At 39.8% G+C, this 72,089-nt stretch overlaps 1 protein-coding gene across 1 annotated transcript; it reads left to right on the top strand.

Moving 5' to 3' along the window:
• The first annotated feature begins 17,213 nt into the window (after window positions 1-17,213).
• On the top strand, window positions 17,214-46,911 carry LOC111148254 (TCDD inducible poly(ADP-ribose) polymerase). Its single transcript, XM_022504711.1, has 6 exons — window positions 17,214-17,419; window positions 20,635-21,592; window positions 37,935-38,103; window positions 39,437-39,597; window positions 44,956-45,234; window positions 45,857-46,911. Exons 2-6 carry the CDS (start codon window positions 20,676-20,678, stop codon window positions 46,302-46,304), a joined length of 1,974 nt encoding a protein of 657 aa, XP_022360419.1. The 5' UTR covers window positions 17,214-17,419; window positions 20,635-20,675; the 3' UTR covers window positions 46,305-46,911.
• The last annotated feature ends 25,178 nt before the right edge of the window (window positions 46,912-72,089 follow it).

Raw genomic sequence — 72,089 nt, 5'->3', positions numbered from 1 at the left:
TATCTTTTTCTGAAGAGACATTAAGTCAACACTTAACACTCACAACTTTTCTCAAGAGAGTGGTAGGGAAGGAAAGGAGGGAGAGAGGAAAAGTGGTAGTCACAGATAATGGCTAGGCAGCTACTTGTCCCCATTCCTGTTTCCACACCACTACTTCCTCACCCTTTTATAACTAAAAATGCATAGTAGGGACCCCTGCTATTTGGCTAAACTACCCTCTCTTCCTTTTTTCTGGTAGGTACTGTTATATACTGACAGTTACTTCTCTGCATTAAATATTGGGCAGTGGTTCTCAAACTTCATTGTATATTCCAGATCACCTGGAAACTTGGTAAAAATATATAGAAGCCCAGGCCCTATCCTACTTCAACAAGCCTGTCTCTGTATCTTTTAATGGCTCTCTAGGTGATTCTAATATACTCTGAAGTTTGAGAACCACTGGCCTTGGGCACATGGCTTGTAGTCTTTCTACCTCAACATTTGCCATCCACAAAGTGACTCATCCAACACCAGGTCTCTCATTTCTTGATCTCTTCACCCTCAATGACCTTCTATTCCACTCCTTCACAGCTTGCCACTCCCACAGCTACACTCTGGACCTTGCCAGCATTATCTCACTAATCTGGAGTAATCAGTATTATAGGAAATAAGCTGCAATCCTTAAGGGCAGAATTATAAGGTAAGTTCTCTTTTTGCTTCCAATTGCCCTTTCAACTCCCTCTCTAAACTAGTTCTTACTTTGTTTTCTTTGTTATTAGAGCAGAGTACTAACTTTTCTGGCTTTCAGGTCATAAAATTTCTTCTCAGAACTCTCAGCCACAAGATAGTCTCAGTGCAATCATTAAAATGTTCAATAGAGCTTGAGACACATTCAAAGCTAAGACTCCTCTCTCCCCTCATCTTGTTACTGCTGCTTGCTGGAAAGCCTGTGGAGGGAGAAAGGAATACCTATGGTCGGTTCTTGTTCCTCTTCACCCTACTCCCAGTTCAGCTGCCTCTGTACCCTCCAGGATTGGATCAAGAGGAGAGAGGAGAGGTTGTCAAGGTTTCACTTGGTTGTCATGGACACAATCCACCATGGCAGCCTTTGGGATGGCAAAATTCCATTGCTTACTCCTTCCTTCGATGGCCATTTTTGTGAGTTTTGAAGAGATGCTTCCTACTTGGAACACTCCAGTAAGCTCCCATGATGGAAGCAATGTCTCTCACCTCCTACTGGCTTCCTACAATTTCTTCCTCAGTCCCTGACCATCTGGTGCCCACTCCCTCAAGCTAGTCATGGAATCTGGGATAGCTCCCGACTGGTTCCTGCCATAGGCCTGTATCTGGGCCAGGAGAAATACTCACCCACCCTTGCCTAGCTGCTGGTGGATATATAGTCTGCTCCCAATACAGCCTTACATGCTTCCCACCTCATTCCCCTCACATACACCTAATTTGGTCAGAGCTTCTCTTACCAGCCCTCATACTCTTCAAACTCAAGGAGGCACATTTGAAGCTCTTCAAATGTTTTCCTTAAAGTATCTTTCTCATGTCATTTGAGAGAGGAGCCCAATTCCCTTCACCTAGGAAAAAGGGAAAGAAAAAGCCCAGGTACTCCAAAAATTCTCCAAAGAACACTTGTCTTTCGATTTTTCAATTCCAATGTTTACACACACTCCAGGAGGGTGATGGATTAAGGGTCACAAGACTAATTTGACCATATCTTTGTAGGTCTCACATAGGTGATATAATGCCTTTTGTTTTCTTCTGTCTTTAGGGCCTCAACCAAAACTAAAACAGAAAGAACTCCAATTAAACATCCTGTTTACACAGAACACTGCTCCCTAATTTAGAAAATGGCTAGTTTGCTTGTTAAACAATTCTCACTAGGACCATTACTTGACCTCAAGGGGACCCTTCTCTGATTCATGGTCCCCTTTACTTTCTCTAATCACTAGCCTTCTCCTGCTTCCCTCACTGCCAGGTTAGATTTCATAGTCCATACTTTCAGTACTTCTTTTGCCAATACCATAATTTCCTTTGTCTCTTTATCATTTCAAAACATCAGTCTTGAAGAACTTCAGTCTTGGATGAACTCAACAGCTCATATCCTCCAAGCCTGCATCTAGGCAACTGTGCACCATAACTGAGAAACATAAAAGGACACGTTGATATGACTATAATCTTCAGGTCACTAGCTCTGGGCTCTCAACTCAACACTGCCAACAATTCTATTATATTTCTTTGGCCAATTGGCTTTCTTACTCTCAGGAAGGGTCACTTCATGTGTTCCCCACTGTTCTCAACCTCTAATCCCCTACTCTAGTTCTCACTCTCAGAAAATATCTTACCTTTTATTTCCTGGAGAATACAGAATACCTGCTCCCTAGCAAACTTACTACCCAACCCACACCTGTACCCATCCTATTCTCTTTCCCTCCTATTAAAATAGAGATGCTCTTTAGTCTAAGAACAATTCTTCTGTTCCTTTGGACCTTATTTCCTTCCACCTTTTTTGGAACTATACACCATTAATTATCCCTTCTTACAATTTCAATATCCCTCTTCTGGATTCTTATCAATATCTAAACATATTAAAAGTCTACCCCATCTTAACAAACCTGTCACAGCTTATATTGTAAAGTAACTATATACCACTATTGTTCTAAATATTTCATATATGCAAATTATTTAATCATATTGTCCCATGAAATAGGTAGCATTTTTATCTCCATTTTTTTAAAGAGGACACAGATTCAGAGAGATTACATAATTTGCCCAAACTATTCTAAGTTTTTCACAAAGAAATATAATACTTCAATCCTCAACATTTTTAATGCTTTAAATTCTAGTGTATCAAATACAAATTAGTTTTACTAGTTTTTAAATTTTCCTACATTTATAACTGAATGTCATAATGTTTTGACAAAAATATTTATACAGGTCATGGAACAATGGTAATTTTTCCCACTGATTATGAAAATAATTTTGCACAACTTCATTTTACATGGTCATTTGAATGCTGCACTACTAGCAAAGTGAAGATTGCATATAATTATAAGTATTTTTTCTTCCTGAACCATTTGAAAGGACTCTAATATGATGCTTCACCCTTTAAATAGATCAACATGTATCTTTCTCCTAAGAACAGGGACATTCTTCTACACAATCACATTACCTCTTATCATTCTCAAAAAATTAAACATTGATACCATAATATATCTAATATTCAGTGCATATCCAAATTCCCCAATTATCTTATTGATATCCTTTATAGGATTTTCTTAATATCTAGTATCTATATAAAGATCAGACACAGCCTTTAATGTCCTTTAATCTAGAACAGTTCTGCTGTTTTTTTTTTCTTTTCCTCTCATGACATTGATACTTTCTAAAGAGTTCTGTAAAATGTCCTACTATTTGGATTTGTCTTATTATTCCCTCATGCTTCGATTAAAAATGGATGTTCTAGAACTTGTTCTTTCACCTGCTTCTACTCCTCAGACAGGGACTAGGTAGTTAGGTATTGTGAAATTTCTATAATGCTCTTCTCTCCATCTTATTCTTTTTTCTCTCTCCTTAACCAACCAAAAAGTAACCAACAAATACTCTTCTCTGCAAAAAACAAAACCAAATAACTCCACAACCAAATTCCTCAACCTTCCCATACTTTCTTAGGAATGACCGAAATTTGTCATCCATTTCTTCATTTTTTTTTGTTTCAAGGAGAGTCCCTCTTTTTATCTCTTGGGTACTCAAATGTCCATGTGATCTCTACTGCAATCAAAATCTATTATCAAGACTGAAAATTCTTAAACTAAAATTGAAATGATTACCATCAGTTTAAAGGGACACATCTTCCACAGGATGATTTGCCTTTTAGCAAAGTTCTGTGAAGAGGTGTGCCCAGTGCCTATCCAGTTCCCAAGGCATAACAGACACTGACATTTTGTTGAAGTGAATATATAGCACAGTGGGCAAAATTTCCAAAGATTTCCAAATCAAACTGTCTTAATTAAAGCACTTATTTCAGACTTAAAACTGTTTCTATTGATAATAGTTTATACAGGAGAGTCTTGGATGACCAGGTAGGCATTTGAAAAAAATCTTTGAAATGCTCTTGCTTTTATCTTGGCCAATAAAATAACTCTCATAATATAATTATCACAGATGGCTTATCTCACCAACTAGTCTGTAAACTTGAACTCAAGGAAGGCATTTTTACACATCTTAAGGTCTTATTCTCCACAACTCCTAAAACATGCCTTATCTGCAAGTAGAATTCAGTAGAAGCTTGCTAAATTCAAAAACATTTATACGTATATATATTTTATATATTTTACAAGAATACTACATGGCTGATGATTCTCTTCTGTTCACCATATCAGAAGGCATATAATGCCTGTTAATGGTTATTTTAAATGTGATCATTTGGTTAAGTTGGTGTGTGTCAGATTTCTTTATTTTCAAATCACCTCTTTCCTTTTGTTACTAATAATGTATAAGGAGATACTCAGAGACTGTGAATATCCTATTTTTCTAATCATTCACCCAGTGGTGTTAATATCTATTAATAATTATTTCCTTATCAATTATTATTTTGGTGGTTACAAATTGATTTGTTTAAAAGATTTTATTTGTTTATTTGACAGGGAGAGACACAGAGAAAGAGGGAAGACAAGCAGGGGGAGTGGGAGAGGGAGAAGCAGGCTTCCCACTGAGCAGGGAGCCTAATGCAGGGCTTGATCCCAGGACTCTGGGTTCATGACCTGAGCTGAAGGCAGACACTTAATGACTAAGCCACTCAGGTGCCCCCACAAAATGATTTTTTAAAGATTTATTTATTGTAGAGAAAAAGAGTACACGGATGAAGGGGCAGAGGGAGAGAGGACCTCAAGCAGTCTCCCCACTGAGCACAGAGCCTGAAGCAAAAAAATTGTGGCATGCAGAAGAGAGCCAGTGGGTCTGGAAAGTAGAAAGCGAGAGGAAGAGTGGCTGGAGATGATTTGAAGATATAGCCTTGGCTCCATCTCAGGACCCTGAGATCATGACTGGAGTGGAAATCAACAGTCTGATGTTTAACTGACTGAGCAATCCAGGTGCCCCACAAAATGATGTTTTAACGTAATCAATCCATCTACATTTATTAATTGGCATTCCTCTGTAAAGATGAGTTTTCCCTCCGCTTGTTGTACCCTTGCCCTTTGCATATTTTATCAACTCACAGATTCTTTTTCATTCAATATGTTATAATGAATTGCAATCCTTATTTTTATCATTCAAATTGCCCATTTGGTCCCTCAGAAGAACCTTTAATCTGGCCTCTGTGTCCTTTGACATTTTCCATCGGTTTGTGAATGCTTATCTGGTTATTTTTAATTGAGTGTCAGATATTGCATTTAGATAACTGTAAAAATAGTTTGAGGCCTAGAATAATATTATCTTTCTCCAAGGAGGATTTATATTTGCTTCTGGCAAGAGGTTAAGGCCACTAGCAATTCTAGATCACCTTAATCCAGTTGGAGGACATGAGAGGATTTGAAGCTAGGAGGGCTAGCCTATTTCTGGTTTACCATTATTTCCAGTGTAGTCCTTTGGATCCCACCTTATAGCCTGTCGTCACTCCCCTCTGACCTTCCTCAAACTTCGAATTTATATCCCTCCCTCTGTTAGTCTGTCAAAAGTTCTGCTTAGCTTCTCAACCACCTCTTTGGGAAAAGTGCCTCTAAATGTTCTGCTCACCTCCATGGATTTGTTATCTTCATTCTTCATTTTAGCTCCTAGAATGATTTTAAAAATATTTTGTTAAAAAAAGAAAAACAAAAACAAAAGACAAAAATATTTTGTTCAACTTTTGTGGGTTTTCTCAGTAAGAATGTAAGCCTGAATTACCAAATCAATTACTGGAAGTGAAAGTTCCCCTTACCACAGAGTTGACTTTTAAAAATAAAAATATTGTCATGTCATTTTTCTAATTAAAACATTTCAGTGACTGCCTGTTTTTGGTTTAGACTCACAAACCCAAGATCAAGAGTCACATGCTCCACCAACTGAGCCAGTCAGGTGTCCCCTGCCTATTTTTCTTCAGAATCGTTTATTAGGCCTGAAGGTCTATATCTTCAAATCATCTCCAGCCACTCTTCCTCTCGCTTTCTACTTTGCAGACCCACTGGCTCTCTTCTGCATGCCACACTTCCACAATTCTGGTTTTGCACACACGGTTCCCATCCCCTGACCATTGTTAACTGTTCCCACCCATCTCTCTCTGATCAAGTTAATGCTTAATCATCAGAACTCAGCCAAATGTTTCTTCACTAAAGAAGCCCTTCCTGGCTCCCCCAGCCTAGATTCATCTCTGTCCTGGCACCCTGCTCTTCCTCTCAAAGCATTTACTGAAGTTTGTAATTATATGTTGATTTGAGTAAAATTTGTTTTCTTCCATATGCTAAATGCAGGCATGGATCCTGTCCATTTTGCTAACCAGTGCACGCCCAGCAACTACTCATAGTGAGTGTTCAATAAGATAGTGGAATGAATAAAAATGGTCATCAATCAACAAGTCCTTTTCTCAGCCATTTATCTATGCAATTAGCCCATTTATTTCCACCACCAGGACTGTGCTTCGGGTTTTGATGATGCAGCTGATATTCTTGGTTTTTAACTTTGAAGTCCGATTTTTAAAAAAGTTTCAGTTTCCATTTTTCTTATGGTCTCATTGCTTTCATGTCAAAAGAGCATTGTTTTTAATCAAAGAAACATTGTTTTTTTTGTGACTTCCAAAACTTTAAAACCAAGAGATTACCTTGGTTTCAGGGTAAACATACTTAGCATTGAGAACAAGTCATTCAGATTCTTGATTCTCAATTTAGCTAACTCTTTAGAAAGTAAAAAATAAGAATTTTAGGCAGGTGATGAAATAAAAATAACATATCACATAATATTGTAAATATTTTCTTTTGCTTAATATAGATTTTCCTGGTAAATACCATCAGTTTTGCATTTGAAGATAAAAAAAGTTGCTTCTTTGGAGTCTGTAGGCAAGAAGTCAATAAATAATAGGAACTGTAATTGATAATATGAGATTTTGTTTCAAAACCAAATTTACGCTTACATTACTAGAAACTTATAAGAGCCTTCACTGATTTTTTATTTTCATATTTTACTATGCTTGACTTGGAGTTGGCTATTTTTTTCTCCCTCTAAACCCATAGAACATACGAATGTCAACTGTTTCATTTCTTTAGCCTCTGAGTAATTTCTTATTCAGTCAACTTCCTTGAATGGAATCTTCACTAACAAAGTTGGGTAAAGGAAACTGTAAGTTAGCTTAGGTTTAAAGGAATTACAGTTTACCTCTGCTGAAGAAATGAGTAGACACACCAACATTGGACAACACCTTACTTCCAAGCTTTGTGAAAATAAAACTCCCTCTTCTGCAAATGTGGAATACAGTCCAATACTTTTTTTTTTCCGATTTTATTTATTATTTGACAGAGCAAGACACAGCAAGATAGGTAACACAAGCAGGGGGAGTGGGAGAGGGAGAAGCAGGCTTCCTGCTGAGCAGAGAGCCCAATGCAAGGCTCGATCCCAAGACTCTCGGATCATGACTCGAGTTGAAGGCAGACACTTAAGGACTGAGCCACGCAGGTGCCTCAGTCCAGTACTCTTTAAAAAGATATACTTTCAAGATTCCTAACTAACCTTCATGTCAATTGAAGGAATCAATGTGTTTGCTCTATAGCTTTAGAAGTAGGGATATCCTTAGATATAGCAGCAAGCAGTGCTAGCTTCTCCCCTACCTTTAGTCTTCATTATCCAACCATCTACTAACCATCTCCACTTAGATATCTATTACATCTCAATCTTAACATGTCCAAAATTGCAGTTTCCCCTTGCTCCCAAAAGCCTGCTTCCCACAATCTGCACCATCTCAAAGATTGACAACTACATTCTTTTAATTGCTCAAGCTACAAAGTGACAGGTCATTCCTAGCTCTTCTGTTTCCCCCGTACCCCAGAACCAATTCAGCAGCAAACCCTCTCAGATGTACCTTCAACATGTGTCCAGAATCTAATCACATCATCACTGCCATGGTTACCACACTTGTTCATTCCCTAGACTATTAACTGATCTTGCTTTCGCTCTTGCCATCCTACAAGGTTCTGCTACACATAGCAGCCAGAATTGTTCTTTTAAAATGTAAATTATATAGATTTTTATGTCAAGGTTGAATCCACAGTCCCTACCATGGGCCTAAAAGGTATGAAATCTGGCCGCTCCTTTGACCTCTTCAGCAGAACGCTTTTGTTCATTCCACTCCAATCAAACCGGCTTTTCTGATTTTCTTCTAATATGCCAAATTTACCTCTACCTCAGAGCCTTTGCATAGGCTGTTCTGTTTACCTGGAATGTTCTTTCTCTAAATATCCTCATGGCTAGCTGCTGTATCTTCTTCAGGCTTCTGCTTAAATATTTCCATTTAGGAAATGCCATTCCTGCATGGCACATCATTTTGAAAATTCACCTCATTCCCTTATTCACAGCTTAACACCTTAGCCAGAGTGACTATATATCTCAGTTTATCCAGGGCAGTCCTGGTTTCATCTGCATTGTCTTGACGTAATTATAGATGACTATTCTCAAAGTGTTCTTATTTGATAAATTATGTGATTGTATACCCTTAGCATGTCTTATTTGTACAGCTTTCATCATCACCTGATACCACTTCTATCTCTTCCCATTAGAATGTTGATAAGAGTTGACCATTTTATTCTCTGCTATATCCCTAGCACTTAGAAGTGCCTAGAGCACATATTCAAATATGTGATAAATGAATGAATGAACAAATGAATGAATGAGTTGGGGTCATTAACTACCTGATTATCTTAAGTGTTCTCCTGGGAAGTAGGGAGGAAGAGATAAATAAGACATAGCTCCTATTCAATGTATAAGCTCCATCTGAGAGATTCTGTTTGAGTGGTCTTGTGTAGAGACTAGAAATATTTATTTTTAAAATGGCTCAAGTAATTTTCAGGGATAGGTCAACCTGAAAACCTATGGCTCGGGAGTTATCTGCATATTGGTGGAGTCAAATGAAAGGCAGGCAGGCATCAAAACCATCCCTCTTCAGTGAATGGCAAGGGAAATCCAGTACCCAAATCACCATTTGAAGTTTAGACATCAACATGAAAACTTATACTATGTACATGATACTTCACAGTGTGGCTGGCCAGGACTACTGATGAGTTAAATTCCTAAATTCCATTTTTGTTACTGAGAAAAGTCTTGAGTATTGGCTTTGCAGAGCCTGAATGGCAAAAAGAGAAACTATTATGGGCTAGAATGTCTCATGATAATATAAATGAGGACAGGGAAGTTGCCCCACAGAGAACTGATTCTGGGACCTGATGAAATGAGCACTTGGACACAATTTATTTGCAAGGAACAGCTTTGGAACCAAACCAATTAGGGTACATACCCTAATTATATCCTTAAGATAAACTCACACCAGTATAAATGCTGTTAACTCAGATGAATCTCTGAACAAAATTTTCATCATCTTTAATTAATTAGGAATTCACTTTTTCGAAAAGTAAATGGCTTTTTTCCCCTTATTAAATGTAGATATGGGGCGCCTGGCTTTCTGCAGAAAGCAGGCTCTCTGCTCAGCGGGGAGCCTGCTTCCTCCTCTCTCTCTGCCTGCCTCTCTGCCTACTTGTGATCTCTGTCTGTCAAATAAATAAACAAAAAAATCTTTAAAAAAGGAAAAAAATTTCCTTTAAAAGACTATGAACTCACAGACACATGAAAAAGTGCTCAACATTACTCGGCATCAGGGAAATACAAATCAAAACCACAGTGAAATACCACCTCACACCAGTCAGAAAGGATGAAATTAACCAATCAGGAAACCACAGGTGTTGGCAAGGATGCAGAGGAAGGGAAACCCTTCTACACTGTTGGTGGGAATGCAAGCTGGTGCAGCCACCCTGGAAAACAGCATGGAGGTTCCTCAAAAAGTTGAAAATAGAGCTACCCTATGACCCAGCAATTGCACTACTGGGTATTTACCCTAAAGATACAAATGTAGTGATCCGAAGGGGCACATGCACCCGGAATGTTTATAGCAGCAATGTCCACAATTGTCAAACTATGGAAAGAGCCCAGATGTCCATCAACAGATGAATGAATAAAGAAGATGTGGTGTATATATATGTGTGTGTGTGTGTGTATGTATATATATATACATACACACACACACACATACATACATACATACATACACACAATGGAATACTACATAGCCATCAAAAAACACGAAATCTTGCCATTTGCAACAATGCAGATAGAACTAGAGGGTATTATGCTAAGCGAAACAAGTCAATCAGAGAAAGACAATTACTATATGATCTCTCTGATATGAGGAATTTGAGAGGCAGGGCGGGGGATTGTGAGGGGAAAGGAGGGAAAAATGAAACAAGATGGGACTGGGGAGGGAGATAAACTGTTAAGAGACTCTTAATCTCAGGAAACAAACTGAGAGTTGCTGGAGGAGGGGGATAGGGATAGAGTGGCTGGGTGATGGTCACTGGGGAGGGTATGTGCTATGGTGAGTGCTGTGAAATATTTAAGACTGATGATTCACAGACTCGTACCTCTGAAAAAATTAATACATTATATGTTAATTTTTTAAAAAGACTGTGAACTCTTAAAGCTTACCTAGGGAATATCTTCAAAGTGAAGAATCCCTTGCTTTCTGAGATTCAGATTCAGAAAGTCTAGGATGGGGCTGGAGAATCTGCAGCAGACTTTCACAGGCCATCTGAATGGTCAGTTCACAGACTCTACTATAAGAAACAGACAGAGAGTAGGAACTATCTTAGTCATCATTGCATAACTAGTACCCGGCACACATACACCCAATAAATGTATTCTAAATCAACTGAATGAATGATCCAGAAAACATCTGCGGACTTCTCTGAGGGAATCATTTTGTATAGACCCAAAACCAGTTAAATCAAACAGCACTTTGTGTGCTGTAGGAATTACTCAACAGGCCCCAAACTGAAGGGGAATTGAAGAGCATACTTGATTGTCATGCATCCTGTGACAGAAACAGTCCAGCAGATGATTAGGGAGTTGACAAATGCAAATCTTAGATAAACAGAATAGTTTATGATCTGGCATAAACATTTTAGAACTTATGCTATTCATAGTTCATCTATTTAATTTTCTGCTAGGCCGGATATCCTCATCTTTCCCAGACAGAGGTACCTTACTGCTTCATCAGAGGTGGAGAAAGATGAGTTTCAAGAAAGAGGACATTACAAAGGAGAAATATTTTTAAAACCTGAAATTGGTCCTTAAAGCGAATATTCTATCATTTTATGAAAATATGAATCATAAGTGCACATTTATCAAAGCATGTTCATGTCTGACTCTGAATCAGCCTACCTCCGAGCTTTGAATTAATTCACCTTTAATTTGTGCTGATTAAATTTCTTACCTTTAGTTGCTCTGACATATTCTCTAGCAGCATTTTCCAATCTTTTCCCATCAACATCATATTCAAAACCCACTTGAGGTAAATAAATTCCAGCCAAAATCTTTTCTTGCTCTAGAATCCTAAGAGTGCAGCACTCCCTCCAAGGGAAATAGGAACTCTTTCTAAGTTCCAGGGGTTAACCCATTAATAAAAACATCAACACAAAATTTTCAATAACAGATTTTATGTTTAAAAACAGTAGTAATTCAGTTGCCTAGATAATAAGTTTGACTTTTCTTTCACTTTGAAGATAATAGATACATGCATTTACGAACTTCCTTTGAGTCAAAGAATTAAGTTGTCTTTATATAAACGTAGTCAGAAAACATTATAGCCTGGACTTATCACTCACAGAGAAGGAACTGCCAGTCTACCATTTATGCATGTTAGCTGCATTCTCCATGTAATTTCACTATAGCATTACTAAGGTCTGTTTTCAAATCTTGGGTCTTTCATTGTGCTGAGTCACCTTAGTCACTGTTTCCTTCTTGATGTGGTAACCAGAAATGATTATCCTTCTACCAGAAGGATGTTGGGGAATTAACTATTACTAATAGTTGTGAAAACAGAAGACAACATATTGATACTTATACTTCATAGCATGTATTATGCTAATGAAAATGGGAAGTCTGGGGTTACTTGAAATTTCAAGGGAGTAGTTTTGGCTTTTATATGAAAAAATTGTTCATTGAAAGTACTCTATCAAACTGACCAGCTGTGCCAAGGCAAATCCAACAGACAAGGAAAAGAAATTACTGATAAAAGGAATACATGGAAAGGAAATTATAATATTTTAATGCTATATTTAAAAAGAATTAAATGGCTTAGGGCCATATATAGAAAGTATACACTACATATGGCATTTATTTATTTACTTATGTAAATATAGTTTTTTTTGTTTATTTGACACAGAGAAAGAGATCACAAGTAAGGAGAGAGGCAGGCAGAGAGAGAGAGGGGGAAGCAGGCTCCATGCTGAGCAGAGAGCCCGATGTGGGGCTTGATCCCAGGATCCTGAGATCATGACCTGAGCTGAAGGCAGAGGCTTAACCCTCTGAGCCACCCAGGTGCCCCAGCATTTATGTTGCCAGGTATAAGTTTGTGCCTTTTGTAGTTTTAAAGAGTATTCAGAGAGGAGCCACTTATTCATGTATGTTTTCTTACAATATTTAATTCAGGAACTTGAATGTGATATATACTCAGTGAATAATTTTTTTAATTAATTAATTTATTTTTAAGATTTTATTTATTTATTTCACAGAAAGAGACACAGCAAGAGAGGGAACATAAACATGGGGAGTGGGAGAGGGAGAAGCAAGCTTTCCGCTAAGCAGGGAGCCCTCTGCAGGGTTCAATCCCAGGACTCTGGGATTATGACCTGAGCTAAAGGCAGATGCTTAAGGACTGAGCCACCCAGAAGCCCCTAAATTTTTTTTAAGTGAATTGACAAGTTCTATGACAAAGAACCAGTGAGGTAAAACATCATAGTTACTTGGAATATTAGGTGACTATTTGTTTAAAAGATTGTGCTAACATGGAAAGCTGCTTATAATATAGGGTTAAAAATATGAATATACAATAATCTTATAACAATAAGGGGGAAAAAACCCTTTGAATAAAATAAGACCAAACACAACTGTAGCAAAGTGTTAAAATGGGACTTTAGAAGGTTCAACTATGGGTATTTTTTTTCTAGTAGCATATATATATATTTTTTTATTAACATATAATGTACTATTTGCCCCAGGGGTACAGATCTGTGAATCATCAGGCTTACACAATTCACAGCACTCACCATATCACATACCCTCCCCAATGTCCATAACCCAGCCACTCTATCCCTAACCCCCTCACCCCCCAGCAACCTTCTGTTTGTTTTGTGAGATTATGAGTCTCTTACGGTTTGTCTCCCTCCCGATCCCATCTTGTTTCATTTTTTCATTCCCTACCCTCCACAATCCCCCCCACCCTGCCGCTCAAATTCCTCATATCAGAGAGATCATATGAAAATTGTCTTTCTCTGATTGACTTATTTCACTCCGCATAATACCGTCTAGTTCCATCCATGTAGTTGCAAATGGCAAGATTTCATTTCTTTTGATGGCTGCAAAAGATTCTTTTGTCTTATGTCTTATGTCTCTTATGTCTCCTCTGTACTTCTTTTTTCTTTAATAGACCTATATTTCTTAATCATAGCATTTGGTATACCTGTGAAATTGTCAGGAAATGTTATAGGACTTGATGTATTACTTTGACAGCTCATATTTCTGACATACGGTTATGTTGCTATCTAACTGGTGGAGTTTGCAAGCAAGAAAACCAGTTAGAAGATAACTATCATAGTTTATGTATTAGTTTATTAGCTAAGAACATGTCTAGCTATACATAACAGAAAACAAACTAAATTGGGGTTACAATGAGTTCCAGGGTAGACAGTCTAGGACTACCATAGCAGCTTCAAGATGTCATGAATGACACGGACTCCTATCTTTCTGCTCCAGAATCCCTAGCTTGTGGATCCCATCTTTATATTTCCCACATTATGTTCACATTTTGTCATGAGGCTCCATCTCCATCCCCATGGTAGTATTCTAGGAGGAAGAAGAAGAAATGGAAGGTGTGTCTATGTATGTTAAGGAAAAGAAATGCTTTTCTAGAAATCATCATATGTCCAGAACTATATGCTATGGCTTATAAGTGTATGGGATCTTGGAAAATGAGTTTTTTTGGTTAGGCACATTGCTAGCCCTCTGCCCACTTACTCCCAAAGTATCAGGCTCTTTCTAAGAAAGGGGAATAAGTAGTATCTGCTGCCCCTTTTCATACAAGGAATACATTCATCTCCTCCCTAAGAGGAACAATCTCAGAGTCTCGCATCCAGTTACTATAATGAGCTCAGAGGCCAGGATCTAGAAGTTCCAATGATATGGAGTACTCCCAACAACTGTGTGGCTCTTCATGCTCTGGCAACCAACTTTTAAAGAAAAGTTTTTTGCCTCAATACTCCTAAAATAATGGTATATAGGCAAAGTACAGGATATTGGTAAAAGTCCCATTCAGGAAAGGGGAAAATGAGAAACACACAGTGGTCACTGGTCCATAGAACATCTCCAATCCTGTTGGATAACTAGAAATGTATGCCCTTGGTCAGTTAATCTGTCAGTTCCTGATTCTGTTCTATAGGAGGACCTTCCAATTCCATTTCTTCCAGGGGTCACATTTGAAGTGGACCTTGTAGAAAATACCTTCTCTGGAGTAGTAAAACTTTAACAGTCTGAGCAGCTAGATCCAAGAGTCGTGAGTCCAGAAGGTGCCATTTTTCTCTTTGGGGCAATTGACATTCTGAAAGTCATAGTGGAAAAGCTGAGAACTAGCTAGAGTTTTCAACTGCCTCAAGAGACATGGGTAGGGAATGGAAGGTGAAAAATTTGTGTTCAGGGCCTAAGAAAGAAAGACTTTAAACTGGAATTCCAAAGGGCTACACTCTGGAAGTAACTTTTAACTAGTAACTTTTAACTATTAATCCCTGGAATAAGGTGGTCTACCCTTAGTCCGAGTGACCCCCATTGAACCACACCTTCTCATATTTGTATTCATGGTCTCCTGTGGGTCCCTCCCATGTAGAGGCTGAGCTTGTCATGTGCCTTGTTCTAGTGACAGACACATTAACAAGCATGATGTGAGCAAAAGCTTGCATATTGAGGCTTGTCCTCTTGGACTGCTTCCTCTTGGAATCCTAAGATTATCATGCTGTGAGGAAGCCCAAATGAATCCTGAGGACAAGGCTTACACAGAAAAACTAGAGAATCCAGCCAATAGCCAGAACAGAGGCCTAAGACATATGGCCCTAGATGAGCCAGGCCCAGCTATTTGAACCACCCCAGTTGAGACCCTAGGCATCACCAAGCAGAATTGAGCCACATGCCCTATGCACTGCCTGAATTCCTAAGCCAGAGAATCCAGAATCATGGGCAAATAAGAACTGTTATTCTAAATCACTAAGTTTTGGGGTGGTTTGTACACAGCAATAAATAACTGAACTGTTATGAAAATAAAAATAATATATAACTTATTGGTGGGAGAGAATAGAATTAAAAATATTTAATCCAAAAGAAGGCATGAAATGTAAGGACCATAGAACAGATGAGACAAAGACCAAATAGTAAAAATGGTAGATTTAAACTTAGATACTTGCTTCTAGGTAACTCCATGTAGGAGTAGGCACAGACCAAGATATTGTCTTAATACAGCTGTATAAGCCTGAAAACTCTATCTTACCTATTTATGTCTGAATTCTGTCCATATCATTACTATCTTAGTTGAATGGCCATGACTTGATGCAATTTGAAATAAGCCTGCTGGGGAGGTACTACCCTTAATCTATTTTTTGCTGGTATTTCACCCAATCTGGTTTAGAAGAGTTTAAGAAAGCTTGAAACCATTATCTCTACTACTACTGCTGCTTAGCTACTATTTTTATAGGCTTTCATGTTTTGTAAGGTAATAGTTGGCTTTTTCAACCCAGAAACTCTCCGAATTATGGAATTTAGTCGGTTTAGATTTCAGGCCACCGGCAGAGAGCATCTCTTCGCAAGCAGTGTTCCCTTCTCCCTTTCTGCCAGCTACTGGGGGATACAGCCATAATTAACTTTGAGCAAGAGGGTCTTTCTCCTCCGATATATAGCGATTATATGAATTTAACGTAGTGCCTCTACTTCCGTCACTGAAATTCAATATAGGAAGGGCATTTTATAGTCCAGAAACTATAGCAAAGACATTTATAGACCAAGACATTTTATAGTCCAGAAACTATAGCAAATTCACATGCGGTGTATATTTTAAACACGAATAGATGGTGTTCTGCAAGTTCCATGAAAAGAGGCATGGCGTCCGAGTTGATCAGGGCTGTAGCCTAAACCTAGTTGCATGCCTGGCACGGAACAGACATTCGACAAACATTTGTTGAATGAATAAATTAGTCATTACGGTACTTAAGAGCTTTCCAGAACAGATTCGCGCTTCAACTGTCAAAGCCCCAAAGCCGAGTTTCCCTTCTGTCAGGCTACGTTCCCCCGAAACAGGCGCGCTAGCGACCGCGGCGGACAGGCTGCCGACTCGGGTGCGCGGCTGGGCCACCCGTCAGGCTTGGGGCGGGCGACCCCGTCTGGCCACAGCGGCTGTAGCAGCCATTTGCCTCCTGTCGGGGTCCCGCGGCGTCAAGGGCAGGAGGCGTTTTGTTAGGAGGCAAATAAAGCCAACCGCACAGAAACGGCTCGTTCCGTCTCACGTCCTCTCTCGGGTGCCTGGGTTCCCTCGGAACACAGTGACCCTCCGTGTGTCTGCGGGCAGGTAGAGCCTGCTCCACGCGGCCCACACTTGCCCTCCTCACAGCCGCTCGCTCCCCAACGCGCGCAGACCTGAACTTGCTGGTACCCAGCCGGCGCGCGGAAGGACACGCCCCCTCGCGGGAACACGCGGCCATCGCACGCACACTTCGCGCGCCTCCCTGCAAGCGAGCGCGCACGCGCACGTGGGACGGGCCTCCTGCGCGGCACCCACTGAGCGCCCGGCCCTCTCACCCCACCCCTCTTCCCCCGCTGCTCAGGCTCCGCCTCCGCGACGGGACAGCCGAGAGGAGGCGACCGGAAGCCACTTTAAAGCAGAGCTCCCGGTGACAGGCGAGAGAGCTGGTTCGGCAGTGCGGTCGCGGCTTTCTGCACTCCCGGCGGCGGAATGGCCCGTGCGCTGCTCGTCGCGTCTCCGGCCTGCGACCCTTAGACGCCCAAGCCCGCTCTCCGCGCCAATCCTCCCGCGCGGACGCTGCCAGCGAGCCGGCGGTGCGGCGACGACTCGGCTCCTGTGGTCGCTTCTCTCAGGCTGCTCGATCAGGTGAAGGGCTCCGGGTGGGCTCTGAGGGGCGGGCGAGAGACCCTAGCTGGGATGGCGGGCGCGGACGGTGGCGCCGGCCTCGCAGCCTTTCGGGGATCTAGGGTGATTGATATTTAGACTGTGCTTTTTTTTTCTGCCGAATTCATTCGGATCCAGTCAGTATCGGGGTGGGATTGGCTTACACTTATTAATCACTTACGGCCTCGGGCAGGTGTATAAATCGGAGGGCGACACCGAAGGGTTTAGTCGCGGTCGCCGGCGTCTCCGGGTTCCCACTTGGTCTGGGTGGGCGCGGGGGGCGCGTCTCTGCGGCCTCCCCCGCCGGGCGAACCCCGAGCGCTCTGAGGCGGAGGAGCAGTTCGCAGATCCAGGGGCCGGGCACGGCAGCTGAGGGGAGACTTCCGGCAGACCCGCGTTCCGGCTGCAGCCCAGAAGTTTGCAGGCTGTTTTCAGATCAACTTTGAAGGCGCAGAAGTGTTCGCCTGTTTCCTCGCCGCCACCCCGAGAGGCGCCGACCGCGTTTCCCCTTGCACCTCTCGGCTCATTTCTGCGAGCCTCCGAGACTGGCAGGACGATCCTCTCGGGAAGGTCGGTTGAGGAGGCGAGGAAGAAATTAACTGTGGAAGGCGCCGTGAGGGGCTTCTGAGATGGAGGGAAGCCTGGGCGGGGGCGGGGGGCGCTCGTAGGGACCAGGCTGCAGCGAGGGTTCGGGGGCGCTCCGGTGCCTGCCGAGGGGCATTGAAGGGGTGGGATGCTCCGGAACGCCGGGAATTGGCCGAGCGGGGCGGCGCCTCAGCTGCGCTGCGCGGAGTTGGCCCGGCTCGGGGGGGCGGAGCTGCGAAAACCGCTGTGGCCGGCAGGAGGCGTCTCTCGGACCCGGGCTCGGCGTCCCGGAGTCGCGTCGCGGTTGGTCGACGAGGAGTCCTGAGTTTGCAGAGGGTGGTTTCCGCGCTCGGTGCCAGGGGCCGGGAGTCCCGGAGGACTGGGGACATCACGAGGCGAGGGGTGGAGCGGTAGGTCGCCTGCAGCGGGGGACCGGAGGAAGTGTCCTTCCAGTCTTTATTTTTCTGTTATGCAAACTAATTGAGGAACTAGGTTCTAGTGACTTCCCCACTCCAGCCACTCCTCTGTTCTCTGCTTTCTTTCCGAGCCTGGCGGAGGGCAATAACAGGAAAAGTTATAGTGTGTGTGTATGTGTGTGTGTATACACCTCTATAAATGAAATTGGTCCAGTGTCTCTTTTCCCTTGATTGGAGGTGATAGGAATGGCGTGCGCGCGCGCACACACACGCCAGGGAAGACACAAGCGGGTTTAGTGTGGTGGAGAGGGAATACCACAATCTGTGCCAGTTGTGCCTTGAGGCAAGATCACCAAGTGATGAATAATAACGCCTGGCTTGGCTGCTTTCCAGTTGATTTATGTCTTATGTCAAGTCCCTCCTTGTGAAGCTTTCTCTAACAATGCCAGCTCACACTGAACTCTTTCTGCCTTTTTCTTTTGTACTTAACCGTGTGCACTAGCACCTGGTTATATACAGTTGAGCATTGAAGAACAGGGGTTTGAACTTTCCGGGGTCGCCTGTATGCGGATTTTGTACAGTACTATGAACATGTTTTCTCTTTCCTGCAATATTCTCAATAACATTTTCTTTTCTTTAGCTTATTTTGTTGTAAGAATACAGTATATAATACATATAACACAAAACGTGTTAATCAACTGTTAATTCTGGTCGGCAGTAGGCTATTAGTAAAGTTTTTCGAGAGGCAAAAAGTTACAAGCGGATTTTTCCAGGAGTGAGTTCCCTGAACCGTCCCCACTCCCCCCTAGTTCAAGGGTTAGCTGTACTGTGTTTTTGTTTATTTCTGAGTTTGTTCATTATGAATGTTCTATACATAGATTCATGAATCTCTCCAGTGAGATCTTTAATACTTGTTATTCTGGGTAGTCAGTTTTATCGTTCTGTTGTTGACCTGTAAAGGCTACAGAACTAGTCATTTAACAGGTGCATTTTCTTCAGTGATTCGGTTAAAAAATATTATAGAGCACCCACCGTGTGCATTGTGCTAGGCATGGTACTGATCACTTGGGAGAAGTATTTGATGAAGTCATGGGCCCTAACATCAATGATCTCTTATTCTTTTAGTCAGTTGGCCAAGAGAGAAGATTAATTGCTCATCACCAGCTCTTCCATCTCGTACAATGCTTAGTAAATATTTTCAGAATTGGTTAATGAATGTTAGACTGTGGAGAAGACACTGTCATTTTACAAAGTTTTCTTTGCTTTTTACTTTAGGTTTTAGTTTTCTGATTCTTTGAAGACAGCACTTTTTTTGGTCTCAGTAGTTCATTAGGAAACACATACATTTGGTGTGTGTTTTTTTATTCTTGTATTATTTTTCTATAACATGCCTTCATTTGTTTTAATAGATAAAATCATATATGTAACTTTTCTGAAGACAAGGATAAGGAGGCCCTTTCTAAATTATGAAGTTGTGTTTTGGTTTTTAAGACAGCGTATAGTGGTTGCTGCTGATGTAGCTTCTGTTGCTAAACAAGCAACTGGTATTCTTCCTCCAATAGTGGTAATGTTTTGGGGATTGTAAAAGGTAGACCCTTAACATCCTGGGGGAATATATTGGAATTTAGAAACACTTCAACATGCTGCTGGCTTTCTTTGAGAGCCCCTCTTTCTTGACTATATCCTCATGCTTTAAAATTCACTCACTATTTAACTTTGAAGTTTATCCTTCATTTGGTGAACTTTTTTTTTTTTAAACAAAGAAACAGGTTTTGTCACCTCTTGGGATCAGTGATAAAGAAACAACTGTGAAGAGAACCACAAAGCAGAGATGTGGTTTCCCTGTTGTCATCCGTTAGCCACACTTATTTTTATCCCTCACCTCCCACCACACTCTAGACTTACAGTAAAAATTCATACCCCGGCAGAATTACCAATTGTATATTGTCCACAAATAAATGTCAAGAGCCTGTTGGAAGGTTTACCTTTACCTGCTGTGGGCTTTTGAATAGCCTTGGCTTCTTTGGAGCCTTAATTTCTCAATAAAATTTAAAATTAACTCATAAAGATGAAATATGGTATAAGACAAGTGACCTCATGGACTTAGTCACAGACTGAAACAAAACATTTTGATGAATGAATGGGAACCAGTTGTTGTCAGCTTGTAAATGATCATCTTCTTTCCTTTCCTGGTAGGATTTTTAGACTCTGAGGAACAATTGGAGCTAATCCACACCATGGAAATGGAAACCACTGAACCTGAGCCAGACTGTGTAGTGCAGCCTCCCTCTCCTTCTGATGATTTTTCATGCCAAATGAGACTGTCTGAGAAGATCACTCCATTGAAGACTTGTTTTAAGAAAAAGGAGCAAAAGAGATTGGGAACTGGAACCCTGAGGTCTTTGAGGCCCATTTTAAATACTTTGCTAGAATCTGGCTCACTTGATGGTGTTTTCAGATCTAGAAACCAGAGTGCAGATGAGAGCAGCTTACATGAACCTATTGTGAAAAAACCCCTGGAAATCAGTCCATCATGTCCACCAGCAGAAAATAGTATGTCTGTTCTGATTCCTGATGGAACAAGTGTTGGGGGCCAAATACCAGAAGCCCATCCTTCCACTGATACTCCAGAACAAGTGGTTCCAATCCAGGATCACAGCTTTCCACCTGAAACTCTTAGTGGGACGGTGGCAGATTCTACAGCAGGGCACTTCCAGACTGACCTTTTGCATTCAGTTTCAAGTGATGTTCCTGCTAGTCCTGACTGCATAGACAAAGTTATGGATTACATTCCAGGAGTTTTCCAAGACAACAGTTTTACAATCCAATACATTTTGGACACCAGTGATAAGTTGAGTACTGAGCTCTTTCAGGACAAAAGTGAAGAGGCTTCCCTTGACCTTGTGTTTGAGCTGGTAAACCAGCTACAGTACCATACTCACCAGGAGAACGGAATTGAAATTTGCATGGACTTTTTGCAAGGCACTTGTATTTATGGCAGGGATTGTTTGAAGCACCACACGGTGTTGCCATATCATTGGCAGATCAAGAGGACAACTACTCAAAAATGGCAGAGTGTATCCACTGATTCCCAGGAGCACTTGGAAAGATTTTACTGTAACCCAGAGAATGACAGAATGAGAATGAAGTATGGGTATGTATTTATAACTACTTTAAAGCTGTTAAATCCTATAGAAAAGGTCAAGAGGCTAAATGCTTAGTAGGGTGGTTTCTTTCAGTAGTAATCTGACAGGTTTTATTCTTTTGGCTATATACTATCCTGATTTTTCATGCTGGTTGAATGCAGACTATTTACCTAACCAGAAAATGAAGGTTTTATGATTTGAACAATTCATATGTCACCCTGTGCAATATGTATGTGCCTGAGAAGTTGCATATATATTGAATGCTGTGCATCAGATACTGTTTTAATTGCACAAGAGAGTTTGCTTTTGAAAGAAAGTCTAAGGTTAATCTTAAAATAGCATAAATGATGAGTACCAAATTTATCTGTTTTAAATATTTGCATATTGAGTAGCTTCTGTTTTTTAAAGGGAAATAGTATTGTTTGGAGATTATTATGGCACTCTTTCCATTTTGAATGGCACAGTTTTTCTGGGAACCTCTTCCCAAACTTCTGAATCATGCCCAAACATGTTAAATTTCTTTTAGTTTCCTTAAGGCTTTTTACCGTTAAGTTTATTAATCTATTTATCTTACAGATAAAATTTTTCTGCAATTCAGGCTGTTTTCTTAGACCTGAATAATGAGTTGAAGGGAAAATTTGTTAATAGATACGTTTATCATTTAAATAAAAATGTTATCCTCAAGTTTTTGTATGCAAGGCATGTACATAAATAATCTACTTCTTTTAAGTGTGAATGCCCAAGCAGTAGTCATTTATAGGGAATTGAAGTTTCCACATCTCAATTTGTATTTAATTGAACATAAAAATGAAGAGGAAAATGATAGTTGCCACTTGTGAAGTTGCTAGTGTAATAATGGCGGTATAGTAAGCATTAATTTTTGTTTCTAGTTATTCCCCCTGTAGTATAGGAGTTAAAATATGTGATATTAATGGCTATTTGTCTATGACCAAGAGAGAGGGTTAAAATTATATGATGGGAGAAGAATACATCTGTCTGTGCTACCTGACTTGGGAGACAATGAGGGCAACCTGACAACTTCACAGATGATGAATGGCCTAATGATGATGAATGGCCTGATGCAGTATGGGAAGGCATGACCCATAGGAAGGAAAAATACGCTGAGAATCGTAACCCACAAGTCCAAAAGAAACCCTTTTTTCCTCTTTTATTTATCTGTTTGAGAGAGGGAGCATACGTATGGGTGTGGGGGGGTTGTGGGGGAAGAGGGAGAGAGAGTCTTCAGCAGACTCCATGCTGAGCAGGTAAGGTCTGGAACTCATGACCTCACCATCATGACCTGAGCCTAAACCAGGAGTAGAGCACTTAACCGACTGCACCATCCAGATGCCCCCAAGAGAAACAGTTTCTTCAGAGTCATCTTTGTCATTGTTCACAGATAACTTGAGTTACACTAACCCAGGTGTCTGGAGAGTCAGGAATCAAATGGTGTCAGTAAACCATTTCTAAGTTGTTTATTTTTGTTAGTCTTGATGTTAACCCGTGTTCAACATAGTGCCTGGGCATTGTTGACATTGTAGAAACCAGCTTTTTGTTTTATTTTTTAAACTTGCTCCCTTTTAATATTAAGTGGTTTTCTCTTAATATTGCATTATTTCAGTTGTATAGTACACAGATCTGTATGTCTCTTTAGCAACTTAATTATCATGAGACTAGAACTTTGCATCTTGTGTTTCAAAAGGGATGCATGGAATAAGATAAGAGACGATATAAGATCCAAGTTTAAGGCATTATTATATAGGAGCCATTGGGATAAAAGTAAGATAATATCAAGAATGTAGCTTAAATCATGGGTAGCTCAGTTGGTTAAGGATCCAACTCTTGGTTTCAGCTCATGCTTGTGGGATGGAGCCCCCATATTGGGCTCTGTACTCAGTGTGGAATCTGCTTTAGAGTCTCTATTCCTCCCTCTTTCCCTCTCCATTCCTCACTCCCCTGCCCCCCAGTAAGTAAGTAAGTAAATAAATGAATGAATAAATCTTATTTAAAAATGTAGCTTTTTAATCATTAATGTATTATTTTGATAATATCAGGTAGTCAAGATTCTGTCTTACTTGGGTAGCAAAATTCTTACGTCCTGTACTAAAGCTAAGGACTTTTAATTTTTTTTTTTAAGCAAGCATTGGAGAAGATAAAGATGTTTTTCATTTTATCTCAAAAATATTTTAAGTAAGGTATTGTCCAAAATCTGTGTTGCCCATGAGCTAGCAATTCTAATTGGTATGTCAGGGTAATTAATTTTATATATACTCTCAAAGCCACTGTAATCCTTCCATCTTCAGATTGCAAAACTGCAGAATAGTGGCCTCCCACTTCACTCTTATGAAGCAAATTTCCAGTCCACTGAGTACTTCAGCATCTTGGTACATAAAGTTACTTTCTGAATTGGTCTGGAAGAAACTAGCAGGATTATTGTCCAACACATTATGTTCTGTTGCCATGAGCAAGGCAAGACAGGTATTTCGATCTCAAAAGAACTCTTAGGTCAGCAGCATATTGGGTATTTTATTCTTTAGTAAAATTACTTAGCTAAAGAATTAGACCTAGATATAGGCCTATAAGTGTACATTGTTGGATCAGTAATAAAGTAGTTGGAGTGAGTGCTTGATTTTCAAATCTGTTTTAATGAAATTAATGTTCATTTGACACTTGAGAGAAAAAGTATGAGTGAATTATTGTAATTACTAATGCTGCTGCTACATTGTTAATGGTAGTGGTCCTGCTCTGATAAAAATAGCAAAAGGTATTAACAGTTAATTATTAGTAAAGTGAAGTTCTCATAGACAACAGTAAGAAATACAAGATTGTAGATAGCTAAGTGTCAAAAATTAGGCTTTTGGGAAGTTGACCTGTGGTCATTGCAACCTGGTTTTCCTTGTATTCCAAAGCGATGTTGTGTTTCCTGGCAACAAGATGCAGATAACGGCATGTTGAGCCTTGCTGAGAGATTCACAAACAAGCTGGAGCAGCCCAGGTTCACATGGTTACCACATTATTTGGCTAAAGCTATTAATCTCTGTGGTCAGGCCTGTAAAGCTGGTCTATCTGTACTGATTGCACATAACCAGGAAGTGTGTGTTCAGCTGTGTATATGCCCAAGTCTGGCCCAGCAGTCTTTGGATTCAGAAATAATGAATGGCAATTGTTTATCCCATTTGTTTTCAACAGTTTATATGACTTGGAAAATCATTATATACCATATCCCTGTTACTTCATTGTGTGGAGCTTGGGGAAAGTTCATAGTTCTGGGTCTCTAGCAGAGACAGAAGTTCATAGTTTCAAACTGTACAGATAAAATCCTTTGTTTTGCAAATGTATTGGGTTTAACATCTAAATTAATCCAAATTAGATGTGCAATATTCATTTCACTCCCAAGAATGAAATTAGGAAGTTGAGTTACGAGCTATGTGAGTTCACAGGTCTCTTCCAACTCTTTTGTCTTTATCCCAAAGTATGATACAACCCCACTGTCCTTTCTCACTCTGCCCTTATATATCTCCAGATGTTTATTGCTGACATCAACTGGAAACTAGTTGTATGTATGAACTCCCCATATTCAGATGCCAAGGCATCTTTTGCTCACGGGATGGGCTTTGGAGAACTTCCAAATTCCAAATACACAGTTAAGAAAACAACATTGAATGTTGTGTTTTCGATTAAGAAAACATAGTCTCTGACAATTTAGGCACTCATCCTTAGTAGAAAATGATACTAAATGGCAGGACTAAGCAGTTTTGAAAGAGCTTTACTAACTGTGTAGAATACTGTTGTGGATAATTGAAATTGTGAAGGATGTGCAAATTTCTCTTGAGCAACTGAGATCACCACTGTTTTTTATATTACATTCATGTTAAAGTGTGCCAGAATACAGAACAGTCTTCTAGTTATTAACACCCATGAAGGAAAGGCACTCTGCAAACCTCATTTGTAGGTAATCTGTAGGTGAAAATAAGTCCCAAGTTAAGTGATTATTTCTAATCCTGAATTCCTGAAAGAGGGGGAGGGTGAATAAGAAAGTACAAACTAGACTCCATGGTTAATTTTTCTCTGAGGCCAGTGTTCTTTTTCTCCTCTTTGGGAATTAAAGCTTATCAATATGAGAGGGAGTTTTACTAGGTTATGGTTTAAGCCTGGAATGGTGTTACAGTCTTACTTTGGAGTTATTTTGATTGTTAATTGCTCTTAGAAGGTTGTTTTTTTTTTTTTTTTTTAATCTGTTCAAGAGACAATACCATTAGATGCCTTCACAGGAACTTCGTGAAAGAAGACAGGGAGAAGTGTTATTAATGATAACATAGAGCATATGCTGCTATTTTCTGTTTGACTTGCAGAGTGGATTATCTATAAAGTAGAGCAAGCTCCTGACTGAACTTTACTGGAATAGTTAAATTAGCCAAGTTAGCTCTGGCCTGCACAGCTGTGATGATATAGGAACTAACTCATTATGTGTTATTGATAACACTGGAGAGAGGAGAACAGCTGAAACTTACTATGTCTTGTGACTTTTTGGTATTTCTTGAATATACACAGCTGGATGAGTTTGAATTTATTTTAAAAATTCCTGCCTAAGAGAAAGATAAGCAAGAACTGTGTTTGAAGTGACTTTCAAAATGTGTGCCTTCTGCTTTAGGATAAAGCAATCCAATGAATTATTTTTTGTACCTCTTTGTGCTCTATTTACATATGAAATAAAACTAATTGGCTTCTGTCTATACTAATCCAGCGAAGTTACTGGGTCTGTGTAGAGCTATCATGGGGATCAATAGCAATCATCCATTAACTCCCTTTCTGGGTGGTTTTTTGTTGTTGTTGTTTGTCTTTTTGTCAATAAGCAGATTAGACTTTTTGAAGCAGCTGTCACCTGACTTCAGGTTGGGGTCAGTCTGTTCCTGAAGTATTTACTATAATGAAAATGAACCTTCAAAATGTCAAAGATGTATAACTTTTAAATCAAATAGTTGAAGGAAATAGCTTAAGGTTACCTGGCCATCCCTAAAAATAAATACATGATACAGTATGCATTTTCTTGAGTTGACTCTAGAGTTTTTATGTTTTATTGTAAATGGAAAAAATAAGTGTGCTCCATTCATCGTTTAAGATTTCATTCTGTGCATATGGACATGCAAACGCTACGATTTGATTAACTCTACTATGTTCCTATAAATCTGTTTCCTATGTTACACTAGAATTTCTAGATTCTGGATTTGCATTCTGCCGTAAAGCAGGTAAATTTATAAATTCCACCGGTGTATCTCGGATCTTAGTTGGTGATCCTTAGTTTTATTTTGGGCTTGGAGGCTCTTTCTAAAGGGTTAAACAGTACGTAGCTCATACAAACCTGGGATATCCAAGAAATGCTACTAAAATCCAGCCATTTGAGATTATGACTGATTTCCTCTGACCTCTTTTATTTCTTATCCTCTGATTTGAGACCACTAGATTTTGCGTCCTTTGATTGTAATAATTTTTATCACATTAGAACCTGAGGTCCTCTTAATGTAGATCAGTAACCTTTAATAATTACTAGTGTCTTGTTTGAGAGTTGCACTTTTCTTTTTGTGGCAGGAAAACTTAAGTATATGTATCATTTTTGCAAAGGAAAAAACATTTTGAACTATAAGATGATTCTTGATTATTCTAGCACAACTTTATAAGGCTGGTTCTGGTAATTAGATACTGATAAGTTTTACAAGAAATTCCCTTCATAAAAGCAGCAGAATTTCTCTTTTAAAATAAAACTGAGAGTCTTAAACTGAAGTGAAGTGAATATGAGTGATTTTATATCTTTTTGGAGGATAACAGAGTGCAGAGGGTTTGGTTATGTTCTGTTTCATTCTGGGTTTCAAATTTTAGAGTAATAGCTTAAGGTCTTGAATTGAACCATACTTTGCAAAACCATAAGCACAAACTATACAAAAGAATAAAATACTTCTGAAGTTTACCATTTCTAGGAGCAAACAAATTACATTTTAGATATGAAGAACCTCTTTAATAAAATGTATTATTATATTTATAGGCTACTTATGATAGTGCTTTCTAGGGGCCAGGAATTATACTGCACAGACTTGTGTCTGTTTAAAATCCCTGTAAGTGTTAAACCTAATCCAGCCCAGTCCCCGACACATGAACTATAAGCCTTGATAATTCCTTATTAATGGGGGAATTTGAAATTGCAGTAAGTTCTGAAATACATTTTGAAATCTGGGGGAAAAAAGGATTTTGTGCGTAATAAATTCCATTTATTCAGCTTGCTAGTTTATAAGGTTTATATTTGATTTGTGCAAAATTATAGTTGCAGTCTTATGCTAACTATAGCCACTTCTGTGATCAGTAACTTAAATTGTAGAAGTTGATGATATTAATGAACTTTTAATTGTGAAACTTAAACAATTTTCCTTGCTGACCTAACCTGTTACTGGTGCTAAGACAAGCATAGAAGGGAGTTAACTAAGCATTCCTATTTGCTGTGTCCACACAGCAAAATGTGTCTGTCTCCTTGATCTTTCTCTGCTATGTGCTGTAGACTTTTAACACCCACTTGGCCAGTAAAGAACCTTTACATGGTCATCACAATGAAAGGTATGCTCTTAGTGAGAATGCCAATGACTGTTCCCTTTCACATTTTACAGAAACCAGTGATTTGCAAGTATGTATGCCACAAAATGTGTCAGGAGTATATTAGAATCTCCCATGACTAAGTTATTTGAGAAGGTTCAGGAAATTTATACTATTTATGCAAAAGGATGTCCTTTATTTTGGCTCTATTGCTTCTGAGCATAAGGAAGGATTTGTTAATTCTCTTTATGTGAAACATAGCACTTCTCATATGACTGGAAAATATGTTTAGGCCATACTTAGAGGAATTTCTCTTTGTTAACAATTTTTTTTCTTTTGGGGGGTGCCTGGGTGGCTCAATCGGTTAAGTGTTTGCTTTTGACTCAGGTCATGATCTCAGGGGACTGGGGTCAAGCCCAGCATCAAGCTCTCTGCTCAGTGGGGAGCTTGCTTCTCCCTCTCCCTCTGCTCTGCTGCTCCCCCTGCTTGTTTTCTCTCTCTCTCTCTCTGTGTCAAATAAATAAATAAAATTAAAAAAAATTTTTTGTTTCGTTTTGGACTGAGATTTTTTTTTAACTGTCCCTTCTCATTTAACATATAGCCATAGAGTTTGGGTGACCTTCTTTGCTTGAAATTTTTACCAGCACTGAAGAGTGGGGGAAGAATGGCAGGGATAGAGGCCCAAGGGTGAATTTGCTTGTACTGTGTATGCTCTCAGGATCTTGCCTGCACCTTGTGATCTTCACAGCTCCTGCAGCTGATCAGGGCGTAGAGAGGGCAAATGGCACAAAATACTCTAAATAATTTCCTGCTGCGGTTGGTCTTTGGTTTCTGACTGCCACCTGGCTTTGCTCTTTCATTTCCAGGCATTGAGAGAATAAAAATAAGCACAGGAGAAATAGTAGATTTGCCTTCTGAGGTAATAAAAAGAAAGATATCCTTGAATGGGGGTAGAATTTATGAAACAGAAGGCAAGTACTTTGCTTGCTTACGACGTTTGATTGTCCAAATGCTGCCACACATCAGAAGCCTTGTATAAAGGATCCTACAATTGATTTGTTACCAAAAATTTAGGCTATCTTAACTATTGATAAAACTGAATCTGTCAGAGAAACAGATTGGCTTCATAGATTCCTCTCCCCCAGAAAAATTTACTGATTTAAAGCCATATTGAAAGGTTTTGTGGTCACAGTTTATGAAATGAAGAAAAAAGTTATCTCCTAATGTGTTTTTTTTTCCTTTAAGAAATTTGCTTAAAACTCTCAGGAAGTGTTGAATTCTCTGTATGGTTAGTTTGCATATATTCAAATCTCTAGTCTTGAGAGCTTCTTAGTCATCTCTGGGTTCTCATAATAAGCCATTGAAGTGTATATTTTTAATTTGTTCATTTATCAATTAGTTTATCTGTACTAAGTGGGGAAAAAGATAAGGCTAAGTTGAGAAAATTCTGAATAAAACCCTTTTTTAAAGAGTTGTAATTTTAAAAGTTGATCTATAAATTAATAGCCTGTATTTTTTCCTGGTGGTTATTAGAGGATTTATTTTATGATAATTATTTATAATTATAATTTTATTTATGTGTAAATGAGTTCTGAGTTATTTGAGGTTATTTGAAAGCAATTATTTTAAAGTAATTTTAGCATTTACATACAATTGATTTTGTAATCAAGGAGAAAAATTGTATAAGCAAATATATTTTACCCCTCTTCCAATGCTGTTAAATTCTATATTCACAAAATTGAATCAATCAGTATAGTGCCCTGAGTACATGGCAGTTTTTATTGGCTACTTTGAGGTAAGATAGAAACTTCACAGTTCTAAAAATATTTCACTTAACAAATGGGATATTCACTCATCTTCATAAAAGGCAGTAACTGCATAATTTAAGGCAGTATAAGGTATGATACACATTTTTTAAAAATCTGTTGTGTGCTTTCTATCCCAGCTATTCTTGTAGAAATTAAGTTTCAGTTCCTCTTCAGGCCATGGTTGAGAAGTATGTCTCACTTAAGTTACCTTCTAGGAGCCTCAGGACATGTGACTGAACTTGGCTAAAAGTTAAGGCTGTATGACATTTCTGATGTCTTCAGAGTGCAAAATTTAATCCCATGCCTCTGTAAATAGATAGCAGTGAGATTTTCTGATCTCATAGGTGTAATTTTTATTTATGAAAGATTTTTAGGCTTACCACATCTTACTAGAAAGTTCTTTTGTGTTCTTTCCTTTGATCTGGTAGTTTTGTAGTAAAACGGACAAAAAGCCCAACATAACAAAATTTAGCAGGTTCTTTTCCTCAAGTAGATATTATAATTTGCTTTTAGTGGTTGCATAGGACAGAGGGGACTTCAGTGTATGGTATTTTTTAGGATTTAGGAAGCACTTAGGTGTACTCAAATGTGTCTTGGTACAAAGGTTTTTGAGAGTAAACTATGATATATATGTTTGTTTAGTTCTTCTCATGCTTTTGGAGAATATAGAATTACAAAAGCTTAAAAATGGTATTCTTTCATGTAGGGAATCTGCCTTCCTTTTGTCTCCTCTTATCCTCTCATTTTCATTTCACAGTGTTCATTTCTATAATGACTTTAAGACCACAGTTAGGGGGTGCCTGGGTGGCTCAGTGGGTTAAGCCTCTGCTTTCAGCTCAGGTCATGATCTCAGGGTCCTGGGATCAAGTCCCGCATCGGGCTCTCTGCTCAGCGGGGAGCCTGCTTCCCCCCCCTCCTCTCTCTGCCTGCTTCTCTGCCTAGTTGTGATCTCTCTCTCTCTCTCTCTCTCTCTCTCTGTCAAATAAATGAATAAATAACAATTTTTAAAAAGTAAGACCACAGTTAGATGTCTCACAATTTGTAAATTAGCCATGGCGTTTAACACACAACACAGATCAATGTGATTCTAGACAGCATCCACTCACTAACTTGCTGCCTTCCCATTCACCTATTTCCAAGATGTCTCAGGAGGCACCAAGGGAGCAGCGTATGCAGTCAGAATTTTGTCTTAAAATGATCACCATCTTAAGAATTGATTCCTGGAAACTCATTGTATCTTAAAGTGAAGAATATTTTTGCTGGGGTGCCTGGGTAGGTCAGTGGGTTAAGCCTCTTGACTTTGGCTCAGGTCATGATCCCAGGGTCCTGGGATCGAGCCCCGCATCGGCTCTCTGCTCAGCGGGGAGTTTGCTTCCCCCCCCTCTCTGCCTGCCTCTCTGCCTACTTGTGATCTCACTCTCTGTCAAATAAATAAATAGAATCTTTAAAAAAATACATGTTTTGGCCTACCCAAAATTGTTTGAGATATTTGGAACCATGAGCTAAATCCATGATCCAGGTTTGATGTTGTTTTACAGAGTGAGCTAAGCCTCAGCAATCCTGTCTTGATTTGGTCAGGGTCTCTTTAGAGGTGGACCGATTTAATTGTCAACATTTGATTCTTAGCCCACCCACAACTACTGAGGGTCATATGTGTAATAATGGAAACTTCTAATTTTGATCTGTAGGCATGTCTGTATTTATAGCTACTTCTGGATACAAAGAGAGAAAATCCAGTTGGTACTAAGACCCATGTCATAGTGTAGAAGTTAAATATAGAATTTTAACCTCTGCTACATATTGAAAGATGTTGCCTATAAGCATTTATAGAAAAATTTTTATTGCCCCAGTAACTCTGCTGTTTGTGTCAGTATTAGCAAAAATCTTAACAGAATGAATGACAGTTTACTATGCTTCTGAAGCATAAAGTTAGAATACGTAGTCCTCTGAAGTTAAATAACTACACTGCTCTCACAAAATACGTTGGTATTGTATATGCCATGGCTTGATTCTCATCACCTTGTAACATATTTGAAGGGATATATAAGCTGCTAGATATTCCAACATTGCTAAATGAGTTCTGGAAACATCAAAGCCAGGTATCAAAAGCCAGCTATATTTTGTGTGCCTGTGAAATTTCTTTAGCAGCAGCAAACATGTCCCATCTGTCATGCCTGTCTCAAGTCCATAGCAGAAGAGCTTAAATACTCTATATACTTCATTTGATCTTTATTCTACTATTGTTATGACCCTCAGTTTTCGGAGAAATTTTCACTCTGCATCACAGTAATAAAATGAGAGGACCTATTAATTGTGTCTATTTAGTCGGCTGATTAGGGCAGGTGTGAATTAGTTTGAGAGCACAGATTTATCCTTGTAGGAAAATAGTTAACTCTTAGAGGATGGAAGACAATTTTCTGAAATCTAGCCCCTCTGGTTAAAACTGCTGAGTAGGGTCAAAAAATTTAATTGACCATTGCTAAAGTCTGACTTCTGTATTTTAGTTGCATCATCTTCCCACCTAAACGTGTTCCACCTCCTACAATTCCTGTCTCCTATAATGGCACCTTACCCAGTCATCCAGATCAGAAACATGGGACACATCCTAGACTCTACATTCCCTTCAGCCTCACATGTAATCCTATCTTGTGCAGTCAGATTTTGACTCTTTAATAACTTTCAGAGTCTCCCTGCTGTTGCCTCCTTAGTTCTCTATCATCATTTGTCTTGTGTAGTTCTAATAGTTACAGATGGCTACGCCTAAGAATAATAAGTATTAATAATAATGAAAAACATGCTAATAAATATTTAGCAAGTAAGTGCCTGTCTCCACCTTTCCCCTCCTTTTCCCCACCTTGTCCTACCTAAGATAAACAAATCAGTCCTCCATACCATCGCTGTTGGAGTAGCTTTTTAAAAGGCAAGTCTGAACTTTCTTGAAAACAGACCAGTGATTCCTGCTGCCCACAGAATCAAGTCGTGACCTCTTAACCCAGCATACAAAGCTTTTCATTATCTGGCCCCAGCCAACATATCCAGTCCAGTCTTATCTCTTATCATCCCCCTCACACACATAACACCCTGACCCTCTCACATGAACTGTATGTACTGCCCACTCTTGGGTCTCTTGTGCCTTGTTTGGTTGGCTTCTGCACATGTCAGTCACTCTGCATGTGATGTCCTGCCTCCCATTGTCTGCGTGGTGGCCTGCCAGACTTGTCTCATTTCATCTACTCTAGGATACCTCCGACGAATACCTTTCCTGACCCCATTTCCAGTAGAGGTAGGCCCTCTGCCTTTGAATTGTTCCCAGAGCACCTTTGTGCCATATTTCACACCGTACCGCTGGGTTTGCTTGTGTCTCTCTCTCTCTCCTTACTGACTCTGGCCCATTTCATCTTATCCCCAGCACACAGTCCAGTGCTTAGTCAGTGTGTCTACTTAAGATTTTTTTGTTTTTCATATTTCTTTATTGGTTTCAAACAACTTGTAAATACAGAAAAATTGTCTAAAATGGTTATATTCCTTACTGGGCTCCCAAATGCATAATCCCAAGAACTATTTATCTAACAAAGAGATCGTGTTCTTACTAATTTCTGTTTCATTAAACTTAAAAATAGTTTTGGGCTTTCGTTGTAGTTCTGTTATTTACATCATGGTCCCTGTTTACTTTCTTTTGTATTTGAAATGTACACAGAAGAAATGATGGTTGTGGGACATTGTTTCTGACTTAGGTAGGTGTAGGTGCTCCATGCATAGATAATAAATAATTGAAAAATGTTTTACTTGGTATGTCAAGTTATTTGTTGAGTAGGGGGAGAATCATTGTTATAAAGCATCTAAATTATGAGAATGGGTGTTATTTTCAGAATTTTAGATTAGTTTTGTATCTGGATTCTTACATCGGTATGTGTGGTGGTGTGTTTGTTGGTGAAGCATATGGAAACAGAATTGTTAATATTTCAGCAATTCTAGTTCATTCTTCCTTTTGTAGCAAAAATCATCAATTTGTTTATAAGATTTCTTTCCTGATTCATCATGATAGGGTTATATCTTGGGGAAGTCAGTACTGATTAATTTAGCCACATGATATATTTAGTCAAATCTAAATCCTATATAGTGGCCATCTCCCATACTCTCTCTTTTCTGGCCATCCCTGGGTGGGGGATGTCTTTAGGCCATGTAGAGTTCTCATCTACCAGGATTATTGCACCCTGCTTTACAGAGCTTCCCTCTACTTCCGAATCTCTAGCATTGTCTGTTTTGCTCAGTCTTCACACATCCAGTATTTACTGCTTCGACCCTTTATCACCTCAATACTCTAAATTCATACTCTTAAATTTGAGGCTCTGAGACCCTGGGCTTACTTCCTCAGTTCATGGCCTGACATCTTTCATGTTGCCTATTTTACCCTGGTTCACATTTCCTTATCTGCTTTGTACCCCTGTTTAATAGAGTTCCTTTTCCAGCTATTTGCATTTCTCCTGTCCCTCCCTGTCCCTACCCTTCTTCAAGAAGCAAAATCCTTGAATATTTTTTTTTCTTGTTCTTTTACACAACCCTGGTATTATTTTTATTTTCTTTCTTTACCGGTATTTTTTCCTGTTATTTAAACTATTCCTAAAATTCTTTCTCTTAGAAAAAGCTGTTTGATTGATACAGTAAAGCCTCTTTTCCTGACCTTTATCCATTCCTAGACACCAGTAACCACCTCTTGTCCCATAATGCTGCACGCTAACTCTTTATCCTCTCATTCCCAGGATGTACTTGCCACTGATGAGTTTAGATAGGCAGATGTACGGACTCTGGTTTTATGTTTTGTTAGTTATTTCTCTCTTGAAGCCCCTGGAAGCCGGGAACTACATCTGTTTAATTCTTTGTGCATTGCCTAATACAGCCCACCATCACCATTACCACACATACATGACTCATAACTGCTTTCTCATAATAGACAATGGTTTGATAAAGAAGAGTGGTGTATGTTGAATATTTGGCATCTGTATCGCATGCATTTTTTACTGATGCAGATGGAGGAGAAAAGAAATTCTTGGCTTTGGATTTTTTAAGCATTCCTTGTTTAAGGGAGAGCAGGTGGTAAAATTAATCTTATAAAAAGATAATTTAATGTTTTTCAAATTTGTTGTTTTGTCTCTGCAAAGTCTAGAAAAGCATATTGAAAATCAAATAGAGCTAAAACAGTACTTTGATACATCAATCCAAAGAACAGTTGATTGTAGTAAATTAGGATTTGTCATAGAAATTTCATAATACCCAATGGACTGAAATGCACAGAGGATGTGGCAAAAGCTGCAGTTTTAGATGTCTTTCTCATGCAAATCATTATCTATGAAGTCTTAATAATACAGGCTTAAACAGAAATTGCTAGAGTGGTGGCCAGAATAAAATCTGGTACTTTAACAACAAAAAGCATTGGCTGTTTATAATGCATATTAACATAATAACTGCTGTTCTACGAATTCCTTAAGGAAAATACTGAGGATTTAACTCATAATTGGGAACACTTACTGGGAAATGAACTTAAAGCAAGAAAATCTGTTTAGAACTGGAAATTATGTTAAGAGGGAGAAACAGGTTAATATCTCTTGGCTCAGTATCAGATTCTCCTAAAATTAAGTGAAAAACGTTTAAGCAACTTGATGTGAGGTTTAGTTTAGGTATAGGAGTTCCGGTTTTCAGCGTTTGTTCTTCTTTTTTAAACAATTTTCCAGAAACACTTTTTCCTTTTGAATTAAGTGCCCTTATTTAACATAAATAATTTTAAACCAAGAAGTGTTCAAATGTGACTTTAAACTACATTTTATTGTCTTATTTCCATTTCGCACTTAATTAAAAGTATATGGTACTTTTAAGATCATATCCTCCTTCCTTCCTTCTGTCCTTCCTTCCTTCCTGTCTGTACTCCTAAGCCGGAAATTAGGGTTTGGGGAAGCGCCTTAGGAATTTTTAAAGGAACATACTGCTTTTATTAAGTTACATGCTTCATTGGCACCATTAGTTGGATATATGACTTGAGGTGTTGTTTGTTTGTTTTTTCCCCAAATAGAATCTGTTTCAAAAATTATGAACATGAGGATAGAGGATGGTAGATTTGCCAAGGGTGTTTATTGAGAGATGTTAATAGGCATACATGGAAAAAAAGGAAGAGAGCCTTGTGACAGTTTTGGAAGGATACTTTATAGCCCTCATCGTGGTACTTCAGTATTTACCTAGTATATTAAAGGGGCTGAGGAGTGGCTGCAATAAGTAAATTATTTAATTTTGTGTAACCAGGTTTTTTTCAAACATTTGACCACAGAATGCTTTTTCCACAGAATACCTATTAACAGTCCTTGAAACACGTGTTCCTAGAGCAGAATTTGGAAAGTGTTGTACTAACCAACAAAACCCCTAGGTCAAAATTAATACCCTTTTCAAAATTCTAATTTACAACAAGGGAATAAGTTGAATATTGGGAATATTTGTTCCAACACCTGGATTTCACATGAACCAGTCATTGTGAGTGCCACTAGATCTGGAGTATCCTGTGTATTATAGACCTCCATTTAGAAATCTGTGGTGGATGGGTGCCTGGGTGGCTCAGTTGTCTAAGCGTTTGTAGGTCATGATCTCAGAATCCTGGGATCAAGCCCGCATCAGGCTCCCTACTGCAGGGAGCCTGCTTCTCCTTCTCCCCTGCCCCTGCTCATGCTGTCTCTCACTATCCCTCTCAAATAAATAAGTAAAATCTTTAAAAAAGAAAGAAAGAAAGAAAGAACTCCATTATGAAAAGGGTACAAAGGTGAAGGAATGTGTCTGGAAACTTAGTCACTCTGCTGATACCTATGATGTTACTTTATGATGTATTTTATTTTTCATATGTTCTTAGGGATATTTTGAAAAATACACAAAAAGAACAGTACAATGAACATTTTTCCAGTTATTTAAAATAATGGTTAAGATATTTCAAACACTAGATGAAGTTCCATTAAAAAAGAGATTTTAAATGGACCACCCATTATAATTCCTTAAATGGTATTGATTCATATAATGGGATTTTCCCCCCAAAGTATTGAGATATTTATGAAGTGCTGATTCAGCAGCAGCAGACCAGATAACAAAATGACAAAAATATTCTCACAGCTAAACTTCATAATAATACAAACTATCTTGCTCTTCATGTTTTGCCAACTTCTCCCCCTCCAACCCCCAGGACAAAAGATATTATTGATATTGGGTAAAATAGCAATACTGGTCTCATCTGGGGGTTGGTTTTTTTGTTGTTTTTTTTTTTTGTTTTTGTTTTTCTTTTTTTCTCCTTTCATCAGGCAATATTGTGTATTCTGTATTGATAGGTAAACTGATGCCTCTGGAAAAAAAGGCAAGCTTTAAGAGAAGTTTCTTTTGTTTCTCTGTCTGCTCTCTATGTCAGCTTCATCTTAAAACTGACTCCCTGATTGGCTGAAACCAGGGTTTGGGGGAGGGTGGGATTATGTTGATTGGTTTAGGTCTGTGATATGCTGATACTGTGGGATAAGCATCAGTCAGTGGTACCATAACTCCATGGCCTGGAACCTTTGGTCTTGTTAAGAAGAGGCATGTAGGAGGGGCGCCTGGGTGCTCTGTGGGTTAAAGCCTCTGCCTTCGGCTCAGGTCATGATCCCAGGGTTCTGGGATGGAGCCCCGAATCCGGGCTCTCTGCTCAGCAGGGAGCCTGCTTCCCTTCCTCTCTGCCTGCCTCTCTGCCTACTTGTGATCTATCTGCCAAATAAATAAATAAAATCTTTAAGAAAAACAAAAAAGGAATGTAGGAAATGGAGAAACAACCAGTAGTGTCATTTCTACTCCAAATAAGTTTTGAAAATTCTACAGCATGCTGTACTACATATTTTTAATGTCTGATGAGATGTTTTAGATATTTCTATTTTGCAAATGTATTAACAGTTCTTTTTTGGGGGGGTCTTTTTAGAGGACAAGAATTTTGGGCAGATTTGAATGCCATGAATGTGTATGAAACAACTGAATTTGACCAACTACGAAGGCTGTCCACACCACCCTCTAGCAATGTAAACTCTATTTACCACACAGTCTGGAAGTTCTTCTGTAGGGACCACTTTGGATGGAGAGAGTATCCTGAGGTATTTACAGGTTCTTTTCCCAAAAAGTGCATTTAAATTTTTCTTGTCTTTCACTGTCCTTTCCTTCTAATCCTTTACAACAGTGACTAAACAGAACAACAAATATAAGAGCTTACTGATATAAAATGGAGTCTTGTTGATATAATTAACATTATTCTCAATTTTTCTGAGGATGTATTTCTTTTCACTGATCTGGAATCCATAAATACCACTGTTATCAGAGAGGTAAAATGCTTTCCCCAGTATCATAATACTGTAGAGACCAAGTATTTACATGGTAAGTACTCAGACTTAGTGCTCCTTTGGAATAATTTTAATGAGATGAGCACTAATGTATTTCTAGCTGTTTCTGGCTCCTGGGCTCATGTTCATTGAATCATGTGTTACACTTAGCATTTCGGAAGTCTAATGCGAAACAAGCACTCTTAAGCCCCTGGAAGAAATACTTGAAAATGTTTCTTGAGCTGTGCAGGCAAATCAGTTATTTAAAATTGTGTCATATGTGTACATGGATCCTTAGTGTGAGATGGTAAGAATAGCTTCTAAATCAAATCACAAAGTAAGGTTTTAAAATGATGATGGGTTTACTTTGCCTCTTAATGAGAATTCAGAGTCAAATTTTAAAACAATGAAATGGACTTTAGAGATTAATTTCACATTCCAAAGATCTAACTTCTTTGATTTGATTAAATTCATTTCCAGCATTACAAAAAGGGATAACTGACTTCTTTACCCTTTGATTTTCTTTTAAGGCAATAGCAAAAGAAAAATACCTAGTATAATATTATTTGGTTAATAATACATAATGGAATTAAGATTTCTGAGACTCTTTTAAGTAATCACTAATATCTAATACCTTCCAAGGAGAATAAGAGACTATTTAAAATGTATTCTCAGAATACATGTCCCTGTGTTTTTCCTCTGAAAGATTTCTTGGATTTGGAACTTAACTAGTTTCTTTGAACTGTATACACTACTATCTTTAATCCTCTTCTGAAAATTCCCTTAAGAAATATAAACAAATTTCTAGGACATTGTTAAGGCCTCAAAATAGAGCAGAGTTGATCCCTGGGTCTCACATGTTTCATAATAGAAATCCATGCTCTTCTGAAGAAGGAGCATCTTTCTATTCTGTTTTTTCCCCCCTTCCCCCTCTCCAAAAATCCTGTGTGTAAAGGGAATTAATTTGACTCTCTGCACTTTATTGAAGCTTTTCTGATGTTAACATCAAGGTTAACTATTTTTGCCTTTAGTTAGAGTAACATTTTTCATATTTCCTAGTGATTGTTTTTTTCTAACTTCTTTTTCCTTTACCTTCTGTTTTCTACTCCAGTCTGTTATTCGATTGATTGAAGAAGCCAACTCTCGAGGTCTGAAAGAGGTCCGATTTATGATGTGGAACAACCACTATATTCTTCACAACTCATTCTTCAGGAGAGAAATAAAAAGGAGACCCCTCTTCCGCTCCTGTTTTACACTGCTTCCGTATTTACAGTAAGTGTCAGTGGAAAGCCTTATCTTTACTCTCATTTTATGTAAATATACAACTGAATGACAAAGAGTAAAAGATTTTAAATTAAGAGACTGACTTGGTTATTACTTCTAGAATGTGAAATTTTGAGTTATTCTATGGGTTTAATTCTTCAAAGAGTAGAGTTTAGATAAGCTACAATTAACCTAACTAAAAGAGTGATTATCCAGTTGATTTTTTTGAACTGAAAAGCAAAGAGAAGTAACATTTTTGTACAACAAAAAGTAATTATATCTGGTCTAAGGCAGTTCGCATTTGCTTCCTTTCTGAAAGATGGAGTTTCCTGGTGATAACCATCCATGTAATGGGGCTGCCTCCCAGTACAGGTAAACTGCAAGGTCAAGCAGGGAGAGCCCTTCAAGGTGGCGTTCTCCAGGTCTTCTTCCTTGAGTGAATTTTCATAGGAAAGATTCTTTTCAAAGAATCTGCATTCTCATTTTCTATGTAAGGTCCACCTTCCTGTATTACTCCCTAAAATTACCTGTCATACTTCTAGGTTGAAACTGAATTCAACCTTCTGAATTAATTGTAGGTGAGCTTTTCCATTTTCTCAAGTCCTCTTCCCCACCCCTAGATAGCCCACCAGTACATCTCCATAGATGCCAAAAAGGTGGAGCCTGTTACCAGTAGCATGGCCATCTTTGAAAAAAAGTAACTCTAGGGAAATCTTTGTGTACTCTCATCAGATATACCATATTTAGAGGTTGCTTTTTAGAATAATGCTAGATTTACTTGGTTTTATGGACTGGGGAGGTCTAGAGTAATACTGGTTTTTCTCTTCTACTTATCTTAGAGATGCTGTTTTTATATTCTTACTAGTTTGTTTGTTTTTTTCCCAGTCTCAAACTGTGCTTTTCCCAGATCATTATGACAGAATTTTAATGATTCTTATTATGAGATTGCAGAGGGAACATTAAAAACAAAATACAAATGAATAAAAATCCCTGAAATGCTCAGTATCCAAAAGCAATTTTTAGTAAGGCTGGTTTAGAAATATATGCTGGCTTTGGGTAAATGTGTGCTTTCTTCCTAGTCCAAATGTGAAAAATTTTACCTTGTAGGGTTTTTTTTTTTTTTTTATTAGAAACTAATAAAAATGCCATTTCTGTGATTTCACTAGCACAGCTGGAGATAGTGTCCACGTCCAGTAGTTAGGAACATATTGTCCTCCTAGTGAGATGGTAGGACTCATTAGTGAGACCAGCAGCTTGGCATGCTGAGCCAATCAAGCAAGATGTAGCCTCTGAGTGAGAGTAAGAATGCTCATTCAAGTGCTGCTTTGATGGGGGAGTTTTACAGAATGGTGAACATTGATTTGTTTCAACCCTAAGACAAGTAATTATGAAATAATCCCTCCCCCTCTTTTTAAATTTAGGCTTATTTTGTAAAAGTACAAACTATGAAAATACTATAAGCAGTAGTAGAATTAATGCCACAAATTTGGCACCTTACTATTTGTAACATAGGTTTATAAGAGAACAAAGAAAGTCAGTCAATTATTTCTTCCTTTTTCTTTCTAAAAATCTCCTGTTTAGTCTTTTTGTCTAAAACAGCAATAATCAGGTATAAAGTAAGAGCTTAGCAAATCAAAGAGATTACGCAGGCACTTCAATGAGAAAAGAGCAGAGAAGCAAGCAGCAAGTTCACCAGGGTGGAATGGGTAAATGCAGCCCTTCAGTTCCTATCTGCCCTAGAGTCTGGGGCCCTGAGGCACTCAGACTGGCCTAGTGGGAAGAGAGTAGAAGAGGGATTAGTTTCAAAAAGCAGGCTGCAAAACTGATTCCAGAGAGACTATGATTTTAATCTTAGCCAGGAAGAAAGTTTTGTTTTTAAATGTTAGTAAATGTAGAGGGTCAGATTAAAACGTAAATGTCAAAAAAGGCTATAGTTATCAGGAAATAAGAGATGCCTAGGAATTGGGAATGCCAGAATAAGGGAGGTGAGGAGAGGGGCTGGCTGACTTAATCTATGAATTTCCTGCAAATTTGACTCCTCCTAAATGAGAGTTTCCCTGGTGCTTTTAATTCCTTCCAGTTTCATTGAGCTATAACTCACCTACAACTCTGTCAGTTTAAGGCGTACAGCTAATGATTTGACATACATATATATTGCAAAATGATTACCACAATGGAGTTTAGTTAACATCTATCACTCATAGTTCCAAAGAAAGTATTATTTCCTTGTGCTTGCTGCTTTTTAATGAGGTTGATAAAAAAAAAGAGCTTATTCTTTAATATTCTTAGAATATTTAAGCTGAGGCTGCATAAGCAAACAAATCTCAAATTTAGAGGTGTAGGAGTTCATTTCAGCCAGAAGGACATCTATCCTGTGCAGTCACTCTGTGGTCATGGGAAAGCCTGATAGGGTTTGACTTCTCCCCTCAAAAAAGATAAAATGAATTAATTTTTACTTCGTCACTGAAAGTGGGTTAGGAAACATCTTCTGAAATGGTAAGGGGAGGGAAGGAGAGTGTAAAAGATGACCTTGAATTCTGAAAATCCATTCTTCAGAGGTCCTTGAGTGCAAGTTCTAGACCCTTCAACTTTGCCTCTTTGAAGAAGGCTGGTACAGCACTGTGAAGCACATGGTATGTCATTGGAATATCCATGAGCTAAACACAAACTCAGCAGCCTCAGAAAATAAAGCCACATTTATAACTGTGCTTGGAATATGTATTTCTAATTCATGGCAAGTGTAGTGTAGAAGTTCATCAGACAGCTGTCTATATGCATTTTAATGTTTTAGCCCAATTAGGATATTGGCTTATTAAAAGTAAGCATCTATAGATGGGAATGGATGATAATTATGAATATAAAATCTAATTTAATGTTTTAGGATGGATAGGATTTACTTATACAGGCTCATCTTCAAGATCTATGAATCTTTTTTTGGTCAGTGCCAGGATTTCAGTACGTCTGTGAGAACAGCCTAAAACCTATTTTGGGTAAAGTGGGGAGAATTTTTACCTTCCTTCCCCAACTCAGAAAACTCTTTGGCAGACGCCTGGGGAACTTAGTAGGTTAAGCATGTGCCTTTGGCTCAGGTCATGAACCCGGGGTCCTGGGATTGAGTCACACATCAGACTCCTTGCTCAGCAGGGATCCTGCTTCTCCCTCTGCGTGCAACTCCCCCTGCTTGTGCGCGCGTGCTCGCTCGCGTGCTCTCTCTCTCGCTCTTTTTGACAAATAAATAAAATCTTTAAAAAAAAAGAGAGAGAGAAACCTCTTTTAGTAACTTCAATCCCTAATAATCCTGGAAAATCTGGTAGGCTGGAACTTACTCTTTTTGCAGAACAGGAATAGAAGGAACAGCTAAAAATAAGGAACTTATACTCTGTGTTTCCTGCCATTTCTCCAGAATAGTGATGGCTTTTGAAGGAGTTACCTTTCAGAATCTGATTAAAGCAGTGGGGCCTCTCTTCAGAAAAATGTGCCAGTGAATAAAGGCTCTGGAGGAGTCTGTCAGGGCTTTATGAAAACGCTTCAGAGAACAAGAACAATTATGCCTCTGCCAGGAAGGTTAGAGAAGCCAGTGCCCCCTTTAAATTGACCCCTGAACTGTATGGATTCTGTAAGTCCTGGTTCCTCTCAGAACTCCTGTCTCTGTCTCCCAAGGGATCTTGAGGCATGCTAAATCGTAGGCACAACCACTTGAAGGGGGGCAGGTGTTAGAGAAGGCAGTTATGCCTCTATAGCTTTTTAACTTCTTATCAAGCCATCTCTTAAAAGTCAAAAGACTGTGTGAGATGGAGGTGGTGGTAGTGGGAGTCAGGCAAACCTGCATTGCAGCCCTAATATACATCCATCACTTTCAAGCCTTGAGGGGAAAGAGTGTGTGTGTGTGTGTGTGTGTGTGTGTGTGTGTGTGTTGTGAGGTATATAGCAGTGGAAAGAGTATGCATCTAGAAACTATGTAGATAGGCCTGGATTAAAATCCTGTCTCTGTTCTTTGCTACTATGCTAGCAGTTTCTTTATTTGAAAAGTACAGATATCCAAGCCATCTTGCTGGGTTGTTAGGACAGTAACTGATAATGTATGTAAAATGCCTGTCCATAGTATGTGCTTACTGTAAGGCAGCTGTGATTATGAGGAGGGTAATGGTAAGATAGGCTCTTGCACATGAGATGCACAGTTACTCATGGTTGTAACTTCTGTGTCACAAAACTCTTCTGAAAATTTAGTTTAATCCACTGCTTCCTTGTGACCATCACTCTATGCTGAAGAGTGTTACGGTACCCTGGCCCTGAATCTGGGTCTCAGGGCCAGGAATTTCTCTCTCTGATCTTCCTTTTTGTTCTGTTTTGAAAATGGCCAAGAAATATAATTTAAATTTAAGCATTTAATTGAGCAGGAATAACTGTTCAGCTGCTACTTAATAGAAAGTCACCTGTCAAAGTGTCTAAAACTAAATTTAAAGGTTCAAGGATATACATTCTGGTGTCTGAAGCTTAAAGTAATTAGCTTCATCTTAAGCACACCTAAGGCTATAAAATCTGGATACAACTGACGACTTTGTTGTTAACACATGACATTGAAAAATGAAGCAAATGCCAAATGTCAGCTTTCAGTGCCTACTCCAATGATTTTTGTTTGTGTTACACAGAAAGTATAAGCTTTTTAATTTTTTTTTTCAAAGATTTCTTTTAGAGAGAAAGAGAGCCATGTGTGTGCATGCAGGGGTGGGAGGCGGAAAGCAGAGGGAGAGAGTCTTCAGGCAGACTCCCCCTGAGCATGGAGCCTCCATAACCCATAAGATCATGACATGTGCCTAAAACAAGAGTTAGACACTTAACCACTTGAGCCACGCAGGCACCTCTAAGCTTTTCTATTTTTAATATTTCATGTCATCTTCCTGTAAGCTCCCTCTTTCCTGCCTGCCTTTGTCTCCCCATCAATCCACTCCCCGCCACCTATAGAGCCTTTAGTAATGGTAAATTTTCTGCTTAGTACAGCAAAGTTTGAAGAATACATATAAATTATCACTGCTCTCTTAGAGTTTCTTTAACTGTATAGGCAAAAGAGGAGTCTACAGTTCAAAGTGAAGATATTTATAAATTGTCTCTTGCTTGCCTGCCTGCCTGTAGCAGTACATTCCAGAGTTTTCTCCACAAGGAGGAGGCCGGGAAGAAGCTAATAATAGGTTAACTGTGTACAGGCAATGTCACTTGGAGATTTTTTTTTAAATACGTAGCATTTTCTATATTGTTTTTTAAACAAGCACTTAAGCTATACAAATTACAATTTTAGATACTGCTTTAGAGCGCTATAATGTGAGATGTACTTAAATGTTTTACACTGACATTTCTTCCTCTCCCTTCCAGGACACTTGGTGGTGTTCCCACACAGGCTCCTCCACCTCTTGAAGCAACTTCATCATCACAGATCATCTGCCCTGATGGGGTCACCTCAGCAAACTTTTACCCTGAAACTTGGATTTATATGCATCCATCTCAGGACTTCATCCAAGTGCCTGTTTCTGTAGAGGACAAAAGTTATCGAATCATCTATAATCTTTTTCATAAGACTGTGCCTGAGTTTAAATATAGAATTTTGCAAATACTGAGAGTCCAAAACCAGTTTCTTTGGGAGAAATATAAAAGGTGAGTCAGCAGTATGAGAAATTTAAGAGTTTTTCTTAATGTACTAATGACAGATGCAGAACATAATAGTAAAGGCTTTCACAAAATCTAATATGTTTGTATTTTTTCATATATTAACTCACATACACTCTTCATAACAGACCATGTAAGTTCAGTAACTTGCCACAGGACCTACAGCTAATAAGATATGTGCTAGAGTTTGAACTTTGGCAGTCTAGCACCAGAGGCTTTTGCTCTTAATTACTTGACTATGCTGCCTCTCAAATCAACAAAAAACAAATGTAGTACAAAAGGAATACATGCAGGTTTGAGTAATCTCAAAATTTAGAGAAACTCAGGTTGGTGGAATTAGACAAAGAAGTTATCCTGAGAAAGTAAGGTTGTGAACTAGATTTGAAATGGAAGAGACAGCAAGTGAATAAGTGTTGGCGGGGGCTCTTCTTGTCTGCAGTGGAAAAGATCAGTTTAAACTTTTAATATGCTCTCTGATGGCATTTTGCCCTTGAAAACTACTTTAACATTTCCTCTTCATTGAAACCATAATGAGTTTATGACTACATCTTGCCTATTAAATTGATCTATACCTCCTTCTTCTGAATTCCCTGTCCACTCTTTTCATTAGGAAAAAGGAATATATGAACAGGAAAATGTTTGGCCGTGACAGGATAATCAATGAAAGACATTTATTTCATGGAACATCCCAGGATGTGGTAGATGGAATCTGCAAGCACAACTTTGACCCTCGAGTCTGTGGAAAGCATGCTACAATGTTTGGACAAGGCAGTTATTTTGCAAAGAAGGCAAGCTATTCTCATAACTTTTCTAAGAAGTCCTCCAAAGGAGTCCATTTCATGTTTCTGGCCAAAGTGCTAACTGGCAGATACACGATGGGCAGTCATGGCATGAGAAGACCACCTCCTGTCAATCCGGGCAGTGTTACCAGTGACCTGTATGACTCTTGTGTGGATAATTTCTTTGAGCCTCAGATTTTTGTCATTTTTAATGATGATCAGAGTTACCCTTATTTTGTTATCCAATATGAAGAAGTCAGTAACACTGTTTCTATTTGAAAAATCTTGGTACTGCTAAATTATTTGATATGAACTCAATCCAGCATTTGTAGCAGGTTTTGGATGGGTGGGACAGAGTGGGGAACCGCATTGGACATTAATAGGGCACTTTTAAGACCCATTTTTTAAGTGCTAGAAAGTGAAAATTTTTTAAAGAAAAACACGAGTTTTAAAATGACCACTTATTCTTTAATTATTTACTAATTGTTGTTAGTGTACTCAGTGTGGAAAAGACTACAGATTGCATACTCTTTTTATTCACACTTGTACATATAGGCAGCAATGGTATTAGAAGCATTTTTAAAAAGAAACTGAACAGCCTAACCAATTAAATGTGACTTCAGCCTGGTAGAAGTTTGGCCAAATGAAATGGAGGCTGTGAGCAAAGTGAGGATTCTGTTATTTATAATGATAAAACGACTGGAGCTAATACTACCATACTTATTCCCTGTCCAAAGCATCACTTACAGTGTAGGATAAGTTCATGAAATTCTAGTGGGTGGAAAGAAGTTTTTATTCCTATCAGCAGAACTGAAATATATCACCCAAGCAGAGAGCATTGGTGACTTTAACTGTTCTGCAGAATTTGCCTGAGGATTCAGAGGAAATAAAGAAAAAAAAAAAGGAACCATTTGAAAAATTTTTGTCGCCAGCAAGATTTTTCACTGACTGGTTATATGAAACATGATTCTTATGTTGTTAAAACTGCAGCCTTAGAAAACTCAGCCTCTTCCATTATCATCTACCCCAATTTGAAGGAGCTGAGCAGCTAATTTGGTTAAAGTCAGTCTTAAGGATTAGTAGTATTACTTTTAGAGTTCCCGACATAGGCCCCGGCTGAAGGTTTAAGAGAAAGGAAGTACATCTATAATTGAATTGATAAGGCTTATTACCGTGCTTCGCACAAAGTAGACTCTCCAAAGTATTTGTTGGCTTGGAAATATTGTTAAAGGTGGTTATCCCACCCTTTGCCTGCTTTGCCAGATGCAGCTGGGTTCCCTGGCTGACTCTATTTTACACTACTTAATAGAAACACAAACTTGGAAATTGTGCCACTGACCCAGCTGGAGCAGTGTTCGGTGTGTATGCTAATACCTCAGTTCAGAGAGGTAGCAGCTAGGTATACTTTGCCTTAAGCAAAGCCAATACCCGGATTTACAAAAATGGAAGTGGTCGTTCCCAAAAGAATTCACTGTGGAATTCTTTCAGATACCAAGCTCTCCTAGTATGTCTGTGGCTATTTCATTTACACAAAACTTTTCAGGAACTCCTGTGTTGTTTGAAGCAAGATATATCTATCCTGATGTCTCAGTGAATCAGTCTGTTTAAGCACTTACCAGGGCTTCCACACAATTATTTATTTTGCCCTAGTTGATCTCGTTGTTTGCTGCCATTGGCATGAAACAGCCAACTGTGGCTGTTACAGTTCTTTCAGTCAATTATAACTTTGTAAACCAGTGATTCCCAATCTTTTTCAAGTCAAGACACCTTACCATTGCTTATTTGATTTTATGAAACTTGTTCCTTTTTTTCTCCTTAAAGGAAAATAAAGCTTTATGACATATTTATTTTTTTAATAAAACTAAGCAAAAATAAAAGTTCTGGTAATTCTTTAAAACTTTTGTTGTTTTGGTTCCATTTAAGATAAGTGAATTCAGCACATAGTGGATGATCTGTCCGTAAATGCTTGTTGACTGGTTGAGTGAATATGTGACTGAGCGACTGAACAGACCCAATCAGAGCCTGCTGCTAAAACTTTTGTGCTCCAGGAGTCAGCAGAAACTATATTAGGTAGCAGTCACATGTAAGTTTCACAAGAGAAGACTGAATATTTTATTTTGCAGGTAAATATTTGAGGAAAAGGAACAAGTTGTCTTACCAGCAAACAGCTATAGTGAAAAATGAGCAGATTGTCCCCATCAACAGGTGCTGATGGAAACATGCGAAGGAATTCTAGAGATCTTGTCAGCACTCGAGCACCTTAGCTTTCAGCCAACTTAAAGTGATCTGATTTGTAAATGTGAGCATCTCTGACAGTACTTACAGCCTCCAGTGTAATAATTTTAAAATTCCTGTGTAGTATTGTATATTGTTTTAACTAAGCAAGAGCTGTGGAGTCAGTCTAAATTTTGTAATGGTTCCGTGGCTTTAAAAACATACTGAAAAGCATTCAGTAAATCTTTCTCCCTAGTGACACAACTGTAATTTACACCATTTCAGAAAGCTGGAGCTTAACTCTTTTATGAAGACTGATTGCGAAGTAACCGCTTGAGCTAAAGCCGACCCAGCTTAACTCTTTTAAACTATGGTTAAGATTGCTAGGGAGAGGCTGCAAACTCCTTGAGATATTCCATTGTCATACAGTCCTGTAGACAGGAAGGCTTTTTTTTATATGTGCAGAGTTTATAAATATTGGATCCTTTATAATTATAAATTCTAAAACCCAACTCTGTGCTTTTTGCAACAAACCTGTTTATTTTGGTAAATGATTATTTAGGTATTGAAGAGAATCATGAAGGCCTGAAATACTGTTCTTTAAAGAAGAATTTTTATTATACTAGGTCTGAAAATGACTGAAAAAGAATGTGTTCAACACCCAAACAGTGCTATACAGTCAATTTAAATCAGAGGGTTTTTCTTTCTTCATTTAAGGAAGGTAAGATGACTACAAAATGTTCCTGGTTTTTCTTACTTGGGATCAAATAATCAAAATGTATTTAGAAAAATCTGTATGATACTTCTAAAATCAAATCCATATTGTTTATGTTGTTGCTGTTGTGTGTGTGTGTTTAAATAACTTAAGCTCTTTAATTATACTATAATTTTGGAAAAATCACCTTTTTTATGGTTTTCTCATATTTGAAACAAGTTTTTTTATTTGATGGAGTTTTTTTTGTTGTTGTTTTTGTTTTTGAGAGACTACAAATAAGAATAATCCAACTTTGAGATCCTTTAATGCAAAAATGTTTTGTAAAGTCCTGTACTAACTGATAGTGCTGTCATCTACAAATTAAAAGCCAGATACAGGTGTGCCTGAATGGCTTAGTTAAGCACCTGTCTTTGGCTCAGGTCGCCATCCCAGGGTTCCTGGGACTGTTCCCTGCGTCAGGCTCCTTGCTCAGGTTGGGGAGTCTGCTTTCCCTCTACCCCTCCCCACTCCCATCCTCACTTGTGCTTTCTCTCAAATAAAATCTTTTTTTTTTTTTTTTTTAAGATTTTATTTATTTGACAGAGAGAGAAAGCCAGAGAGGGAACACAAGCAGGGGAAGTGGGAGAGGGAGAAGCAGACTCCCCACTGAGCATGGAGCCCAAAGTGGGGCTCCATGTGGGGCTCGATCCCAGGATCCTGGGATCATGACTTGAGCCGAAGGCAGATGCTTAACTAAGTTAGCCACACAGGTGTATTTTCTTTAGATATCTTTTCTTTAGAGAAGAGAGTGTTGGGTTTTAAAATCTGACATACCCAGCTTATTGATTTAGGAACTTACTGCAGGCAAGTTAAAGAAATGAAACAGTACTTTATTATACCTTTTGTTAACTTTTCTCATAAGCTATCATGATAGAAAAATTTCCAATTGAAAGGTTTCATCAGCATTATTAGTTGGTCTTATTTGATATGTTATTGTTTAATTCAGTGTATCTTCTGGGAGCCTGTCAGATGGAGCTCTTTTAAAGCTTCAATCTCGGGTGACTGGAAGTGTTTGTGCGTTAGAAGTGTTCCATGGACACTTCGCTAAATTTTCCAAGCTAGAACAGAAGTGTCCAACCACTCTAAGAATATCAGAATTTAATGAACTTAATGTCCGTTAAGCACCTAATGATTAATAAAAGGAAAAATGATCAAAAGTTTCTATGAATTCAGTGGTCTTTTAATGAAAAACTGTGTACTTATCCCAGCCATATCTGCGTTTGATATGTAGGTTATACTTAGTCTACCTACAACATTCGGTGCTCAAATGGATTAATGGGCTACTTACAATAACTCCCATCTGCCGCTAGAGCTTATAGCCAACAGGCTGGAAGCCACTGGGCTAAACTATTCCTATATTCAAGTTTTATAATTGTATATATCTCCTTAATTGTATCCAATCTTTAAAAAGCCTTCATCAAATCAGACCACTGAAGGGCTCAAACTAGTGTTCAAGAGCCTCTAACCCTTCTAATACCTAACAAGTTTCAGGTGCCGAAGGATCATTGGGCAGGCCCTCTGTTTAGATGCATCTGCTGCGCTTCATTTGTGTTTCTCGCAGTGCAGTGAGGACTGCATGCAATATATGTGAGTGGCAAACACACACTGAACAGCTACTTCTCAGCTCCATGATAACAAGGGACTCTTCAGTGCTCATCAGTTTATAAATCGTATTTGAGCAGCAGTGATGGGTTTGGGGCATTAACCCACACTTTTCTGATGAAGGCCCTACTTGAAGGTCTGTATTTCTTAGTATCTTCGTCGAGAATATAAGTCCTAATTTCTAAGCTGAGTGCAATGAAATGTCCCACTTAGGAGAAGCAACCGTAAATCTAATTAGCACTGGTCTCAAGGTTCTAAGCTAAATGAACCCAGTAACTACAGCTTTAGTTCTAACCACTCATAAGTGTAACTTTTTTTTTTTAAGATTTTTTTTGTTTGAGAGAGAACACAGGCAGGGAGAGTGGCAGGCAGAGGAAGAGGGAGAAGCAGCTCCTGGCTGAGCAGGGAGCACCATGCAGGGCTCGATCCCAGGACTCTGGGATCATGACCTGAGCTGAAGGCAGAGGCTTAACTGAGCCACCCAGGTGCCCCAATGTGGCTTATTTCTAAATGCAAGTTTCTACCCACATGACTTAACATTTTTCTAAAAATACAAGTTCGTAGTCTTACTTTCGTAGTTACCTTTGTAGACCTATACAAGTCAGTGCTAGACAGGAGTGGGAATGCAGATTTTGTGAATCATGGTTACTCAATTTAGTGATGAATTGCTGTCATTTATCAGAAAGCAATGACTTAAAAGCCTAAGAAAGTTACTCAATCTTAGTGTGTGGCTTGTGGGCTAATTGAGATAAAAAAATGTAAAGCAGTTAGCCCAGTGCCTAGCTCATGGTATACAATAAAATTTTGCCAGTGGTAGTAGTACAGTAGGCCAAGTAATAGCCCCCTAGGAACCTGTGACTGTGTTACATTATATAGCAGAAGAGGCTTTGCAGTTGTGATTCAATTAAGGATTTTGAGATGGGGAGATTATCTTAGGGAGCCCAATATAATCACAAGGGTTCTTATAAGAGGGAAGCAGAAGATGAGAGATGGGGAGATGCTATGCTGCTCCTTTTGAAGATGAAGAACGAGACCATAAGCCAAGAACTGCCGGCGATTTCTACAAGCCAGAAAAGCTAGGGAAACTGTCTTCCTGGGAGCTCCCAGAAGTACTGCAGCTCTGCTGACATCTTGATTTTAGGACTTCGAGCCACCAGAACTGTAAGATAAGAAATTTGTTTTAAGCCACCAATTTGTGGCATTTTGTAATAACAATAAGGTAATACAAGTAGTAAATATAATAGAAATCTTAAAAGAATTGTCAAGAACCTCATAATTTAGAAAAGAGCACTACAAATAAGAAAAATTCTCATGCTTGTTAGAAATTTTAAAAGGTTGTGTGAAATTCCAAGAGAGTAAACCACCAGTGGCTTTCTGAGAGTGGTATATACACATACTACAGACAAACCTCACTTAAAATAAGGCTTCTTCTAAAGAGGTATTTACTGAATAAAGTCAAGCACTATAGTGAATCAGATAGCCCAGTCGTCTTGAAAGGGAGAAAGCAAACTGCTTTAAAGAATTGGTGAAAAGAGGGAGGGATGGCAAGTTTTAGTACCAAGATTTTCTAAGAATGGGTTTTACAAATTCAAGCCCCCTTTGAATGGTCTTTTGTTCATATAGGAAAGAGCACACAGTTATTTAGAAAACATTTGTTGACTAGCTTCTAGGACTCTGGTAATTCCTCCTTGAAAGGACACTGTGCTCCATGATCTAGAGTGGCTCCCTTTGCCTTAGTGGGGTACAGGGTTTTTGTTGTTAACTGTTTTTTTCCCCACCTCTTTTTGTTAAGGAGTATCAGAAACTCTTGTCTTTGTAAAGATTTCGTTGAAGTCTCAAATCTTATTAAGAATAACTCCACTCCTGAGTGTCTTATTTTCCTTTATTCAGGAACTTCTTATCAAAAGGCTGCATTGAAATTTTCTTTAAAGGAGGGGACATCTGGTTAGTCAGCTTTGCTTTGCTTTTCTCTGTTGTATGTTCTTCCAAAGAGTCTTGTGGAGAAGGTCAGGTTAATCAGATTGTTTGTAAAAATGCGTGAGGGCATTTCCAAGGATTCTGTGTAATTCCCTTGGTTCTCCCCCTCATTGTTACTGCTCTGACCTCAAACACTACATCTCATTTGCAACATCCAAAAGTAGGAAAGGATGAGCTTCATCTAGTGCCTTTTTTTAATATCAAAAGTTGGAAAAACCTTACAAAAGCACCCCCGTGTTCTGCCATGTTTGTATTATTGTTCTGGGTTGTATCATGTCCATCCCTAAACCAATTCTGGCAAGGAAGACAGAATCACTGTGAATGATTTGGCCTAATCAACATTCACACCATAGGGCAAGTGAGTGATCCATTAAGCAAGTTGTCACCTGTATCTGAACAAGATTGGGATTTTATTAGGAAGAAGGAAGGCAGTTGTTGGGGAGAAAAACCAATTATCTCTCACACATACTGTTTTTCAAGGTTAAGTTGAGGGAATGCATTAAAGGGCACTCCTTAGGAGTGTTTTCCAATTTATTTCACTAAAACCTTAGGTATCCATTTCCTTGAAGACCAAATGTTATGGAAGGAAAACCATTGTTTCAGAAAGCCTGTAAGCTGACTTAAAGCTGGATTTACCACTGTCTGGTCTTTGAAACTTGCAGATTCTAAATGGAGCTATTTTTAGTGTGAAACTTTGTCTTTCCTAATGGACTGACACTAAGAAGTTCTGTGCAGCATGAGGGGCAGGAACAAAAACCATTATGTTACTTAGGTTGGAATCCTAGCATCATTATCTCCATGTGGGGTAACTTGGGCAGGTTAGCATCTCTAAGATTCTATTTCCTTATAGTAAATAATGGCATGGCCTATATAAAGATTAAAGGAGAATTCCTGTAGTACACATAGCATGGTATGCTGACTTCTTTTTACTTGAGTCCAAGGACTCAAATGAGGCCAAATTGAAGATCTATTTGGGAGTAGGGATAAACCCCTGCAAAGTTAAAGCATACATTTTCTTTGGTTTTAGACTCATAAACTCCTACTTCCTAGTAAAATCAGTATTTTAATATATATTTTATTTGACATATATGTAATCAATATAAAAATTATTAGTGAGGGGCAGCCTGGGTGGCTCAGTGGGTTAAAGCCTCTGCCTTCGGCTCAGGTCATGATCCCAGGGTCCTGGGATCAAGTCCCGCATCGGGCTCTCTGCTCAGCAGGGAGCCTGCTTCCCCTTCTCTCTCTGCCTGCTTCTCTGCCTACTTGTGATCTCTGTCTGTCAAATAAATAAATCTTTAAAAAAAAATTATTAGTGAGATAATTTATATTCTTTTTTTTAAACTGGTCTTCAAAATCTGATGTATATTTTACTTTTTTCTTTTTTTTTTTTTTCATGTGTGGCCTGTCTTTTTCCCAAGATTACCTCACATTATTCTATTAATTTTCTTTCTTTCTTTCTTTCTTTTTTTTAAAATAAACTCTACTTCTAATGTGGGGCTTGAACTACAACCCTGAGATCAAGAGTCATATGCTATATTGACAGGCAGCCAGGCGTCTGCCCCTCTCTCTTAATTTTCTTAGTTCTGTACATTTTATTTATTTATTTATTTATAATGTAAATTCAATTAATTAACATGTAATGTATTATTTGTTTCAGAAGTACAGGTCTGTGATTCATCAGTCTTATATAATACCCCATGCTCATTATAACCCTAGGAAAAATTTTTAAAAAGTATAAACTACAAAAATACAGGTAAGCAGAATATAATGAAAGCAATAAATTAACTGCCCACCTTATCCCTCAGCATCAAAGCCAATCCCCTAGCTTTAATGGAACTGCTATGAAAGTCTGGGGTTCTCAGAATTTGGAGGGGAAGTGGGATTGGCAAGGGGCAGCATCAGAAAGGGACTCATCCTTCAGTTTTGCTGGGATCACACAGGCTTGAGCTAGTGATGGATGTTGAGATAAGCCTACTCAGATGAGAAATTTAAACCATTATGAGCAAGCACACTAAACTAGCTTTCCCCATTAATGCAGACAAACATCTGACGGCATTTAGGCATTACCAGGCAGTAATCTGACAAAAACCCAGAAAGCCCAATTCTGGGTATGCCCAGTTCTGCCTTGGATCAGTCACTTTACTTTCCTGCAATATCTTTGAGGAGGTATTTGTCCAAAGGAAGCAAAGCAAATAAACTCTTATTAGTTGGGGTCTTGGCTCCAATCTCTAATACTGTAAACTAGACTGAAGGTTGGAAGGTCTATTATCAGTTAGAACTAAACACTCTCGGATCCAGCAGGCTATGTAGGAGCCATGCCTCAACTCTTCCCTACTTTTGATGCCCTACTTGGGGTATCAGGCTTTACTTCTATGACTCAACGAAAGGCCAGTTCAACTCACTTTCCTGCCAGCTCCTGGGAAAGAAAATTACTCATTATTTAAAGCAAAGGTTGATGAACTTTTTGTATAAAGAGGCTGACAGTAAATATTATAGACTTGGTGGGTCATACAAAATCTCATAGCTACTCGACTCAGCCACTGTAGCACAAAAGCAGCCATAGACTCTGTGTAAGTGAATGGCATGGCTGTTCCAGTAGGACCTTACTTCTGGCCTGCTGCCACCTATGCTATGTACCATTTTCATTCAATCTAAATAATTGAACCAAAGTTAGCCCAGTACTGTATCAAATATTTGTTTCTAGCTCCTACTATAATTGTGCTCCTAATTACAGGGAAGTCTTATTATTACTTCCTAAAATCTGATTTCCCTCCCTATCCTATATGAGGCCATATTCAACTCAAAAAGAAAACTGAAAGCCCTTAAGAAGGCTATGCCTTTGTGCTGATATTATTTGTGAAGGCATGCTATAATGCTTCTATTTTCTTTGAGGGCAGTGGTGGATCCTGAGGCCATTATGAAAAGGGTTCCACCATTGCACTGATATACCCACCAGTCAAAAGGCAGTCTTCTCCTTTCTGTTCTGGTTTAACAGAAGCCTCCCATTCAGAGGGCAAAGTAAACAAGAGACCACCTGGCTCCAAGAGTAGCAGATAATCTCTTATTGGAATGCCAAGTGGTGGAAAACTTCTCTGTCTTTGGGGTTTTCTGCCATAGGATGACCAAGGGCATAAAGAAGCCCCTAAAGGCAAGGGGGTCACTTATAATTTCTACCCCTCTTTTTCAGGTTAGTGTTGTCAGGATTGTGGTAGCCCCACCCCCACCCTAGGGAAATAGAGAAGGGAGTATTTCTGGAGACACAGGGAAACAATAGGATGGGAAGGGTAGACACAATATTACCAAACTGCAACCATATGTTTGACAAGACTCAGGATCAGCCCCAAGTCTGAAGAGGCCAACGTCAGAGCCTGCGGTTGGGCTGTATGGAAGCTAGAGATCAGGACTGGGACATGAGTTTTGTTCTATCCTTCCCAGAAATGGGGGAAAGGGGATATTTGATAAGCAAAAAAAAAAAGTGGGAAGAGACAGCTGGCAGACATAGGCTTTCCAAAAAAAGGGAACTCTAGAAAGATGTGGCAACTTCTCACAGAATTACCATAGGGCCTCAGGAAAGCCAATAAGGAGATAGTGATGGCTATAGTGGTGGCGATCACGATCACTGGGGTGATGATGATGGTCCTTCATGTTGATGGTGACTGTGATGCTGGGCATGGTAGCAATGGCGATACAGTGGTGATGCAGAAGAAACATGGTGAGGGTGCTGGTAGTAATAGTGATGGTGATGTTCATGGTCAAGGTGGCCATGTACATCATGATGGTGGTAGTGGTGATGATAGTATTTTTGCTGTTTGTGCTGGTGGTGGTGGAAAGGAAAGAAATCAAGACCTCTAGGACCTGAGCTGAGAAGAAAGTGGGGGTAATACATTTTTATTGCCCAACTCTACTATAAAAATTCCTAGAAGGGAAGTACACAAATTTTGACCTTGATCTCTGCCTCAGATAAATGGAGTCTGGAAAGACTTTTATCAGTCTGATAAATGGAGTTAGGAAAGAAAAGCAACAAACTCATACAGAAGATAGAGACCTGAGGTGAATGGGTTTTTATTTCAATGGGCTTCTTAGTTTTGAAAATGAAGTGGGTTTCTTTCTTTTCTTTTCTTTCTTTCTTTTTTTTTTTTAAATCCACCTCAGTGTTGATGGAAAGCATCAGGGCTGTCTTACTGTACGACTCCAGGGAGCATCTACTCATCAGTGTGACCAGTACTCCTGGAGGACTTCAATGCCCAGAGGGCAGCCTTAAGGCCTGGGCCTAACGGAGAGCCTGAGGAACTGGGGCTGGACTCTGAAGGAAGCGCTAAGAAGGTAGAAAGTTCTCAAAAAGAAAAAATAGGGCCAACAAGAAAGAGGCCAGATCTAAGGCTGGACAGAATCAGTAGGACATTCCCAGCAGTGGGCAGTCCATGAACTTAGGAAGGGCATACTGTGATACCTGCATTTTGAGTTGTTTCCTGTTCTGAACTCTCTTTACCTTGTGTTCTCCACAAGTTTTAAGTAAAGTCTTACAACAGCCTTGGGTCTTAAAGACTGCTCAAAGAAGTTGCTCTTAGAGTCATGTACAGAAGGAACAGGACAGAGCCTCCAGGTAATAGACAACCAAGCCAAGGAGAGAGACATCGGGCAACCACTACTGGTTGTCACTACCAAAAAAAAATGTAAGTCTCCTCTGTAGAAATTCAGGGGAATATACTGACCTTCTCATAAATAAGTGAGGTGGGAGGAGCGGAGTTATTTTGTTGGGATATTAAAGAAGGCTGAAGAACTTGCAGATATTTAGGTACAGTAATATTTACTCATGTTTATTGAACACTCACTGATAATTATTAAACATTTACTATACGTTAGACTTTGTATTTAAGTGCCTGATGGGCCTTATCTCAATTTACAGTTGAGAAAATAAAGCCCATAACAAAAAATTATTTTGATCAAGAGAATGTAGAGAGCAAGTGGCAGAGCCCTATTTAAATCTGTCTGCTAAATTCCAAATTTACAGTCAAAATCAGTCGTCTCCAAATTTTTTAATGATACATTCCAATCATTAAAAACTTGGGGAGCATACCCTATTATACGTTTATTTATTCATAAATTACATATATCTCCTTTTCCGCTAATAAACTATATATATTACAAGACAGACATGAAAATAGAAATAAAACAAGAAAAAGATGACATAAATAATGTAAAACAAAAGATAAAAAACTTTAAATACAAGAAATGTAATGTTTTTATATTTATTAAATGTACACAAATGTTTTTGCTTTCACTAAAAAAGTACTAATAATAATAGTTGAAAAAAGTGTATCACAAAGGTACTTACAGCCAATAGAAGTCCATAATGACTGTACTTTAGCTAGTGAATATTCCTATTCCCAGATGTCAATTAGTTATTCTTACAAACTAATATAAAAATACCATATTTATATATATATTGCATATATTTATACATACTGTATTTTTATATCTTGACCATACAACTTCAAATTCCATTGAAACTTTCATTTAGATGGTGTTTAAGCAAGAAAATTCTACTTCTAAGTGTTTCTGAGAATGCATAGGCGAATATTTTTATGTGATATTTACGTTTTCTTAAAGAGGCAAAATAATATAAAATGGAAACACATAAAAATAATCTTTTCCAAAATGCTCTTTCTCAGGTTTCTTGTGAAATGCGTATTTCTCTCTCCTTGGAAAGTGGAAGTTTCACTTGAAAATATAGTTGAAATGTGTGGAGGTTTTTGGTTTGTGTGTGTGTGTGTGTGTGTGTGTTTTCCAAAATATCTTCTAGGTCACTAGAATCAACTACTTGTCATCAAAAAACAAGGTCAGCAACTTTGAAACATCTGAGTTTTGTAAAATAAAAATGTATAACTGATCTTTAATTTCACCTTTCTTTGAAGAACTTTGTCATGAGGTAACCAGTGAACCTAGGTGAGATATAAAGATTTTTATGACCACAACCCATCTTACAAATTTTAACAAACTATTTGGGACAAGTTTTGGCAAATATTTTCTGTAAAGTGCTTGCTTGCAAATATTTTAGGTTTTTCAGGCCATGCGGTCTCTGTTGCAACTATTCAACTCTGCCCTTGTTGTCTGAAAGCAGCCATAGACAATATGTAAACCAATGAGTGTGACTGTATAAATAACACTTTATTTACAAAAAGAGGCATCAGACTGGATTTGACTGTGGCCATAGTTTGCCAACCCTCGACTTAGGATGTTATCATCTTCAAACCCACTCAACCAAGCACAGATAATCTGTGATATGTTGCAATACTCTGAAAGGGAAAAGAAGGCAGATGCCTCCCTCTACTCAGGAAACCCCTTACTCTTTCCCAAGGGTACCAAGCCTACTGCATGTGACAGGTCTCTTAGGGTGCCAGTGTCAGAAAAGTGAAAAGTTGGAGATCCTTAAGATTTTTCTTTAAAATTCTTTAGATAAAATGGATATAAATGGTTATTTTAATATTTTTGTCCTTCATCTCAATTGATCATTGTTTTTACCTCACTTTTGAGATGACTTCAAGCTTCTACACATCCTTGCACAAAAGTAGGTCACTGGGATAAGAATGGGAGGTGAAATGAATGACAGAGGTGTGTGGGATCTTTACTGTCTCTAACACTCGGCCTTTTTCAGATGGGAGAGGCACCAATGTAATGGCATGGTTGCCTTCAAGGATGAAGGTCTAGAAGTACAGAGATGAGGTAAGGGAAGAAGAAACAGAACAGGGCCTGTGGCCTTTGGAAAGACTTCCTAATGGCCATCCAGACCAAGTCTGTCATGCCTTTACCACACTACATTATTATTAGTTATTTAAAGGTAGACGAAGCTGCGAGCACTTTGAGTGTATCTTTGTATCTTCAGTACCTTTTTTAGAAACCAGGTGTTGTGAACATCCAATAAGAATGTCCAGTGAGTGAGTGAATACAGATGTGCAGAAGAAAAGCCACAAGATTCTGGGTCCTGTTCTTAAGGCATAAGATTAATTTAAGATTAGCTAAGACAGACACATAAACATATAAGGTAGGATATGTCTCCAAAGTGTCACTGGGCATCGCAGCCCCATCCCAAGTGAGAGAAGGAGGAAATCACTGTGACTCAGCAGAATGGGACATTTCCCCATCACCAGAAGACAGGTTACATGAAGATATGTAAGGTGAGGCACCAGGTTTTTATTTTATTTTATTTATTTATTTTTATTTTATTTTAGAGAGAACATGAATGGAGGAGAGGAGCAGAGAGAGGAAGAGCAAGAAGTAGATTTTCTGCTGAGCAGGGAGACCTGTGTGGGGCTCAATCCCAGGACCCTGGGATCATGACCTGACCTGAAGGCAGTTGTTGAACCGACTGAGCCCTGAGGCACCAGGTTTTTAAACTGTCTTTTCACAGATAGCCAGAGTAGCAATAATTTTGTTTGTTGTTCAATACAGACAGCAGGACTGGGAAATTTTGGTAAAACACCATCTACCTAATGTCAAATTATGTGGTTTGTTTAGACCTACTAAACTGGAAAATGTCAAATTCCTTCTCCTTTGGTGCCACATGAATGTTACCTGCAACGATGAGGTGCAAAATCCCAAACCACATCAAGACATCAGCCAGGGGCGCCTGGGTGGCTCAGTCAGTTAAGTGGCTGCCTTCGGCTCGGGTCGTGATCCTAGGGTCCTGGGATCGAGTCCCACATCGGGCTCTCTGCTGAGCGGGGAGCCTGTTTCTCCCTCTCCTTCTGCCTCTGCCTGCCTCTCTGCCTACTTGTGTTCTGTCTGTCAAATAAATAAATAAAATCTTAAAAAAAAAAAAAAAAAAGACATCAGCCAGCATGGCTCCCCCTGAAGACAAGGATTAATCTTATCTTCTGTATGTCATATATGTGAGCTGCTGTCAGTTTCTGACCAAAGTGTTATTAAATCTGGATATTATTTGTCAATGAAGATTACCTTCGGTTACATTAAGCTTGGCGGGCCCTTATATAGGTCTGCTGGCTTGCTCTCTCTCTCTTGCTCTCTTTTCTTCTTCCTCTCCCACTCTCAGCTCAGCTTTCTGAAATTTTCTGCTGAATCAACATATTCACTTCTCTTTGGGGCAAGGAAATAGACTGCACAGTTGGAAAGAGAGTGAATAGAGGTGTGAGAAGAATGTGTAAGTAGAAAATTACTTTTTTTTTTTTTTTTAAAGATTGTATTTATTTGTCAGAGAGAGAGGGAGAGAGAGCGAGCACAGGCAGACAGAATGGCAGGCAGAGGCAGAGGGAGAAGCAGGCTCCCCGCCAAGCAAGGAGCCCCATGTGGGACTCGATCCCAGGACGCTGGGATCATGACCTGAGCCGAAGGCAGCTGCTTAACCAACTGAGCCACCCAGGTGTCCCAGAAAATTACTTTTTAAATGGCAAACGACTCTACTCAGAGAAAGAAAACATAAATTCGAGCCCTAGCTTTCTGGAGAGCTTTATCCAAGTTACTTAAGGCCTCCGTTTCCTCATCTGTAAGGTGAGTGACTTGGATCTCTACTGCCCCTTCCAACTCTATGATTCTATGACAAATTAACAAATAATATATCTATAGCTTCAATCATTAGCACTAAGACCTTGACCTTAGAGACATATATATGTTTCACGAGGAAAGTCATCTGATTCCAAGCAGAGTGTCTCCCTAGAAGGATCTCACAAATGGAAGGTGGAAAATCCACATTGAAATCCAAGATTATTCCCACGTGTGACTCTGATCTCCAAAGATATATTTGCTGCCTATAATAGAGGAGCCCCTCCCTGGGACAGAGCTACTTTCAGGCTTCATTCTGGAGTCCTGTCTGAATCACTCTCTCTCTTCCTCTCTCTCCATCTCCATTTGCCAGGGCCTACACCACAACCCTTACCCTCCCTCCCCCAAGAACACCAGAGAAAGCCTGTCCTCAAGAGCCACAAAAGCCTTCCCTGAAACCTGATCCTGAGGGCGGGGGACCCTGATCCTTGGTTAGGCAGCCCTCTGCAGTGACCCAGTTTTTAATAACTTCCTCCCCAGTGATCAGGTTCTGCGCACAGATAGCAGGGCTGCCTCGAGGAGGGGCCAGCTGCAATATTGACTCTGGCTTTCTCTCCTGGGGCTCCTGCTGCCATCAAGACCAGTGGTCTGCGAGCCAGTGTTCAGAAACACCTTTCAGCCTCAGCCCGCTTCACAGAGGGGAAGGCTCTGCCAAGAACTGGTGACAGTCACTGCTTGAGTGGTGCTTTCAAAGCTGCTGTCCACACACGTGTTGATGGTGAGCTGTTTCTGTCCTGTTTGCGCCTCCCTGGTCAGGTTGTGCTCTCTGACTCAGCTTCACATGCAACTGTTCTCTGGGTGTTACCAGGGCTTTTTCTAATGAGCCATTTCTCCTTTCTGCAGCCCCACTGGGACTCAAACCACAGGCCACTCTACCAAGTCCCCGGGCCCTGCCCCTGCCTGCATTCTCACATCCACCTGTAGCTGATAGAAATTTTGCCTACAAGCTAGTTAGCTCTTCGTGATTCGACTTGCTACATATTTAATGCATTTTTAAAATAGATACTGAATGTCATTTCCATGGCTATTTCAGATTATTGATGGCACGTTTTCTTTTAAATAAAACTTTTATATGTATAAATGATTTATTTAACATGGGGCAGATTTTATTCCCAGGAGAGTAGAGGTTCTAAGTCTTATTTGCTGTTCTTCCCTGGCACAGCGTTGCAGGAAACCGCAGAAACTGTGCTTAGAATACAGACATCTGAAAAACATTTGATTTTCATCATATTTCTTAAAATTTTACTAGTAGCTGAAGACTCTTATCAGTCCATAATCATAAATGGACCAGAACATGAAATAGCTGTGAGAGCTAAAAAAAACATTCTAGTTGGAACAAGTTCATTCTTAGAAAACAACGTCTGTTATAACTTGGAGGAAAATTAAAATATCGTATAGACACTGGGAAGTATATTTAAAGACAAATTGTATTTTTTTTTGGTTCTCTCTCTGAACACCAGTCAGGCCAGTTGTTCAGATATTTGAATGGATTCGAAATGAGTGCACAGTCTTTCCAAAAGGATGTTCATTGCAAAAGAAAACGCCTTTTCTGAAACATTTCCTACACTCACTCTCCCAGAGCCCCAACCAAGTCCAAGCTAGGAAGTGTCCTAACGTTGAGCCCACCAGCAAGTTGACAACACAACTGACTTTAGGAGCTTTGGCACTTTGAACATTTAAAATTCATTCTGGCTAGAACTGTGATGTAGAAGGACACATGGGAAGAATTTTGTGTGAATATTATGTATTTACTTATACTGTGAAGCTTTGATGGTCAAAACATGGTTATTAACTAGCTAAGACATGCGATACCTTAAAAATGCAAATGTCACAAAGGAATATAGAGTCTCCCTGATTCTCCTCTAATACCGGCTAAGGCAAAAACTGCTATCAATTTCTTGTATCCCTCTCCAAAGATAATATGTATGTGTGTATAGACATTTTAAAAGGTGGTAGTATATTGAACACATGGTTTATGCGCCTTGCTTTTCTTCACTTAGTTTGTCTTGGAGCTCAACCTCATTCTTTTTAATGACTGCAAAACATTCTTTGCTATGGATGTTCTAGAATTTGCTGATGAACTTTTGGGTTGTTTGCAGTCTTTTGGACTACAAGCTGCGCTGTGGTGAAATCCTTACACACACACACACACACACACACGCACACACACGTGTATTCATACATAAGTGCCATTATTCCTATAGACAAAAGTCCTAGAAGTGGGGTTGTTGGGCCAAAGGACAGTGCATTTTAAACTTTGGTAGATACTGCAATGTCGACCCCTTCAGACACAACCAATTTACCATCATTCCCTGTATATCTCCTCCCACTCAAAAACCAAAAAGTATGAGAGGACAATGCTTTCCTGATCACTCTCTGCTCTATTTGAGTATTTGTCTTCATGGAATTGCTTTAAAAATAGAGAGGTATGGGGGTGCCTGGGTGGCTTAGTCAGTTGGGCATCTGATTCTTGACTCCAGCTCAAGTCATGATCTTGGGGTTGTGGGGTTGAGCCTCGCACTGGGCAACTGGCTTGGTGGGGAGTCTGCTTGAGATTCTCTCCCTCTGCTCTCCTCTCCTGCTTGCACATGAGCATGCGTGTGTGTGCTCTCTTTCTCAAATAAATAAATAAAATCTTTTTTAAAGATTTTATTTATTTATTTGACAGAGAGAAATCACAAGTAGGCAGAGAGGCAGGCAGAGAGAGAGGAGGAAGCAGGCTCCCCGCTGAGCAGAAAGCCCGATGTGGGGCTCGAACCCAGGACCTGGGATCATGACCTGAGCTGAAGGCAGCGGCTTAACCCACTGAGCCACCCAGGCGCCCCTAAATAAATAAAATCTTAAAAAAAAAATAGAGAAGTAGATCAGACCAAACATGACACGATTAACATAAAATATCATTCAGGTCTCAACTAAACTGCTATTCCCTAAGCAAACCTTCCCCGACCAACCAGCACACACATCCCCAGTCACTCTCCAGTGTCCTTTATGTTGTCTTCCTACCACTTGTCACTATTAGAAATGACTTCTTTGTTTATTTGTTTACTTTTCCCCCTACCCTGCCACCCTCCACTAGAAGATGAACCTCTAGGTTCATAGGAGAGCAGGGAACATAACCATCTATGTTGTTTACCCAGGACTTTGAACAGTACTGGCATGGAATCAGCACCCCATACATGTGTGTTGACAGAAACTCTGGGTCCAAAGGTACCCATGGATGTGAGTTTGCTCTGGAGTAACTTTCCAGAGCCCTCCAAGAAATGTGGGGTTTGGGGGTGGTGGTAGCGTGGCTCAGATGAGTTTCTAACCCATTCTGGAAATGGTACAGCCTTTGGAGAAAAAATAAGGCTCACACCATTCAGGGAAAACAAACAGGGCTGGTGGGAACTAACTCGTCCTTTGACATGGGACTGAAGAAAATTGATTGCATTGTTCTTGGTTCTGGGCAAAATATGAGTCAAAGTAGAATACAAATTAATATTTGTAAAGTATTTGAGGACTATCGAGCACTATTGCTATGAGTCTTAGAGAACATAAAGATATTCCTTAATGAAAAATAAAGCAGAGGTCTTTGACTTTTAGTTTATAAAGCACTGTTTTCAGGAAGTTCTGGAAGGCGGTATCTGATGTCGAGGTGATTCACTGAATACAGGTAGTAATAAATGAGTGTTTGCTAAAGGGGTGTTTCAGAATCCTCTAAGGTTCTTTGGCTGGGTCTTGGGTGTGGCTGGCAGGTTTGGCTGAGCTTAATTAATTAGATTCAGCCGCGAGGAAAACTTTGGTAATGACTCTTGGTATAAACATTTCTCGCTGCCCATTTACTGGCATGGCACCAGGAAGACATGAAAATGTCACTGGAGCTTTCTAGACGTTATATATTCTGGGAGATATAGGGGATGCATGTGACTTCTCCCACTGGAAAATCTTTCTCAGTCTTGATTAATTAAATACATTAAGTAGGTTCGTGTTCGTTGCCAAAGAAAGAGTGGGCATTTCTCAGAATTCTTAGAGAAGTCTGCCACTCAGTTTCTCATATACAGTTGCCTCTAGTGTTTTGCACATCAGTGCCATGCCAGGCAGGTGGATTTTGGGGTTGAGACCCCCACATACCCCATTATACTCACTTCTCCAATGCCTTCAATGAACAATTAATGTTTTCTCAAGCTGAAAGTGCCGTTTCAAAGACAAGTCTTCTAGCTGGCCCCCACTTCTGGCAGGATGGCTGTGTGTGAGCACCCCCATAGAGCAGTTTTCCAGTCACCCCAGGCAGGCATGGGCCTTCAGATCGGCAGACACCCAAGGAAGCAGCCACTGGAAAGCGGTCTGTCCCTGTGAAGGCAGCCTCCGGTGGCCGCTCTCTACTTCTTCCTCTGCAGACTCACCACCTCCAGGGAACTCATTCTTGGTCGCCTTTCATAGCGTTCCCTCCTCTGATCTCAGCAAGCCCAGGGACCTAGTGAACTTCTGACTCTGTGGAAGAATGTGGCAGGACGGGGTTATCCCGTGTGGGACAGAAACAGCAGCACGAGGTTCAGGAGAATTTTCCTGAGTCTGCCAAATGGTTTATTTTCAGGCCCAGGATCTACGGGTGCCTACTCCCAAAGATTGTAACACCTAGCAAAATGGCCTGCTAGTCACACAGGAGCCTCTGAAGGCTAGCAGAGCCCCGGCTAGCCTGAGCATTTGAACCAGTGCGCTCTCCAAAGTCGGAAGAAAGTATGATGCCAAGTTGGGCACGACTTGAGATAATCAGAGTTTCTTTGATGCTTAGGATTGCTAAGATGTAAGGACCAAAATTGTTCCGAAGAGCTGAAGATGCACCTCCTTTTCACAGTATGTATTTTCCAGACCGGCTGTGAAATAGCCTTCGAAGAAAAATGAACCACATATCTGTGTATAAAAAAATGTACAAGGTTTTTTAAAAAAAGGTAATTTACGATTCTCAGCCGCGTTTCTGTACAGGTCATCACTCATCCATCTGCCTACTTTAGATTTTCCACCCAGGAAATAAGGGTTTTCCCACAAATAACTTCGGTTGCCTAGGGGAAAGGCAGAGAGAAACACGTGCTTTCTAGCAAGTGGAATGGGGAGGAATGTGCTGATTCCAATTCATAGGACCCACTGAGATTGTTTCTGAAACAAAATGCCCTCAAATTAGGAGAGCTGCCCCACACAAAGGCTCAATTTGCCAGGCCTGGCTTAGTGTTTTAACAGTGTCTTCCCCTAAAATGCATACCTAATAAGAACCTGTGTATCTGCTCAGTTTTCCAGAGCTGAGGTCACAATCGTGAGGACTTGGCCTTCTCTGTAAACCCTCTACATCACTGTTCTGCCCAGGAGCTCTGCCCAGGATGACCAGCGTGCCTAGGACTGACACAAAGCTACAGTAGGAAAGCCAGTTTGGGATTTTGTCTTAGTTAGTTTGGACTGTCTTAACAGAATGCCACAGATCAGGTGGCTCGAATAACAGACATATATTTTCTCACTGTTCTGGAGGCTGGAAGTCTGAGATCAGGGTGCCAAAATGGCCAGATTCTGGGAAGAACCGTCTCTCTGATTTGAAGATGGCTGCCTTGTCACTGTATCAGGGAGAGAAATTGCGAGAGAGGAGAGAGAACACAGGGCGCCACTCCAGATACTCTCCTACTGGGGGTAAGGGGCTTCAGTGTATGAATTTGGGTGGGACATAATTCAGTTTATAGCAGGTATTAAAACAGAGGGAGCTTAAACAAACCATTTTACTCCTAATACTTGTATAGTTGTATAGGCTAAGATAATCTGTAGCATAGAGGCTGTTCTAGATGTGGTCTTCTGTGATTTCTTCAGGGAAGCTCAACAAAAAGCCCCCTTAAATGGCCTTTATCACTGAGATGGGTAAGGAGTACAGACCCCACAAAGGCACACCAGGCAGGCAGGGCCCAACTGTTAGCAAGGAAGGCTAGCAGAACGCGGTCAAAATTCAGTCACCATTTAGCTCGGATTTATTGAGCCCCTGCTATAAGCCAGGCACAGGTCTAGGCACTGGTGATACTACTGCAGCCAAGAAAACATCAACATTCCCTGCCCTCAAGGAGCTTCCATTTACATATCGCACCAAAGGGCTGGCCCTCAATAATTCAGATACAAATTTTAGAAAGCCAAGGGGTGAGCAAACAGTGCAGCATTTGCATATGTACACCCTTCACTGTTGTTTGCCTTCATCAAGCTTTGAGATACACAAAGAGCATATGCTGCTCAGAGGAGCTGGAGCTGCCCAGGGTGGGAGCAGAGGAACACATGCCTGTCCACCCCCGCCCCCAATCCCGTCCTCTTTGGCTCTGTGGCTGACATGCTTGCGGTGTGGCCTTGGACCAGAAGCTTCTACCTTGTGCCCATTTCTTCACTGACAAAGAGGATATGAGGATATTTGCCTGTACTCTGGGCATGTGTGTGCATCCCCCACCAGCTGGTGTTTGGGAAGACCACTTTCAGATGCTAAGGAAAAGTAAATGAAGTCAATGAGCTTTGCAACTCACCCCTGCACAGCGAACTTGCTCCCTGCCTTTCTGGAGATCCGTGTGTAAACACAGGACTGTGTAATTAACCTGATGTCAACACCAGCTGTACAAAGGCATCAGAGAGGGACCAGGTGGCCCAGGAGAGAGATATCCGGGCAGACCTTGGGAGAGAAGGAGCCCTTTCCTCTGGCTTCTCATTCCAATTCCTTCAAGGGAGGAATATCCTACCAAAAGTGGGCAGGCGGCTTCCAGGAGCCGGTGAGTTTCATTTACAGGGAAGAGAACAAAAGGTGGCCCCTGGGGGAGCCTTTATTTTCCAAGAAGCCTTGGCCAGCCAGTGGCTGCGGGCACTTGTCCAGATACTTCAGGTGCAAGATGCTATTGCCTGAATTACCACCATGGGATTCTTTGATATGGTGATGACCATTGTGCTGAGTGGGGCCTGGAAGATGCCCTAGGTTTGGTCCTATGGCTGCTGACAGAGTTGGGGGAGGGGTGGAAGTGAATTAAGTGAATGGTTAAATTTGTATCCCCCATTTTGTCTGGTGTTTTTCTTCACTTGGGTTAAGAATTTTATGATGAGATGATTTATAATGAGGAAAGCAACATTAAAAGGGAAGGCATGAGAGAAAGTCACGTTGTCATTACAGTAACAAAAACCGCAAAGGTCAACTCAGTATGAAGTTAAGACAGAGAGCTTCAAAGACTGTCAGAACAAGCTTTGGCTTTGCTAAGAGATTCTCTGAGACTTTTCTACAATTTAAAGGAAAACTTTTTTAGCTGACTTGTTATTCCTCCTCACCTCAGACTGAACGAAAAGCTTATCCCAAGGAAGTAAACACTCCTAGCAAATGAGGAAATGATTTTGGTTTAAACTAATATAAAATAGGAGCTGGACTTCTTGATAATTTGTAACTTGTAGCCCACTGCCCACCCTTCCTTCCTTCCCTCCTCCCCCCCCCCCCCCCCCCCCCCCCCCCCCCCCCCGCTCTTAGCCATGATTAACAGTTTTGAGTCCTTTAAGTAAACCATGACACCTTTCTGACCTTTCTGTCCTCTGAGGTGTTCCAAGTGCGTCACATGCCCAGTGTGACTGAAAAGTAACAAGACAGAGTTCCAGATCTGGCTCTGGAGATAAGTCTCATCACTTTGTAGTCACAGGGCATTGTTGGGGGGTGGGGAGAGGTTATCAACCTTCAGGGAGGGAGCTGGGCGGGCAGGCAAGTGACCTGGCAGGAATGCGAGTATGTGAATATGTGACAGGCAGTGCTCTGGGTTAAGTTCGCAATAAGCCACACTCCCACTGTGGAAAAGCCATCCTTCTAGAAGGTTAGGGAGGCATGGGTGATGAGCCGTGGAATCAGGAGCTTTGCAGCCTTCTTCAGATGTCTGACTGCATGTGTGAAATTTCCTTGGAGGTTTTCTGGAGAATTCCTGAGGTGAGCAGTGTCAGAACAAGAGAACCAAACATGGCTTCCATACTTTTGATGGGGTTTGAAAAGGTGGGGCCAAGAAAAAATTCTTGAGACATCTTTGGTGGAAAAAGGTGCTATTATTAAACCACAGGGACAAGACCCATGGGCAGAAAGAGCTGCACTGGGCTCGTGAGGAGTAACTGGGTTATATAAGATTTTCTATCCTATGGAGGGGAAGGTGATGTTAGGGCTCCAGGAAATTAGTCTCTAGGTTTCTGGAGATTGCTTTTTTCTTGTAAATCATTAAGACAGTTGCAAACTGATGGAGACTCCTGTCCTACAAGACTGTGATCTCTATCAGTTAACCATTTGTTTTTCCCTTTCCTTTGTTCTTGGGCAGCTAGGAGTGCCTGAGAAATGTCACACAGATCCCACAATGTTCGGGCGGGTGGGGGGTGGGGAGGAGGTTGCTGAATGTCAGCTTGTGCTTTGCCCTCAGCTGGCCTTCTGCTCCCTCACCGCTTTGAGTGTCTGTGTCTTCTTTTCATGGGCCCCAGAGTTACTGCGACCTCAGTGGGGCCTCAGGGCTCCGGCAACCCCCTTCCCTGTGGCCCAAGCCCCAGGGAACCATCTTTGGCCCTGGATTCATAGAAGCGCTGGATGGTGCTGAATTCTGATTTCTACCCTGAAGTAAGCAGAGCTGAGCTCTGAGCTCCGCTGCTGGTTTGTTTCTTCCTTCCTATTCATATTTTGTTTGGGCTTGGATTCTGGTTTATTCTGCTGATCTGCTTCCCATTCAATGATTAACTTATGAATAAAGAAAGAGGAGCTGTGAGTTCTCACTGGGGGCGTCAGTACGTCACACCAAGGATTCAAGAACGATGAGCCTTAGAAACCAACGACAAGGACCACACGTCCCCTGGCAGATGTGAGGACTGCCACAGGTTGTTGGGAAGAGAGAAGTCCCGAATGTCCTTCATACTCTCAAATAGCAGACCTTTCAGCCAGCACACTAGGCCCAGGACTCCAGCCTCCTCGGTGTTTTTGTTCTTTACCCTGATGAAGAGCTGCTCTGACACAGTTTTCTGCATAAAACATACAGTCTGGGTGGAGGGATGGGCTGGACCTGAAGCCACTCTATGGGTTTCATAGTTTAGAAACATATTTGTCTTAGTTGGAGTTAACTCTACAATACCACTGACAGCATTCAATGTGGTCCAGGACGCAGGCCTCTCTGTGGACATGCCTGTGGGCCTAGCGGCCTGAGTTGTGATGATGAATTTTGTATGGTCAGAACTGTAATGGGTTTTTCTGGTGTCTGTTATCTAGCGTATGTTTTCTAGCCTATGTTAACATACGTTATCCCCCTTCTCCCATTCATTCTGAGAGCACTGGCTCTCAGAAGGTTTAAAATACCAAGCACAGGTTACCTTGGGAATCATTACATTTCTTACCACTTAAAAAACAGAACAGAATTACAAGAAGGCAGGTCAACATGCTGATCCTTGTAAAGGCAAGGTAATAGGTACGAGAAGAGTTATTATATTAGTTTATGTACTTTAAAAAAAATTTTATTTATTTATTTGTCAGGGAGATAGAGAAAGAGAACGAGCACACAAAGGGAGAGTGGCAGGCAGAAGGAGAAGCAGGATCCCTGCTTAGCAGGGAGCCCGATGAAGGACTCGATCCCAGGACCCTAGACCATGACCTGAGCCGAAGGCAGATGCTTAACCAACTGAGCCACCCAGGCATCCCTATTTTATGCACTTTTATATATGTTTGAAAGCATTTCTTTCTTTCTTCCTTTCTTTTTAAAGATTTTTGATTATTTTTTTAAAGTAATCGCTACATCCAATATGGGGCTCGAACCCTTAACCCTGAGGTCAAGAGTTGCATGCTCTACAGACTGAGCCAGCCAGGTGCTCCTGTGTGAAAGCATTTAAGTAAATTTTTTCAAAAGGATTCTGAACACCCATTTGAAATGATCAAAGACATCTGACATGTGCAAATTCTTACTCAACACTCATGAGAACTATCATTAACTGAGCATGTAGCCTTGTATCAGAGAACCTTATGCCAGGCCTCTATGTTCATGATTTCCATGTGCATGACAACCCAGCAAAAGCCGGACAATTAATCTGATTTACAGGCTTGACTCAAGGAGGCTCAAGCCACTTGTTGAGTAACAGAACCAAAAAATCAAACACAGATCTCCTTCCCTAAGAAGCACAATTTCTACAATTCCACGGGACCTTCAACTCTGTGTGGGTGTAGAGTGCAGTGATCCCCAAGCTCAGCTAGTCACAAAAATGACCCAGAACACCAACTTTTAGATTCTTCCCCCAGGTCAGGAATAAGGCTGGGAAGGTCATGTTTTATGCACACGCCCCTACCCCAGCGATTCTCATGAGGAGGAGAATTTAGGACGTTTTACCCTTCCCCTAAAAGGAAACTGGTTCCTATAAAGTGCCCCTCTCTTTAGAGGTTATCTTTTAAAATGTATGGTTTCATGTCAGTATAAAGCATTGCAACACATTCCTAATTTTTTCCCTTTGAATTCATTTATTACATAGCCTTGTTTGTTCTCTGTTGGGAGAGAATGTCCTTAGAGCGGGGACATCTGGGGCAGGGGAGTCGCTGAGAGGTGGTGGTAAAAGGTTGCAAACAAGGAGGTTGGGGAAATTCAGTGTTCTTTCCTTCACAATTCCATCGAGCACCAGCCAACACCACATCCCTATGGGTGTCTGTTTGCTCTTCATGCACTGTAAAACCTAAACATAAAAAGAAATATCTTTGAAAGAGAATATTGTGCCCAGTTACAGCAGAGGGTTTGAATCCAGTAACCAGTTGTATTTTTCAAAGGACAATTTTGATATTTGGAAATTCGTCCTTGATGTCTCTTCCTTGTCTTGTGCAAGAAGTGTTTCTAAATGGATGCAAGGGTCCGTTCTAGGCTGGGAAGAACAATGGGCATATTAGGATTGCCAAGGGTCAGAAACTGAAACATTTCACATCATAGGTCTGCGTTCCAGGAAACTGAAATTCCTGA

This window comes from Enhydra lutris, unplaced genomic scaffold, assembly GCF_002288905.1.
Source record: "Enhydra lutris kenyoni isolate GAN:26980312 unplaced genomic scaffold, ASM228890v2 scaffoldscaffold2, whole genome shotgun sequence".
NCBI classification, from domain to species: domain Eukaryota; kingdom Metazoa; phylum Chordata; class Mammalia; order Carnivora; family Mustelidae; genus Enhydra; species Enhydra lutris.
This window is presented reverse-complemented; position numbering and strand designations above follow the sequence as displayed.

Bases quoted from the DNA above. Each gene is read 5' to 3' on its own strand.
- LOC111148254 (XM_022504711.1), top strand. From the start codon at position 20,676: ATGGAAATGGAAACCACTGAACCTGAGCCAGACTGTGTAGTGCAGCCT. The intron at 38,104-39,436 runs GTATTTACAGGT...TTTCTACTCCAG, and splicing joins GATGGAGAGAGTATCCTGAG to TCTGTTATTCGATTGATTGA. The intron at 45,235-45,856 runs GTGAGTCAGCAG...TCTTTTCATTAG, and splicing joins CTTTGGGAGAAATATAAAAG to GAAAAAGGAATATATGAACA.